This window comes from Bufo gargarizans, unplaced genomic scaffold (assembly GCF_014858855.1).
Source record: "Bufo gargarizans isolate SCDJY-AF-19 unplaced genomic scaffold, ASM1485885v1 original_scaffold_1457_pilon, whole genome shotgun sequence".
Lineage (NCBI taxonomy): Eukaryota > Metazoa > Chordata > Amphibia > Anura > Bufonidae > Bufo > Bufo gargarizans.
The window spans coordinates 3,812-75,900 of NW_025334368.1; the positions used below are offsets into that span (position 1 = coordinate 3,812).

The 72,089-nt window shown below is 51.8% G+C and overlaps 2 protein-coding genes across 4 annotated transcripts; both read right to left on the reverse strand.

The window, feature by feature from the left end:
* Positions 1-5,307: 5,307 nt before the first annotated feature.
* LOC122923303 (extensin-like) lies at positions 5,308-6,045 on the reverse strand. Its single transcript, XM_044274084.1, has one exon. The coding sequence runs from the start codon at positions 6,043-6,045 to the stop codon at positions 5,308-5,310; it is 738 nt and encodes a 245-aa protein (XP_044130019.1).
* A 22,619-nt stretch (positions 6,046-28,664) lies between these two features.
* On the reverse strand, positions 28,665-58,725 carry EPHB4 (EPH receptor B4). 3 transcript variants are annotated; one of them, XM_044274081.1, is made up of 16 exons: positions 58,178-58,725; positions 35,436-35,506; positions 34,674-35,358; positions 32,872-33,027; positions 32,464-32,793; positions 32,244-32,380; positions 32,004-32,166; positions 31,814-31,934; positions 31,502-31,566; positions 31,262-31,375; positions 30,912-31,159; positions 30,210-30,425; positions 29,863-30,012; positions 29,588-29,781; positions 29,253-29,408; positions 28,665-29,166 (listed from the first exon to the last, which is right to left on the reverse strand). In XM_044274081.1, exons 1-16 carry the CDS (start codon positions 58,230-58,232, stop codon positions 29,052-29,054), a joined length of 2,976 nt encoding a protein of 991 aa, XP_044130016.1. In that variant the 5' UTR covers positions 58,233-58,725; the 3' UTR covers positions 28,665-29,051. The 3 variants fall into 3 exon arrangements, with proteins under 3 accessions (XP_044130016.1, XP_044130017.1, XP_044130018.1); XM_044274082.1 differs by having other exon boundaries at positions 31,814-31,916; positions 58,178-58,724; XM_044274083.1 differs by lacking the exon at positions 58,178-58,725 and adding an exon at positions 36,305-36,630.
* Positions 58,726-72,089: the final 13,364 nt, after the last annotated feature.

Genomic DNA, 72,089 nt, shown 5'->3' on the forward strand with positions numbered 1-72,089 from the left:
ACAGGGTGAGAGTTACATAGTGGAAGGAGCAGGGTCCCAGCAGCACAGAGGATTTCAGGAGAGGAGTGCGCTGATCCTGTGGAGGTCACTAGCTGAGAGTTACATAGTGGAAGGAGTGGGTCCCAGCAGCACAGAGGATTTCAGGAGAGCAGTGTGCTGATCCTGTGGAGGTGACAGGGTGAGAGTTACATAGTAGAAAGAGCAGGGTCCCCAGCAGCACAGAGGATTTCAGGAGGGGATTGTGCTGATCCTGTGGAGGTGACAGGATGAGAGTTACATAGTGGAAGGAGCTGGGTCCCAGCAGCACAGAGAAGTTCAGGAGAGCAGTGTGCTGATCCTGTGGAGGTGACAGGATGAGAGTTACATAGTGGAAGGAGCTGGGTCCCCAGCAGCACAGAGGATTTCAGGAGAGCAGTGTGTTGATCCTGTGGAGGTGACAGGATGAGTTACATAGTGGAAGGAGCAGGGTCCCAGCAGCACAGAGGATGTCAGGAGAGGAGTGTGCTGATTCTGTGGAGGTGACAGGATGAGAGTTACATAGTGGAAGGAGCAGTGTCCCAGCAGCACAGAGGATTTCAGGAGAGGAGTGTGCTGATCCTGTGGAGGTGACAGGATGAGTTACATAGTGGAAGGAGCAGGGTCCCAGCAGCACAGAGGATTTCAGGAGAGCATTGTGCTGATCCTGTGGAGGTGACAGGCTGAGAGTTACATAGTGGAAGGAGCGGGGTCCCAGCAGCACAGAGGATTTCAGGAGAGCAGTGTGCTGATCCTGTGGAGGTGACAGGATGAGAGTTACATAGTGGAAGGAGCAGTGTCCCAGCAGCACAGAGGATTTCAGGAGAGCAGTGTGCTGATCCTGTGGAGGTGACAGGGTGAGAGTTACATAGTGGAAGGAGCAGGGTCCTCCCAGCAGCACAGAGGATTGCAGGAGAGGAGTGTGCTGATCCTGTGGAGGTGAGAGGATGAGAGTTACATAGTGGAAGGAGCAGGGTCCCAGCAGCACAGAGGATTTCAGGAGAGCAGTGTGCTGATCCTGTGGAGGTGACAGGGTGAGAGTTACATAGTGGAAGGAGCAGGGTCCTCCCAGCAGCACAGAGGATTGCAGGAGAGCAGTGTGCTGATCCTGTGGAGGTGACAGGATGAGTTACATAGTGGAAGGAGCAGTGTCCCAGCAGCACAGAGGATTTCAGGAGAGGCAGTGTGCTGATCCTGTGGAGGTGACAGGGTGAGAGTTACATAGTGGAAGGAGCAGGGTCCTCCCAGCAGCACAGAGGATTGCAGGAGAGGAGTGTGCTGATCCTGTGGAGGTGACAGGATGAGTTACATAGTGGAAGGAGCAGTGTCCCAGCAGCACAGAGGATTTCAGGAGAGCAGTGTGCTGATCCTGTGGAGGTGACAGGGTGAGAGTTACATAGTGGAAGGAGCAGGGTCCCAGCAGCACAGAGGATTTCAGGAGAGGCAGTGTGCTGATCCTGTGGAGGTGACAGGATGAGAGTTACATAGTGGAAGGAGCAGGGTCCCAGCAGCACAGAGGATTTCAGGAGAGCAGTGTGCTGATCCTGTGGAGGTGACAGGGTGAGAGTTACATAGTGGAAGGAGCGGGGTCCCAGCAGCACAGAGGATTGCAGGAGAGCGGTGTGCTGATCCTGTGGAGGTGACAGGGTGAGAGTTACATAGTGGAAGGAGCAGGGTCCTCCCAGCAGCACAGAGGATTTCAGGATAAATTTGTTGATCTGTGTCAAAAAGCGGGGTTTCCAGCAGCACAGATATTTGGGGGTGATGGTGACACATGGAGGAGAAGTCCCCCTGTTAGTGTTTGTCCTACATCAGACTGCAGAGCTGACGATCTAATCCTCTGTATCTGTGCAGACTCTCCCCTCTGATGTGAGGTCTATCGGTACCTGTCAGTACATGACTGGAAATCTGCTGCACATCGCACCATCACAGCCTGCAGCACATTAACCTCTCCTGGAGCTCATCCAATCTGTCGGTCACTGAGCCCCTTCTATTCATTAGAGCGCTTAGTCCCGGGGTCCGGGAACTGCAAGGTCATCGCATAAATGTAAGGAATGTCCAGTCCTCAGAGATCAGCGACTTCCCTGAGTGTGAAGAACAGAGGGTGCGCGATGGCGGATCGCGGGGCTGCGCGCACGGCTATTCCAGGCCAACACACCTACTAAGACGGACATTACTGCACCTCGGGCGCGGAGGAGCTCGGTCCAGTTCCAGTATCAGACACAAGACGATGCACGACCTTCACCCCTGTGTATTAGGGGAGCGCAGCCAGTTAGGGAGGATTTATTACCCATATTACTGGTATTCAGTAACTGGTTTGGACAATTCCCTCACTAGAGAGAGGATTTCAGCCGGTAAATAGTGGGGAGATCTGGCGATAATATAATCGGATCCTGTTTGGTGGGATAAGTTTCATGTTTTATTTACAGGATATAGAGGACGCTTCACCCTCCTGTCCTAGGGGACATGACCCCAGTGACACCAGTAACCTGCTGAAGAGATGGGGTGCAGGACAATGGTGCGTACACTATAGTGACCATGACTTTCACCCTCCTGTCCTAGGGGAGCCAAGTTCGGCTTAGGCTACTTTCACACTTGCGTTTTTCTTTTCCGGCACTGAGTTCCGTCCTGGGGGCTCTATACCGGAAAAGAGCTGATCAGGCAGATCCCCCTGCATTCTGAATGGAGAGAAATCCGTTCAGTTTGCATCAGGACGTCTTCAGTTCAGTCGTTTTGACTGATCAGGCAAAAGAGAAAACCGTAGCATGCTACGGTTTTATCTCCGGCAAAAAGAAACTGAAGGCTTGCCTGAACGCCGGATCCGGCATTTTTTTCCATAGGAATGTATTAGTGCCGGATCCGGCATTCAAAATACAGGAATGCCGGATCCGTCCTTCCGGTCTGCGCATGCGCAGACCTTTAAAAATGAAAAAAGAAAAAAAAAACTGATCCGTTTTGCCTGATGACACCGGAAAAACTGATCCGGTATTGCAATGCATTTTTCTGACTGATCAGGCAGAAAAAATGACATCCGTTTGCATACAGTTTGCCTGATCAGGCAGTCGGTTCAGGCAACGGAACTGCCTGCCGGAATCAAACAACGCAAGTGTGAAAGTACCCTTAGTTTTCCTTTCTGGTGGGGTTCAGCAGCCTGTCTCCAGTTATAGGACATAACCCCAGTGACACCAGTAACCTGCTGAAGAGATGGGGTACAGGACAATGGTGCGTACACTATATTGATCATGACTTTCACCCTCCTGTCCTAGGGGAGCCAAGTTCGGCTTAGTTTTCCTTTCTGGAGGGTTCAGAGCTGCCCGTCTCCAGTTATAGGACATAACCCCAGTGACACCAGTAACCTGCTGAAGAGATGGGGTACAGGACAATGGTGCGTACACTATATTGATCATGACTTTCACCCTCCTGTCCTCGGGGAGCCAAGTTTGGTTGATGTTTTTTGGTTTTCTGGTGGGGTTCAGCTGCCTGTCTCCAGTTATAGGACATAACCCCAGTGACACCAGTAACCTGCTGAAGAGATGGGGTACAGAACAATGGTGCGTACACTATAGTGACCATGACTTTCACCCTCCTGTCCTCGGGGAGCCAAGTTTGGTTGATGTTTTTTGGTTTTCTGGAGGGTTCAGAGCTGCCCGTCTCCAGTTATAGGACATACCCCCAGTGACACCAGTAACCTGCTGAAGAGATGGGGTGCAGGACAATGGTGCGTACACTATAGTGACCATGACTTTCACCCTCCTGTCCTAGGGGAGCCAAGTTTGGTGATGTTTTTGGGTTTTATGGTGGGTTCAGAGCTGCCCGTCTCCAGTTATAGGACATAACCCCAGTGACACCAGTAACCTGCTGAAGAGATGGGGTACAGGACAATGGTGCTTACACTATAGTGACCATGACTTTCACCCTCCTGTCCTCGGGGAGCCAAGTCTGGTTGATGTTTTTTGGTTTTCTGGTGGGTTCAGAGCTGCCCGTCTCCAGTTATAGGACCTGCTGAAGAGATGGCATGGTTGGGGAGGCTAAATTCTGCAGGATGTGGACGTTTCCTCCCAAGGGAAAGATTTGAAGATAATGAAATGTTGAACCTGGAAGCCGCAGATTATGATGTGGACTCATATGGGGCTCAGTTACTTCTGATCCGTGCAGGTAGGATCGGGGCGGCATGGTGGAGGACTGAGCAGACCTCACTGGTGGTGAATGTAGGATTGTCGCACAGTGTCAGGAGGCAGACAGAAAGGCTTCTCAACTAAAGGACTGTATGGGGGGTGGGGGGTGTACTGACTGCGCTCCTGGAGGTTTGAGAGGGAGGCATGTTTAACTCTTTGTATGCCGGGGCCTCTTTGACGCTCCCGAAGAGCCTTCCGTTAACTCTTTCCATGCTGTCAGTTATTCTTCCAGTCTGATTAACCCTTCCGGTAAGGCGGCCCTTAATCCATTAACCCTTCCTCTCGGTTGCCCTGCAGGCAGGAGCAGAGCTGGGGAGGAGGCATCTGAGACCTGTGGGATTAAGGAAGGATTTGGGAGGAATGTTAAAACCCTAATTAACATACCAGACAGGTGAGCGAGGAGTGGGGGGAGTGAAAGAAGAGGAGGCCGAGGGGGTGGCACGGGCTGAGAGAGGAGCCCGCAGGGCCACCATTGTGCTGCCCTCTTAGGGTCTCTGATGTTAGCGCCGGGCTCTTCCATTACTGTCAGTAATCCGATTGTACTTGGGAATGGTGACAACCTGTTCATTCACGTCAGGGGTGGAGCGGCCACAACCTGCAGACCCTTGGGCATGGACAATAATGGTACATTCTGCAGACACACAATACATGGACAAATGTATGTGCCCCCCCCCAAACATATCTCATCCGAGAACCGAGGACTGGCGGCTGGGACCCTCGCCTATTCAGCACCAATCGGGGCTCAGCCAGGGGTGAGGTGAAGGTCAGGAGGAAACAGGCCAAGGTCAGGGGTGCGGGCCAACGGGCTGAATGACGGGGGGTGCGGGGTGAAGTTCGGGGGGTTCAGGCCAAGGTCGGGGGTGTGGAACAACGGGCTCAATGACGGGGTGCGGGCTAAAGGTCGGGGGGTTCAGGCCATGGTCGGGGGTGCGGAACAACAGGCTGAATGACGGGGGGTGCAGGCCAGCAGGCTGAAAGTCGGGGGGGTTCAGGCCAAGGTCAGGGGTGCGGGCCAACGGGCTGAATGACAGGGGGTGGGGGCTGAAGTTCGGGGGGTTCAGGCCAAGGTCGGGGGTGCGGAACAACGGGCTCAATGACAGGGGGTGCGGGCTGAAGGTCAGGGGTGCGGGCTGAGTTTCGGGGGGTTCAGGCCAAGGTCGGGGGTGCGGGCTAAGGGGCTCAATGACAGGGGGTGCGGGCTGAAGTTCGGGGGGTTCGGGCTGAGTGTCGGGGGTGCGGGCCGACGGGCTGAATGTCGGGGGGTACAGACCGACAGGCTGATTGTCAGGGGGTGCAGGCGGACAGTCGGGGTGCGGGCCGACAGGCTGAATGTCGGGGGTGCGGCCGATGGGCTGAATGTCGGGGGTGCGGCCGACTGGGCTGAATGTCGGGGGTGCGGGCCGACGGGCTGAATGTCGGGGTGCGGGCCGACGGGCTGAATGTCGGGGGTGCGGGCCGACGGGCTGAATGTCGGGGGTGCGGCCGATGGGCTGAATGTCGGGGGTGCGGGCCGACAGGCTGAATGTCGGGGGTGCGGGCCGACGGGCTGAATGTCGGGGGTGCGGCCGATGGGCTGAATGTCGGGGGTGCGGGCCGACGGGCTGAATGTCGGGGTGCGGGCCGACGGGCTGAATGTCGGGGGTGCGGGCCGACGGGCTGAATGTCGGGGGTGCGGCCGATGGGCTGAATGTCGGGGGTGCGGGCCGACAGGCTGAATGTCGGGGGTGCGGCCGATGGGCTGAATGTCGGGGGTGCGGGCCGACGGGCTGAATGTCGGGGTGCGGGCCGACGGGCTGAATGTCGGGGGTGCGGGCCAAAGGTCAGGGTGCGGGCCGACGGTCAAGGCTCCTGTCATTGTCGTCTGAACTATTTGTTTCTGCTCCTGCGCTAGCAGACGTGGGGGAGGGGGCACATACTTTAACCATGGGTGTGGATGGAGGTGCACTGTGTGATATAACTCCAGGTCCTCAGGGTTCGGGGGTCTCTGGAGGGGCTGCACCCCCAGGACCACTCCCCACCTCCAGCAGAGCAATAAAGCCAGGCTATGCACTATAAATCCCAGCAGTGAAGGTTGTCATTTCTCTGGGGTCTATCATCCTGGGGACATGCCGGTCGCTAGATGGAGCAGTGCTGGCAGAGTTGGGGTTCAGTGGGCCGATTGCGTCCGGGCCCCCAAGGACTGTATCGCACAGAACACACACAGCACCCGGGGGAGGGGAAGATGGGAGTCATTAAAAACCCCTCAGTTTATAATAATTACCCTAATTGCCCCCATGTAAACATGTCGTGTCCCATTTCCTGAGCGCTCCTCAGCCGCCCACATCCAAGAGCAGCAGACGGCGCTAAACAAACTCAGCTAATTACCCCCGGCCTTAAATAAACCTGCGTCCAGATGGCGAGCAGAGCGCGCGGCCCACCGTGTACCTCGTATGCCGCCATCCGTAGAGGCCACCAGTGCATCAGAGACGCTTTATCACCACCCCTCCCCCGCAGCGTCCACTCCATGCTGGGCAAGGGGGGACCGGACCGTTACACTGCTGGACAAGGGGGCACTGGACCGTTACACTGCTGGACAAGGGGGCACTGGACCGTTACACTGCTGGACAAGGGGGGACCGGACCGTTACACCGCTGGACAAGGGGGGACCGGACCGTTACACCGCTGGACAAGGGGGGACCAGACCGTTACACTGCTGGACAAGGGGGGACCGGACCGTTACACTGCTGGACAAGGGGGGACCGGACCGTTACACTGCTGGACAAGGGGGACCGGACCGTTACACTGCTGGACAAGGGGGCACTGGACCGTTACACTGCTGGACAAGGGGGCACTGGACCGTTACACTGCTGGACAAGGGGGCACTGGACCGTTACACTGCCGGACAAGGGGGGACCGGACCGTTACACTGCTGGACAAGGGGGGACCAGACCGTTACACTGCTGGACAAGGGGGGACCGGACCGTTACACTGCTGGACAAGGGGGGACCGGACCGTTACACTGCTGGACAAGGGGAGACCGGACCGTTACACTGCTGGACAAGGGGGGCCCGGACCGTTACACTGCTGGACAATGTCGGGGGTGCGGGCCGACGGGCTGAATGTCGCGGGTGCGGGCCGACAGGCTGAACGTCGGGGGTGCGGGCCAACAGGCTGAATGTCGGGGGTGCGGGCCGACGGGCTGAATGTCGGGGGTGCGGGCCGACGGGCTGAATGTCGGGGGTGCGGGCTGAATGTCGGGGGTGCGGGCCGACGGGCTGAATGTCGGGGGTGTGGGCTGAAGGTCAGGGTGCGGGCCGACGGGCTGAATGTCGGGGGTGTGGGCTGAAGGTCAGGGTGCGGGCCGACGGGCAAGGCTCCTGTCATTGTCGCCTGAACTATTTGTTTCTGCTCTGTGCTAGCAGACGTGGGGGAGGGGGCACATACTTTAACCATGGGTGTGGATGGAGGTGCACTGTGTGATATAACTCCAGGTCCTCAGGGTTCGGGGGTCTCTGGAGGGGCTGCACCCCCAGGACCACCCCCACCTCCAGCAGAGCAATAAAGCCAGGCTATGGACTATAAATCCCAGCAGTGAAGGTTGTCATTTCTCTGGGGTCTATCAGACTGGGGACATGCCGGTCGCTAGATGGAGCAGTGCTGGCAGAGTTGGGGTTCAGTGGGCCGATTGCGTCCGGGCCCCCAAGGACTGTATCACACAGAACACACACAGCACCCGGGGGAGGGGAAGATGGGAGTCATTAAAAACCCCTCAGTTTATAATGTCTGTCTGAAATGGAGAAGCAATGAAGCGTGCCCTACCAGGAAGAGGGTGGCAGAGCTTCTCTTTCAGATGGGCATCAGGGCATGTGACATCTTTGCCCTGATACATCCGTATGGCACCCGGGAGTTTGATGTCAGTTTTGCCCGGCCAGAGGGTCTTGAACTTTTCTGGTCTGGGTATGAGCTGGCAAAAGACCAGCCGGACTGGCAGGGGTTTTTTGTGCAAGCGATAACCCGCCAGAATGAGGTCAAGAAAGTGACCGTTCTGACCCGTAATGAGTCACTTTCTTGTGTTGACATCTTGACCTGGTTGAGCAGGTACGGGGACGTCCAGGGTCTTCCTAGCAAGAACCTGGATGAGTTTGGCATCTGGTCGGGTGCCTGGACGTTTCAGATTAAGTTGAAACATTCAGGGGGGTCGGTTTTCCACATACCGTCATCTGCTTTCCTTGGTCGGGATAGGATCATGGTGTTCTACAGGGGGCAGCCTAAGCTGTGTTACAAGTGCGGCAGCCCTTCGCACTTCAGCGCCAGCTGCCGAGTGCAGAGGTGCGCGTTGTGCGGGGGTGAAGGCCATCTAGCTGCATCTTGTGGGCAGATTAGATGCAACCTGTGTGGTGAGCTAGGGCACCCGTTCAGTCGTTGCCCTCGCTCTGTCGCCAACGTGGCTCGTGCACGCGCGGAGGCGAGCCGGGAGGCCCCCACTGCCGAGGCGAGTGCTGGCGAAGGCGACAGGGCAGTGGGGTCGATGAAGAGAAAAGAAAGCCCGTCCCAGCAGAGACGGAGGGAGAGGCGTCAAATGGAGAGGGGGCAGGTGGAACCCCCTCCTGGGGTGATGCCTGTGCCCTCCCAAGAGAATGCCTCTCCTAGAGCTGAGACCCTGGGGAATATCGAGGTGAATGAGGAACTCACGAGACTAGACCGTTCCGAGGTGACTCTGTCCTCTTGCTACGAGAGTGCAACAGAGGAGAGTGAGACAGAGTCTAAAAGAACAAGAAGGAAACGTCTGACCAAAAAAAGATCTAGCCCGGCTAGAGTGCCTGTGGAAGGCAAAGCCAGCTCCCCCTGGACCTCTCTAATCCTGACTCTCTTCCCCTGGATCTTTCCAACCGGTACCTCACCTTGGATGAGATCTCTTCTTCCGGGGAGGAGGTTGAAGGTGAGGAGCCGGAGGGGCAAGAGAAGGAGCCTCTGGAAGGGCCCGCGCCTCCCTCTGGTGAGGATGCAAGGTCCTCGGGAGGTGGGGCGGGTCCAGACGCTGGTAATGGGAATGACAAGGGTGGTGCGAAGGGGGAGGCGGTGGTGACTAATGAGATGGACACCACTGTCTCTCTCAAAAGAGATCGTGCCACCTTAGGGGGTAGCCCCAAGAGGGGTAAGAAGAAGAACAAGAAGGGGAAGGGAAGGAAGAAGGCCGTCTAACTTAATTACTCTGTATGGCGGCACTCACTCCGATGACGCTGGCGACCATTAATGTCGCCAGTATTAAATCGGATGGGCCTAGGTTTGCAGCCTTTGATTTTCTCAGCCGGGTTGAAGCTGACATTTTATTTTTGCAAGAGACCAGGCTGCCAGATTTGGCAGCTGTGTATAAAGCAAAAAAGGAGTGGAGGCGTGGTCCATCATATTGGTCTCTTGCGGCTGAGCCGTATAGCGGAGTGGCGGTTCTTTTTACCGCACCAGTAGAAAGCCGACGAGTGATTGAGTTAGAAATGGGGAGGTGTTTGATTTTAGATGTCCTCATGAAGGGTCAAGAGCTTCGCCTGATAAACATCTATGGTCCCCAAACCAGGTGGGATCGGAAGCGTCTCTTTATGAGGATCAAACCTTTCCTTTTTACGAGTCGGCAGGTGGTCTTTGGTGGGGACTTTAATACAGTCACAAGGTCCCAAGACCGGGGAAGCGCCAGAAACCGGCTGGCTTATGATAGTGTATCCCTGAATAACATAGCTAGCGAGGCTCGCCTGGTGGATGTCCACATTAGGCACACCCCAGGCCACGGTGGTTTCACTTATTATAGAGGTAGTCAGATTAGGTCTAGAATAGACAGGTTTTATTTAAAGGAGGAGACTACTTTTTCACCTTTAGAGGTGGTAGAGGTGGAATTCTCTGATCGCTGTATGATTATGTTCTCTTTGAATGTTGCAGAATCCCCCCAAATGGGAAGAGGCTATTGGAAGCTAAATTCGGCCCTCCTGGAGGAAGCAGAGGTGAGACAATCCTTTAAGGACTTCCTTCAGAGTCAGGTAGAGTTGCTGGATCTTTGTGACACTAAGTCTGAGTGGTGGGAGATATTCAAAGATCGGGTGGCAAAATTCTTCCGCCAGCTCTCGAGCCTCAGGTCCCTGGACAGGTACCGCTTGTATCAGGGTCTGAGGAGGAAACTCGAACAACTGGTCTCGACTGGAGGTAGCCGAGAGGATATCTCCAGGGTGAAATCTTTGCTTAAGAGGTGCCAGTACGATAGGCACACATCTTTGGTTTTTGAGAGGGATTTCGGGAAGTACCGCTCGCCCGACCCTTACAGAAACTGTAAGATGTCAGTGAAAAGTAAGTTGCTGACGGGACTGGTCGATGGTACGGGATCTCTGGATAGGTCCAGATCAGGGATCTTGGAAATCGTCAAGTCCTTCTACTCGTGCCTCTTGAGGAAGAAGGATCTGAATCGGGACAGGATTTTGGCTTTCCTGGCTGAAACCATCCCTGAGTCAAGAGTAGACCTCTCTGTTGGCGTTTTGATAGAAGAAATCAGAGAAGAGGAAGTCAGCCTGGCGATCAAAGGGCTTGCCCTAAAGAAGTCGCCAGGCCCGGATGGCTTAACATCCGAGTTTTATAAGACCTTTAAGGACTCCTTGGTTCCCCTCTTGACTAAGGTATTCAATGAGTGCCTTTCCTCGGGTGCTCTGCCAAAGTCAATGAGGAGGTCAGCTCTGATCCTTATATCAAAGGGTAAAGATCCGAGCCATATTGAGAATTGGCGTCCCATAGCGCTTCTCAATACGGACAGAAAGATCCTGGCCAAGATACTGTTCAAACGGTTGGTGCAGTTTGTGCCCCGGCTCCTTTCGGAGACCCAACATTGCTCAGTTCCAGGCCGAAGCACGTTTAGTGCTGTGCTCGGTGTCCGAGAGGCAGTGGAGCAGAGTAGGGCGGGTAACTGGAAGGGGTACATGCTGGCTTTAGATCAGGCAAAGGCTTTTGATCGGGTTGACCACGAGTACCTCTGGGCAGTCCTTCTAAAATATGGCCTGCCGGGGGGGTTTGTCGATTGGTTATAGATCTTGTATGCAGGGGCAGAGAGTTTCCCGCTGGTGAACGGTTGGTCTGGCAGCCCTTTTGAGGTCGGGTCTGGAGTCCACCAGGGTTGTCCATTGAGCCCGCTCTTATACGTGTTTGCGATTGATCCTTTTATTAGGAGGATTGATCGAGGACCGTTGGCGGGAGTCAGGATGAGTCTGGAGGAGCCAGAAGCCACTCTGAGGGTGGTGGCGTATGCCGATGACGTCACTGTTTTCGTGTCCTCGGGAGGGGAGGCGGAATACGTGATGTCGGAGGTAGAACGCTACTCGGAAGTCTCCGGGTCCGTGATTAACCGGGATAAGTGTGAGAGTCTCTGGCTGGGAGGGGGTGATCCATCTTTCGGTCTCCCAGACACGCTCCCAGAGCCCCAGTCGTCAGCCAAAGTCCTAGGCGTTCAATTCGGCCATGGGGATTATCCCACCCAAAATTGGGACTGCAGGCTCACGATCGCCGCTCAGAAGGTTGACCAGTGGAAGGGTGAACCTGATCAAGACTTACCTTCTTCCTTTGCTTATCTATTTGGCCAGTGTATGTGTCTTGCCAGAACCTCTCTGGACTCGGGTTTACAGTCTGTTCTTTCAACTGTTATGGGGGAATAGGCTGAACCTAGTCAAGAGAGAGGTGACATACCGTACGAGGAGATTAGGGGGGTTGGGTATGGTCAACCCAGTGGTGTTCCTCGTGAACACCTTTGTTAAGATCAACCTGGCAAACCTCTGGAAAGAGAGGGCTCCTCCGTGGGTAGTCTCTTGCAGGGGTTGGTTTCGGCCTTTCTTCCAGGAGTGGGAGACAGGAGGGCAAGTGAAGGATTTGCATACACCTCACGTATATCTTCCGGCTTATGTCACCCCGATTCTGAAGGTGATCCGCCAGTGGGGTTTGGGAGTGAGGGAAATCAAGACCCAGTCAAGGAGATCCCTTGACGAGAGGGTCTTGTTTACCCACTTCCGAAAGCCCCTGGCCCTTAAGGATTGCCCAAGCCGGGATCTAGACAGGGGTTTACAGTTGTTAAATTCGGCAAGGATCCCCTTGAAGTTTTGGGACTTGGCTTGGCACTGCTTTCACGGGAAGCTGTATGTAAGGGGCAACTTGAGGTATAGGAACTCTGATGAAAGGGGTTGTCCCCGGGAGGAGTGTGGCGACATACTGGAAAGTATGGAGCACTTCCTGCTTCAGTGTCCCTTTAATACAGAGGTATAAAAACGGGTGGGCGCATCCATTGGCTGGCCTAGGCTAGCCAACCTCTCCTATGCGGAATGGGCTTATGGAGCATTCGAAGGTTTGGGAAGAAGGGACCCATGCACAGCTTTTGTAGTTAGCATAGTGGTCAGGTACTTCACATGGAACGCACGGTGTTTAGTTTCAACCCAGCAGAAAGTCCTCCCTGTGGAAGAGGTGTGTAGGAACATTCTAGTTGACCTGGCGAAGGTTCGCTCTCTTGAGTGCGAGAAGGTGGGTACGGATGGGGTCTCTTACCTCTGGAGAGGCTTCACCTTTGATGTACCTTAGCCTCAGTAGCACTTTTCCTGGTGTTGGGCTGAGGCTTTCACATTAGGTTTTTGTTTTGTATTTAAGATTTTTTGAAGAAAGGTTTGCAAATGACTGAACTTGGGCCTTCGGGTGGATTTTAATATTGGTTTGTATAGATAGATATGGTTGTTATAAGATGTATCTATTGTATGATAGGGTAAGTGGGGTGTAGTTAGGTTGGGTGGGATAGGGTGGGGGGGGGGGTTCATATTCTTTTTTCGTGTGGGGAGGCCTGCATCCAGCCCTGGACTATGCGGACATAGGAGGACATGAGGCGAGGGGCTGGGAGTGGGTGGTGGAGGAAGGGCTGGCCTCATGGAGGGACAAGAGGAGGAGGTTGGCCCTGGGTGAAGGTGATGGGATAGATAGATTGGTAGGGTTAGTATAGGTTTGTTTTTTCTCATATATGTGTGTGTATATATAAAAAAAAAATAATAATAATAATAAAAAAATAAAAAAAATATGTATATAAATATAAAAGAAAAAAAATAAAACTTATTATTTATTGTGACAAGTTGTCATTTATTTCTGTTAGAAGCAATTTGTATATATTTGTATATAGTCGGGGTTCAGCCGGATCGGATGTTTACGTTAGGCTAGGTTTCATTTTCTCTTTTCAGTAGGTATGAATGAGATAGTATGCATGGAGCTGGGCCAGTAGGGTAAGTGTATATACTTGTTTTATATCTTGTTTGGAAATTTTATGGCAAAGTTTTAGTATTTTTGTATTTTTGTATAAAATTAAAAAAAAGAGTTCCTCAGTATCTGCTCTTATTCTGTATATATAGATATACACACTGCACAGTACCACTTCTCCTGTCCTGTATACACACACACTGCACAGTACCACTTCTGTATACACACACACTGCACAGTACCACTTCTCCTGTATACACACACACTGCACAGTACCACTTCTGTATACACACACACACTGCACAGTACCACTTCTCCTGTATACACACACACTGCACAGTACCACTTCTCCTGTATATATACACACTGCACAGTACCACTTCTCCTGTATACACACACACACTGCACAGTACCACTTCTCCTGTATACACACACACTGCACAGTACCACTTCTCCTGTCCTGTATACACACACACTGCACAGTACCACTGATGTATACACACACACTGCACAGTACCACTTCTCCTGTATACACACACACTGCACAGTACCACTTCTGTATACACACACACACTGCACAGTACCACTTCTCCTGTATACACACACACTGCACAGTACCACTTCTCCTGTATATATACACACTGCACAGTACCACTTCTCCTGTATACACACACACACTGCACAGTACCACTTCTCCTGTATACACACACACTGCACAGTACCACTTCTCCTGTATACACACACACTGCACAGTACCACTTCTCCTGTATACACACACACTGCACAGTACCACTTCTCCTGTATATATACACACTGCACAGTACCACTTCTCCTGTGTATATACACACTGCACAGTACCACTTCTCCTGTATACACACACACTGCACAGTACCACTTCTCCTGTATATATACACACTGCACAGTACCACTTCTCCTGTATACACACACACTGCACAGTACCACTTCTGTATACACACACACTGCACAGTACCACTTCTGTATACACACACACTGCACAGTACCACTTCTGTATACACACACACTGCACAGTACCACTTCTCCTGTCCTGTATACACACACACTGCACAGTACCACTTCTGTATACACACACACACTGCACAGTACCACTTCTCCTGTATACACACACACTGCACAGTACCACTTCTCCTGTATACACACACACTGCACAGTACCACTTCTCCTGTATATATACACACTGCACAGTACCACTTCTCCTGTATACACACACACACTGCACAGTACCACTTCTCCTGTATACACACACACTGCACAGTACCACTTCTCCTGTATACACACACACTGCACAGTACCACTTCTCCTGTATATATACACACTGCACAGTACCACTTCTCCTGTATATATACACACTGCACAGTACCACTTCTCCTGTGTATATACACACTGCACAGTACCACTTCTCCTGTATACACACACACTGCACAGTACCACTTCTCCTGTATATATACACACTGCACAGTACCACTTCTCCTGTATACACACACACTGCACAGTACCACTTCTGTATACACACACACTGCACAGTACCACTTCTGTATACACACACACTGCACAGTACCACTTCTGTATACACACACACTGCACAGTACCACTTCTCCTGTATACACACACACTGCACAGTACCACTTCTCCTGTATATATACACACTGCACAGTACCACTTCTCCTGTATACACACACACTGCACAGTACCACTTCTGTATACACACACACTGCACAGTACCACTTCTCCTGTATATATATACATACACACTGCACAGTACCACTTCTCCTGTATACACACACACTGCACAGTACCACTTCTGTATACACACACACTGCACAGTACCACTTCTCCTGTATACACACACACTGCACAGTACCACTTCTCCTGTATATATACACACACTGCACAGTACCACTTCTCCTGTATACACACTGCACAGTACCACTTCTCCTGTATATATACACACACTGCACAGTACCACTTCTCCTGTATATATACACAATGCACAGTACCACTTCTCCTGTATATATACACACTGCACAGTACCACTTCTCCTGTATATATGGACCCTGCACAGTACCACTTCTCCTGTATATATGGACCCTGCACAGTACCACTTCTCCTGTATATATACACACTGCACAGTACCACTTCTCCTGTATATATGGACACTGCACAGTACCACTTCTCCTGTATATATACACAATGCACAGTACCACTTCTCCTGTATATATACACACTGCACAGTACCACTTCTCCTGTATACATACACACTGCACAGTACCACTTCTCCTGTATACATACACACTGCACAGTACCACTTCTCCTGTATACATACACACTGCACAGTACCACTTCTCCTGTATACATACACACTGCACAGTACCACTTCTCCTGTATACATACACACTGCACAGTACCACTTCTCCTGTATACACCACACTGCACAGTACCACTTCTCCTGTATACACACACTGCACAGTACCACTTCTCCTGTATATACACACTGCACAGTACCACTTCTCCTGTACAGTACCACTTCTCCCTGTATATATACACATTGCACAGTACCACTTCTCCTGTATATATACAATGCACAGTACCACTTCTCCTGTATACATACACACTGCACAGTACCACTTCTCCTGTATACATACACACTGCACAGTACCACTTCTCCTGTATACACACACACTGCACAGTACCACTTCTCCTGTATACACACACACACTGCACAGTACCACTTCTCCTGTATACACACACACACTGCACAGTACCACTTCTCCTGTATACACACACTGCACAGTACCACTTCTCCTGTATACATACACACTGCACAGTACCACTTCTCCTGTATACATACACAGTACCACTTCTCCTGTATACACACACACTGCACAGTACCACTTCTCCTGTATACACACACACTGCACAGTACCACTTCTCCTGCATACACACACTGCACAGTACCACTTCTCCTGTATACACACACTGCACAGTACCACTTCTCCTGTATATATACACACTGCACAGTACCACTTCTCCTGTATACACGCACAGTACCACTTCTCCTGTATACATACACACTGCACAGTACCACTTCTCCTGTATACACACACACTGCACAGTACCACTTCTCCTGTATACACACACACTGCACAGTACCACTTCTCCTGTATACATACACACTGCACAGTACCACTTCTCCTGTATACACGCACACTGCACAGTACCACTTCTCCTGTATATATACACACTGCACAGTACCACTTCTCCTGTATACACGCACAGTACCACTTCTCCTGTATACATACACACTGCACAGTACCACTTCTCCTGTATATATATACACACTGCACACTACCACTTCTCCTGTATACATACACACTGCACAGTACCACTTCTCCTGTATACACACACACACTGCACAGTACCACTTCTCCTGTATACATACACACTGCACAGTACCACTTCTCCTGTATACATACACAGTACCACTTCTCCTGTATACACACACACTGCACAGTACCACTTCTCCTGTATACACACACACTGCACAGTACCACTTCTCCTGCATACACACACTGCACAGTACCACTTCTCCTGTATACACACACTGCACAGTACCACTTCTCCTGTATACACACACTGCACAGTACCACTTCTCCTGTATATATACACACTGCACAGTACCACTTCTCCTGTATACACGCACAGTACCACTTCTCCTGTATACATACACACTGCACAGTACCACTTCTCCTGTATACACACACACACTGCACAGTACCACTTCTCCTGTATACACACACACTGCACAGTACCACTTCTCCTGTATACATACACACTGCACAGTACCACTTCTCCTGTATATATAGACACTGCACAGTACCACTTCTCCTGTATACACGCACACTGCACAGTACCACTTCTCCTGTATATATACACACTGCACAGTACCACTTCTCCTGTATACACGCACAGTACCACTTCTCCTGTATACATACACACTGCACAGTACCACTTCTCCTGTATATATATACACACTGCACACTACCACTTCTCCTGTATACATACACACACTGCACAGTACCACTTCTCCTGTATACATACACACTGCACAGTACCACTTCTCCTGTATACACACACACACTGCACAGTACCACTTCTCCTGTATACACACACACTGCACAGTACCACTTCTCCTGTATACACACACACTGCACAGTACCACTTCTCCTGTATACACACACACACTGCACAGTACCACTTCTCCTGTATATATACACACTGCACAGTACCACTTCTCCTGTGTACACACACACTGCACAGTACCACTTCTCCTGTATACACACACACTGCACAGTACCACTTCTCCTGTATACACACACACTGCACAGTACCACTTCTCCTGTATACACGCACAGTACCACTTCTCCTGTATATATACACACACTGCACAGTACCACTTCTCCTGTATATATACACACTGCACAGTACTTCTCCTGTATATATATACATACACACTGCACAGTACCACTTCTCCTGTATACACACACACTGCACAGTACCACTTCTCCTGTATACACACACACTGCACAGTACCACTTCTCCTGTGTACACACACACTGCACAGTACCACTTCTCCTGTATATATACACACTGCACAGTACCACTTCTCCTGTATACACACTGCACAGTACCACTTCTCCTGTATACACACACACTGCACAGTACCACTTCTCCTGTATACACACACACTGCACAGTACCACTTCTCCTGTATACACACACACTGCACAGTACCACTTCTCCTGTATACACACACACTGCACAGTACCACTTCTCCTGTATACACACACACTGCACAGTACCACTTCTCCTGTATACACACACACTGCACAGTACCACTTCTCCTGTATACACACACACTGCACAGTACCACTTCTCCTGTATACATACACACTGCACAGTACCACTTCTCCTGTATATATACACACTGCACAGTACCACTTCTCCTGTATACTACACACTGCACAGTACCACTTCTCCTGTATACACGCACACTGCACAGTACCACTTCTCCTGTATACACGCACACTGCACAGTACCACTTCTCCTGTATACACACTGCACAGTACCACTTCTCCTGTATACACCTTACACACACCTGCACAGTACCACTTCTCCTGTATACACACACACACTGCACAGTACCACTTCTCCTGTATATATACACACTGCACAGTACCACTTCTCCTGTGTACACACACACTGCACAGTACCACTTCTCCTGTATACACGCACACTGCACAGTACCACTTCTCCTGTATACACACACACTGCACAGTACCACTTCTCCTGTATACATACACACTGCACAGTACCACTTCTCCTGTATACACACACACTGCACAGTACCACTTCTCCTGTATACACGCACACTGCACAGTACCACTTCTCCTGTATACACGCACACTGCACAGTACCACTTCTCCTGTATACACGCACACTGCACAGTACCACTTCTCCTGTATACACACACACTGCACAGTACCACTTCTGTATATACACACTGCACAGTACCACTTCTCCTGTATACACACACACTGCACAGTACCACTTCTCCTGTATACACACACACTGCACAGTACCACTTCTCCTGTGTACACACACACTGCACAGTACCACTTCTCCTGTATACACGCACACTGCACAGTACCACTTCTCCTGTATACACACACACTGCACAGTACCACTTCTCCTGTATATATACACACTGCACAGTACCACTTCTCCTGTATACACACACACACTGCACAGTACCACTTCTCCTGTATATATACACACTGCACAGTACCACTTCTCCTGTGTACACACACACTGCACAGTACCACTTCTCCTGTATACACACACACTGCACAGTACCACTTCTCCTGTATACACGCACAGTACCACTTCTCCTGTATATATACACACACTGCACAGTACCACTTCTCCTGTATATATACACACACTGCACAGTACCACTTCTCCTGTATATATACACACTGCACAGTACCACTTCTCCTGTGTACACACACACTGCACAGTACCACTTCTCCTGTATACACGCACAGTACCACTTCTCCTGTATATATACACACACTGCACAGTACCACTTCTCCTGTATATATACACACTGCACAGTACTTCTCCTGTATATATATATACATACACACTGCACAGTACCACTTCTCCTGTATACACACACACTGCACAGTACCACTTCTCCTGTGTACACACACACTGCACAGTACCACTTCTCCTGTATATATACACACTGCACAGTACCACTTCTCCTGTATACACACTGCACAGTACCACTTCTCCTGTATACACACACACTGCACAGTACCACTTCTCCTGTATACACACACACTGCACAGTACCACTTCTCCTGTATACACACACACTGCACAGTACCACTTCTCCTGTATACACACACACTGCACAGTACCACTTCTCCTGTATACACACACACTGCACAGTACCACTTCTCCTGTATATACACACTGCACAGTACCACTTCTCCTGTATACACGCACACTGCACAGTACTTCTCCTGTATACACACACACACTGCACAGTACCACTTCTCCTGTATATACACACTGCACAGTACCACTTCTCCTGTATACACACACACTGCACAGTACCACTTCTCCTGTATACACACTGCACAGTACCACTTCTCCTGTATACACACACACTGCACAGTACCACTTCTCCTGTGTACACACACACTGCACAGTACCACTTCTCCTGTATACATACACACTGCACAGTACCACTTCTCCTGTATACATACACACTGCACAGTACCACTTCTCCTGTATACATACACAGTACCACTTCTCCTGTATACACACACACTGCACAGTACCACTTCTCCTGTATACACACACAGTACCACTTCTCCTGTATACATACACACTGCACAGTACCACTTCTCCTGTATACACACACACTGCACAGTACCACTTCTCCTGTATACACACACACTGCACAGTACCACTTCTCCTGTATACATACACACTGCACAGTACCACTTCTCCTGTATACATACACACTGCACAGTACCACTTCTCCTGTATACATACACACTGCACAGTACCACTTCTCCTGTATATACACACTGCACAGTACCACTTCTTCCTGTATACACACACACTGCACAGTACCACTTCTCCTGTATACACACACTGCACAGTACCACTTCTCCTGTATACACACACTGCACAGTACCACTTCTCCTGTATACACACACTGCACAGTACCACTTCTCCTGTATACACGCACACTGCACAGTACCACTTCTCCTGTATACACACACACTGCACAGTACCACTTCTCCTGTATACACGCACACTGCACAGTACCACTTCTCCTGTATACACACACACTGCACAGTACCACTTCTCCTGTATATACACACTGCACAGTACCACTTCTCCTGTATACACACACTGCACAGTACCACTTCTCCTGTGTACACACACACTGCACAGTACCACTTCTCCTGTATACACGCACAGTACCACTTCTCCTGTATACACACACACTGCACAGTACCACTTCTCCTGTATACACGCACACTGCACAGTACCACTTCTCCTGTATACACACACACACTGCACAGTACCACTTCTCCTGTATATATACACACTGCACAGTACCACTTCTCCTGTATACACACACACTGCACAGTACCACTTCTCCTGTATACACGCACACTGCACAGTACCACTTCTCCTGTATACACACACACTGCACAGTACCACTTCTCCTGTATACACGCACACTGCACAGTACCACTTCTCCTGTATACACACACACTGCACAGTACCACTTCTCCTGTATATACACACTGCACAGTACCACTTCTCCTGTATACACGCACACTGCACAGTACCACTTCTCCTGTATACACACACACACTGCACAGTACCACTTCTCCTGTATACACGCACACTGCACAGTACCACTTCTCCTGTATATATACACACTGCACAGTACCACTTCTCCTGTATACACACACACTGCACAGTACTTCTCCTGTGTACACACACACACTGCACAGTACCACTTCTCCTGTATACATACACACTGCACAGTACCACTTCTCCTGTATACACACACACTGCACAGTACCACTTCTCCTGTATACACACACACACTGCACAGTACCACTTCTCCTGTATACACACACACACTGCACAGTACCACTTCTCCTGTATACACACACTGCACAGTACCACTTCTCCTGTATACATACACACTGCACAGTACCACTTCTCCTGTATACATACACAGTACCACTTCTCCTGTATACACACACACTGCACAGTACCACTTCTCCTGTATACACACACACTGCACAGTACCACTTCTCCTGCATACACACACTGCACAGTACCACTTCTCCTGTATACACACACTGCACAGTACCACTTCTCCTGTATACACACACTGCACAGTACCACTTCTCCTGTATATATACACACTGCACAGTACCACTTCTCCTGTATACACGCACAGTACCACTTCTCCTGTATACATACACACTGCACAGTACCACTTCTCCTGTATACACACACACTGCACAGTACCACTTCTCCTGTATACACACACACTGCACAGTACCACTTCTCCTGTATACATACACACTGCACAGTACCACTTCTCCTGTATACACGACACACTGCACAGTACCACTTCTCCTGTATATATACACACTGCACAGTACCACTTCTCCTGTATACACGCACAGTACCACTTCTCCTGTATACATACACACTGCACAGTACCACTTCTCCTGTATATATATACACACTGCACACTACCACTTCTCCTGTATACATTACACACACTGCACAGTACCACTTCTCCTGTATACATACACACTGCACAGTACCACTTCTCCTGTATACACACACACACTGCACAGTACCACTTCTCCTGTATACATACACACTGCACAGTACCACTTCTCCTGTATACATACACAGTACCACTTCTCCTGTATACACACACACTGCACAGTACCACTTCTCCTGTATACACACACACTGCACAGTACCACTTCTCCTGCATACACACACTGCACAGTACCACTTCTCCTGTATACACACACTGCACAGTACCACTTCTCCTGTATATATACACACTGCACAGTACCACTTCTCCTGTATACACGCACAGTACCACTTCTCCTGTATACATACACACTGCACAGTACCACTTCTCCTGTATACACACACACTGCACAGTACCACTTCTCCTGTATACACACACACTGCACAGTACCACTTCTCCTGTATACATACACACTGCACAGTACCACTCCTCCTGTATATATAGACACTGCACAGTACCACTTCTCCTGTATACACGCACACTGCACAGTACCACTTCTCCTGTATATATACACACTGCACAGTACCACTTCTCCTGTATACACGCACAGTACCACTTCTCCTGTATACATACACACTGCACAGTACCACTTCTCCTGTATATATATACACACTGCACAGTACCACTTCTCCTGTATACACACACACACTGCACAGTACTTCTCCTGTGTACACACACACACTGCACAGTACCACTTCTCCTGTATACATACACACTGCACAGTACCACTTCTCCTGTATACACACACACTGCACAGTACCACTTCTCCTGTATACACACACACACTGCACACTACCACTTCTCCTGTATACACACACACTGCACAGTACCACTTCTCCTGTATACACACACACACACACTGCACACTACCACTTCTCCTGTATATATACACACTACCACTTCTCCTGTATATATACACAATGCACAGTACCACTTCTCCTGTATATATACACATTGCACAGTACCACTTCTCCTGTATATATACAATGCACAGTACCACTTCTCCTGTATACATACACACTGCACAGTACCACTTCTCCTGTATACATACACACTGCACAGTACCACTTCTCCTGTATACACACACACTGCACAGTACCACTTCTCCTGTATACACACACACTGCACAGTACCACTTCTCCTGTATACACACACACACTGCACAGTACCACTTCTCCTGTATACACACACACACTGCACAGTACCACTTCTCCTGTATACACACACTGCACAGTACCACTTCTCCTGTATACATACACACTGCACAGTACCACTTCTCCTGTATACATACACAGTACCACTTCTCCTGTATACACACACACTGCACAGTACCACTTCTCCTGTATACACACACACTGCACAGTACCACTTCTCCTGCATACACACACTGCACAGTACCACTTCTCCTGTATACACACACTGCACAGTACCACTTCTCCTGTATACACACACTGCACAGTACCACTTCTCCTGTATATATACACACTGCACAGTACCACTTCTCCTGTATACACGCACAGTACCACTTCTCCTGTATACATACACACTGCACAGTACCACTTCTCCTGTATACACACACACTACACAGTACCACTTCTCCTGTATACACACACACTGCACAGTACCACTTCTCCTGTATACATACACACTGCACAGTACCACTTCTCCTGTATACACGCACACTGCACAGTACCACTTCTCCTGTATATATACACACTGCACAGTACCACTTCTCCTGTATACACGCACAGTACCACTTCTCCTGTATACATACACACTGCACAGTACCACTTCTCCTGTATATATACACACTGCACACTACCACTTCTCCTGTATACATACACACACTGCACAGTACCACTTCTCCTGTATACATACACACTGCACAGTACCACTTCTCCTGTATACACACACACACTGCACAGTACCACTTCTCCTGTATACATACACACTGCACAGTACCACTTCTCCTGTATACATACACAGTACCACTTCTCCTGTATACACACACACTGCACAGTACCACTTCTCCTGTATACACACACACTGCACAGTACCACTTCTCCTGCATACACACACTGCACAGTACCACTTCTCCTGTATACACACACTGCACAGTACCACTTCTCCTGTATACACACACTGCACAGTACCACTTCTCCTGTATATATACACACTGCACAGTACCACTTCTCCTGTATACACGCACAGTACCACTTCTCCTGTATACATACACACTGCACAGTACCACTTCTCCTGTATACACACACACTGCACAGTACCACTTCTCCTGTATACACACACACTGCACAGTACCACTTCTCCTGTATACATACACACTGCACAGTACCACTTCTCCTGTATATATAGACACTGCACAGTACCACTTCTCCTGTATACACGCACACTGCACAGTACCACTTCTCCTGTATATATACACACTGCACAGTACCACTTCTCCTGTATACACGCACAGTACCACTTCTCCTGTATACATACACACTGCACAGTACCACTTCTCCTGTATATATATACACACTGCACACTACCACTTCTCCTGTATACATACACACACTGCACAGTACCACTTCTCCTGTATACATACACACTGCACAGTACCACTTCTCCTGTATACACACACACACTGCACAGTACCACTTCTCCTGTATACACACACACTGCACAGTACCACTTCTCCTGTATACACACACACTGCACAGTACCACTTCTCCTGTATACACACACACACTGCACAGTACCACTTCTCCTGTATATATACACACTGCACAGTACCACTTCTCCTGTGTACACACACACTGCACAGTACCACTTCTCCTGTATACACACACACTGCACAGTACCACTTCTCCTGTATACACACACACTGCACAGTACCACTTCTCCTGTATACACGCACAGTACCACTTCTGTATATATACACACACTGCACAGTACCACTTCTCCTGTATATATACACACTGCACAGTTACTTCTCCTGTATATATATACATACACACTGCACAGTACCACTTCTCCTGTATACACACACACTGCACAGTACCACTTCTCCTGTATACACACACACTGCACAGTACCACTTCTCCTGTGTACACACACACTGCACAGTACCACTTCTCCTGTATATATACACACTGCACAGTACCACTTCTCCTGTATACACACTGCACAGTACCACTTCTCCTGTATACAACACACTGCACAGTACCACTTCTCCTGTATACACACACACTGCACAGTACCACTTCTCCTGTATACACACACAACTGCACAGTACCACTTCTCCTGTATACACACACACTGCACAGTACCACTTCCTCCTGTATACATACACACTGCACAGTACCACTTCTCCTGTATACACACACACTGCACAGTACCACTTCTCCTGTATATATACACACTGCACAGTACCACTTCTCCTGTATACACGCACACTGCACAGTACCACTTCTCCTGTATACACGCACACTGCACAGTACCACTTCTCCTGTATACACGCACACTGCACAGTACCACTTCTCCTGTATACACGCACACTGCACAGTACCACTTCTCCTGTATACACACACACACTGCACAGTACCACTTCTCCTGTATACACACACACACTGCACAGTACCACTTCTCCTGTGTACACACACACTGCACAGTACCACTTCTCCTGTATACACGCACACTGCACAGTACCACTTCTCCTGTATACATACACACTGCACAGTACCACTTCTCCTGTATACACACACACACTGCACAGTACCACTTCTCCTGTATACACGCACACTGCACAGTACTTCTCCTGTATACACACACACACTGCACAGTACCACTTCTCCTGTATATACACACTGCACAGTACCACTTCTCCTGTATACACACACACTGCACAGTACCACTTCTCCTGTATACACACTGCACAGTACCACTTCTCCTGTATACACACACACTGCACAGTACCACTTCTCCTGTATACACACACACTGCACAGTACCACTTCTCCTGTATACACACACAGTACCACTTCTCCTGTATACATACACACTGCACAGTACCACTTCTCCTGTATACACACACACTGCACAGTACCACTTCTCCTGTATACACGCACACTGCACAGTACCACTTCTCCTGTATACATGCACACTGCACAGTACCACTTCTCCTGTATACATACACACTGCACAGTACCACTTCTCCTGTATACATACACACTGCACAGTACCACTTCTCCTGTATACACACACACTGCACAGTACCACTTCTCCTGTATACACGCACACTGCACAGTACCACTTCTCCTGTATACATGCACACTGCACAGTACCACTTCTCCTGTATACACGCACACTGCACAGTACCACTTCTCCTGTATACACACACACTGCACAGTACCACTTCTCCTGTATACACGCACACTGCACAGTACCACTTCTCCTGTATACACACACACTGCACAGTACCACTTCTCCTGTATATACACACACTGCACAGTACCACTTCTCCTGTATACACACACACTGCACAGTACCACTTCTCCTGTGTACACACACACTGCACAGTACCACTTCTCCTGTATACACACACACTGCACAGTACCACTTCTCCTGTATACACGCACACTGCACAGTACCACTTCTCCTGTATACACACACACACTGCACAGTACCACTTCTCCTGTATATATACACACTGCACAGTACCACTTCTCCTGTATACACACACACTGCACAGTACCACTTCTCCTGTATACACGCACACTGCACAGTACCACTTCTCCTGTATACACACACACTGCACAGTACCACTTCTCCTGTATACACGCACACTGCACAGTACCACTTCTCCTGTATACACACTGCACAGTACCACTTCTCCTGTATACACACACTGCACAGTACCACTTCTCCTGTATACACACACACACTGCACAGTACCACTTCTCCTGTATACACACACACTGCACAGTACCACTTCTCCTGTATACACACACACACTGCACAGTACCACTTCTCCTGTATACACGCACACTGCACAGTACCACTTCTCCTGTATACATACACACTGCACAGTACCACTTCTCCTGTATACATACACACTGCACAGTACCACTTCTCCTGTATACATACACACTGCACAGTACCACTTCTCCTGTATACATACACACTGCACAGTACCACTTCTCCTGTATACATACACACTGCACAGTACCACTTCTCCTGTATACATACACACTGCACAGTACCACTTCTCCTGTATACACACACACTGCACAGTACCACTTCTCCTGTATACACACACACACTGCACAGTACCACTTCTCCTGTATACACACACACACTGCACAGTACCACTTCTCCTGTATACACACACACTGCACAGTACCACTTCTCCTGTATACACGCACACTGCACAGTACCACTTCTCCTGTATACATACACACTGCACAGTACCACTTCTCCTGTATACACGCACACTGCACAGTACCACTTCTCCTGTATACATACACACTGCACAGTACCACTTCTCCTGTATACATACACACTGCACAGTACCACTTCTCCTGTATACATACACACTGCACAGTACCACTTCTCCTGTATACATACACACTGCACAGTACCACTTCTCCTGTATACACACACACTGCACAGTACCACTTCTCCTGTATACATACACACTGCACAGTACCACTTCTGTGCATAGGTGCTATGACAGGGGTTGTAGTTGGGGGTTAACCCTGTGTGACCCGGGGCTGACTCAGCAGTTGATGGTTTTCCCTTCTGTCCATCCTTCTGGGGCAGTGAATGGACGCGCAGTCGGGGGTGAAGGGGCGGCCGGAGGGTGCGGGGGAGGGCAGAGTGTGACGGAGCGCTGTTATATCTGTACACATGACCTGGGCGCCCCCATCAATGTCACCCAAACCTGATTACACCGCGCTGTGCAGCCGACCGATGCAAGAGCTGCACTTCTATAATTCAGCCCCTGATGTGCAGCGCTGGGCACCGTCTGTACTTGGCCCTTTCCCCTATAGAGCAGATAGTTTCCAACCAATATGGCTGCCGTGGTAGACGTGGCCCCGACTCCTCTGGAACATCATCCTGCCGATCCCTCCAGGAACGGTCGCGGCGGCCATCTTGGCTGAGGACGGAGTATATGTGCGGGGCCCACAGCTGGACCTTTACATCAGTCAGCTGCATTAACCAGCAGCGACTCTTTAACCCTTTGTTCCCCAATAATCTAGTTTTGCTGATCTTTTTATTATCAAATAATTTAATATAAAAATGCGAGATCATGATGAATATACAGCTATGTACAGGGGGTACACAGTCCCGGGGACCCCTGGATTCACAGTGATCCTGGAGGACGGCTCCGGGGCCTGGCAGGAAAGTCAGGAGCACCAGTTGGCCCAGGCGGGCATAGTCCTGCAGTCTCCAGGGGTCAGATAAGGTCACTTCGGAATGGTCAATTAAGGCACAAGGTTCCGGGCCGGAGCCCAGACTCGATACGGCAGCCTCCGGGGTAGAGGTTGGCACAAGGCAGCGCAGAATTTAAACCGCTATAGTCCGAGATGGCTCCACCCACTGCAGTGTCATGGCGGTTGTAGTCATGGCAACATCCAACGATCAGCTGCAGCTACTCAGTAGAAGGGCGCGGAGCCTCCGGAGACCTTCTCGGCCGGCACAATCTGCTGGAGACTGGACAGAATCTTCTTCTGATGTCCGGCCAGGGTGACCCCGATCCGCAGCAGATCTCTAGGGGAACACAAGTCACATGACTTAATACCGTGCAGCGCTCTCTGGCGCCCCCCGCCATACATTGCATAGCCACAATCACGTACTCTGTGGTCATCTGCCGCACGCGGCTGAAGGTGGTAAATCCGGCGTTCCTGAATCCTTCTTCGTATCGCCCCATTTTGATGGCATGTAGCCACTCGCCCACGGAGGAGAAGGAGGAGTAGTGGGGCGTTCGCTGGTCGAGCAGCGGCTGGGAGCTTCTGCGGAGAGAGAGACGGACACTGGCGACATCACAATCACCCCATTATCTGCGCTACGCCCAGAAACTTCCTCTGCTTCCTGCCAGCGCTGACCCCCGGCCTGACCTGCAGAGCAGAACTCACACATCCTCACAATGCTCCGTTCCTAACCCCTTCCTCCCTGGAGGCCCCCCTCTTACCCCGGCTGCTCCCGCGCAGTAATCTTCAGGCTAGCTGGGTTGCGGATGAGTTTGTCCAGAGCGCTGACGATCTCGGTGAAGCGAGGACGGGCGGCCCGGTCGCGCTGCCAGCAGTCCAGCATCAGCTGGTGAAGAGCGGACGGGCAGTCTGGCGGAGCGGGCAGCCGGTAATCCTGCTCGATGGCATTGATGACCTAAGGGAAGCAGAAGACATCAGTGACTGGACATTCACTCCCTGCCCCCGCCCCCCGCACACCACAGGCCCCTGGACTCACATCTTGATTGGACATGTCCCAGTACGGACGTTCTCCGAACGACATCACCTCCCACATGACTATGCCGTAGCCCCAGACGTCACTGGCTGAAGTGAACTTGCGGAAGGCGATGGCTTCTGGCGCTGTCCATCTGATTGGTATTTTACCGCCCTGAGACGAGAGACCGGAGCAGGAGGCGCTATTATTACATTGTCCCATCCACCACTGGTCCCACCGCTGGAGGAAGATGAAGAGGGCCACTCTGATACACTGTCACAGTTACAGACATGGCCAGGAGTCTTCCCCTTTAAGATGAATCCCTGCCACCCTGGACATACCCCACCTCCAACCCGCTGGCCATTCCTCACCAGGCAGGACGTGTACGTTGGGTCAGTGGATCCCTCTTGTAAGAAACGGGACAATCCAAAATCGGACACTTTGCAAACTAAGTTACTGTTCACCAAAATGTTCCGCGCCGCCAGGTCTCGGTGAACGTAATTCATCTCTGCCAGGTAGCGCATCCCGGAGGCAATTCCCCGGAGCATCCCAACCAGCTGGATGGGGGTAAACTGGCCATCGTTTTGCTGCAAACATAAAAGGAACAGGAAGTTTATTATTATTCTGCAGCAGATGCAACTCCACCCGACCGCGGAGCACGCTCCAACCACAGGCCACGCTCCAACCACCCGACCACAGACCGCGCTCCAACCACCCGACCACAGAGGCCGCTCCAACCACCCGATAATGGACCCTGCTCCAACCACTCAAGTCATTCGATAATGGACCCTGCTCCAACCACCCGAACATGGACCCTGCTCCAACCACGGACCCTGCTCCAACCACAGACCCTGCTCCAACCACCCGATAATGGACCCTGCTCCAACCACCCGACAACAGAGACTTCTCTAACCACCTGATAATGGAACCTACTGAAAGAATCCTCTGACGGACTCTACTCCAACATCCAGTAAACCCTTGGAAGACTGCTCCATAAGACGTCTACACCATTGTCAATAGACTTTCCTCTACCGGACTTTCCACCAGCCTGTTCACACTAGAAGCTGCCTCACCCGGAGAAAGGAGTCCAGGGCGCCATTCTCCATGTACTCTGTGATTATCATGACAGGACAGTTGTTGGTGATGACTCCTTCCAGGTGGATGATATTGGGGTGGTGGAATTGTCCCATGATGCTGGCCTCGCTCAGGAACTCCCGGCGTTGGCGCTCGGTGTAACCGCCCTTCAGCGTTTTGATAGCCACGTAATTCTCCTTCTTCCCTGGAACCTTAAGACGCCCCCGGCAGACCTCTCCAAACTCCCCTGTAAGAGAGACTGTCAGCGTGGAGATAAACAGGCCCCCGTCCTTCCATGACTCCATCCGTTCACCAGCAGAGAGGTCCTCCAACCCCCACATCTACTCACCAGCGCCTATCACTTCCTCGATTTTCACATAGGAAACATCAATCTCTTTAGCAAATTCTCTCACGGCCTCGTTGGGGTCCTCGTAGGTGAACGGATCAATGTACAACTTTGTACCTGAGACAAAACAACGCGATTAATGAGGACACAAGACTCTGGAAACCGGCAACTAGCCATCTCCAGGACACGGAAGAGCTCTATCCACAAGTCGTGACATGGACATGTATGTAACATAGCACTTACCGTGACCAATGAGGTACTGGCCCGGTTTATCCGAATACTCCGGCTCCTTGTTACTCCCGTGCCTCCTGTACAAACAGAGCCGCCGGAATGTCAGAGGAAACGGCAAATGCCGGAATCACTTCTATTATACATACATTGTGGCCAGTATCGCCTCATACAAGGGGCGGGGCTGTGACAACCACTCACACGTCTGATCACATGTCACTGCAGGGGGCGGGGCTGTGACTACCTCTCTCAGACTGGTTGTCAGCAGTAATAGATGTTACTGTGGTATGAGGGGAGTGGATCTGGCGACATTGCAGGGTCACTTACCTCACACACACCACTGCGGTAACGATGACGATAAGGATTAGAACAGTCCCCACCCCCACGGTCCCAGCTATGAGCTCCACCTGCGGCTGGGCCTTCTCTGGGTCTGGAAGAAGAAATTCCCCTGTAAGTACACAGGACGGTTACGGGCGCCCGGACAACACTTAGGGTGACATTTGTGCCCCCGACTTACCCAGTGGGAGCGTCTGGAACACACTGTCTCCACTAAATGCCCCGTAGCCGGCGTTGGTCCTGGCCCGCACCTGCACTGTGTACATAGTCCCTGCGCGCAGTCCCACCAGCTTCGCCTCGTTACCGGAGGCCTTCAGGAACATGATGAGCGGCTTCTCTTGATCCTGGGGAGGAGACACCATCCATTGGCACTCTGGGTCTCCCCCTGGTAATAGGGGGTGCCCTCCGCGTCCCACCTTACCTTCTCAAAGTACTTGACTTCATAATCCAGAATGTTCCCCATGTTCGGAGACTGTGGGGGGGGCGGTGGGATCCACTTCAAGGACAAGGAGGATGCGGAGGCTGCAATCTGCTGGATACCCGTCACCGCGTGAGGAACTGCAGGACAGAGAAATAACAGGGTTAATGCCCCGGCCTAGAGGCCTCTTCACATGTAGACAGCACTATTGGGGTCAACTCACGGTCTCGGTCAATGGTGACGTTCAGCTCCTCCCCCATCGCCGCAGCACCGGTGCGCTCAGACACGCCATTCAGTGCCAGGACCCGGAAGTTGTAGATGACTTGTGGGCGCAGTCCGGACACGCGCAGCTTACGTTCCGTTAGTTTTTGAGGCCTTGGTGTGAAGGCCAGGCGGGTACAGGGGACCCAGCCCCCACCTAGAGCATACTCCGAGCACAACACCTCGTAGTACAGGTCCGAGCGCCCGCCAGAATCCAGAGGCTCGCTCCAGTCCAGATCCACCATGGATCCGTTCACACTAGAAACAATGCTGCGAGGGGTAGAAGGAGGCTCTGGAGGAGAGAAGATGGGGTCAGGCTGCACTGCCGTATGTGACCACAGGGGGAGACACTCTGTAGACAGGTACTCACTGGTGCAAGGTGCAGTCACCGGGTCCCCGGGGGCTCGGTAGTACCCCGCTTTGCAGTTGCACATGGTCGCTCCAGCGGTGGTAGAGAGGCTGTTCTGAGGACACATCTGGCAGAGGGACTCCCCAACCTTTGGCTTAAAATATCCAGGAGAGCAAGCTACACAGAGAGGAACACAGCGGAGCGTGAGCTCTTCAGGACAAGTCACACCTGTGTGATGGGTATACTACTGCAGGAGATACAGCGCCACTGCAGTCCAAAGGCTGTGCCTGGAACTGCAGCTCCGCATACAACTCCGAGAAAGAAGGGTTAAGCGAGCGACGGTGTGTCTCTCTCTCTCTCATACAGGAGAAGGGTTAAGCGAGCGGTGGTCCCTCTCACACCGGAGAAGGGTTAAGCGAGCGGTGGTCCCTCTCACACCGGAGAAGGGTTAAGCGAGCGGTGGTCCCTCTCACACCGGAGAAGGGTTAAGCGAGCGGTGGTCCCTCTCACACCGGAGAAGGGTTAAGCGAGCGGTGGTCCCTCTCACACCGGAGAAGGGTTAAGCGAGCGGTGGTCCCTCTCACACCGGAGAAGGGTTAAGCGAGCGGTGGTCCCTCTCACACCGGAGAAGGGTTAAGCGAGCGGTGGTCCCTCTCACACCGGAGAAGGGTTAAGCGAGCGGTGGTCCCTCTCACACCGGAGAAGGGTTAAGCGAGCGGTGGTCCCTCTTACACCGGAGAAGGGTTAAGCGAGCGGTGGTCCCTCTCACACCGGAGAAGGGTTAAGCGAGCGGTGGTCCCTCTCACACCGGAGAAGGGTTAAGCGAGCGGTGGTCCCTCTTACACCGGAGAAGGGTTAAGCGAGCGGTGGTCCCTCTTACACCGGAGAAGGGTTAAGCGAGCGGTGGTCCCTCTCACACCGGAGAAGGGTTAAGCGAGCGGTGGTCCCTCTCACACCGGAGAAGGGTTAAGCGAGCGGTGCTCCCTCTCACACCGGAGAAGGGTTAAGCGAGCGGAGGTCCCTTACACCGGAGAAGGGTTAAGCGAGCGGTGGTCCCTCTCACACCGGAGAAGGGTTAAGCGAGCGGTGGTCCCTCTCACACCGGAGAAGGGTTAAGCGAGCGGTGGTCCCTCTCATACCGGAGAAGGGTTAAGCGAGCGGTGGTCCCTCTCACACCGGAGAAGGGTTAAGCGAGCCGTGGTCCCTCTCACACCGGAGAAGGGTTAAGCGAGCCGTGGTCCCTCTCACACCGGAGAAGGGTTAAGCGAGCCGTGGTCCCTCTCACACCGGAGAAGGGTTAAGCGAGCCGTGGTCCCTCTCACACCGGTAGAGGGTTAAGCGAGCGGTGGTCTCTCACACCGGTAAAGGGTTAAGCAGCGGTAGTTTGTCTCACACCGATGAAGGGTTAAGCGAGCACTGGTCTCTCTCACACTGGTGAAGGGTTAAGCGAGCAGTGGTCTCTCACACTGGTAAAGGGTTAAGCGAGCGGTGGTCTCTCACACTGGTAAAGGGTTAAGCGAGCGGTGGTCTCTCACACTGGTAAAGGGTTAAGCAGCGGTAGTTTGTCTCACACCAATGAAGGGTTAAGCGAGCACTGGTCTCTCTCACACTGGTGAAGGGTTAAGCGAGCGGTGGTCTCAGATTCGGTATAATTTGGCCCCCTCCATACTTCCTGCCCGCTCCCCCTCCCCGCACATACCTGACATTCCACATCCCTTTTGTCTATGACACCTCAGAGCAGCGAGCACTGACAGCGCTGCCCCTCCCCCGCCATCTGTACAGACCGTTCACCCCCCACATCATACAGTGTGCCCCCCTCTCACCTGTGCACTTGGTACGGCCGTCCTTCTCTTCTCGCCCGGCCACACAGATGCACTCGCCTGCTGCGGGTTTGGCCCACTCTCCGTCCTCCCGGCAGTACATGATGGGGCGTCTCCCGAGCGAGCCCTCGGCGCCGTCCACGCAGCTGCCCTCTGCTGACACCACCAGTCCTGCGGGAACAGTCTCGGGGAAACTGGCCAGCGATGCTACCACGGCCGGGCACAGGCGGTAAAACACCCGCACAGCCAGCACCGCCATGCATGCCCCCTGATCCAGGAACGCCAGGTAGAAGCCGCTCTCCTTCAGAGGACCCAGACGCAGAGTCTTGACATTGGAGCGCGTGGAGGCTCCGCCCCCACGCGCGCTGGGCCGCGCCAAAGTGTCCGCAGCCACCGTGTCTACTTTGATCCAGGGATTTTCCATCCATTTCGGGAAATGGTCGTTGGCAATGTCAGCGTTGGCTGGGTAGTAGTAGAGGTTAAAGGTCTCCTTACAGGAGCGGCCGGCGCGGGCGATGGAGGCGCACTCCATCATAGTGAAGGTGATCTCCACGTAGACATGGTGGGCGGGGCCTCGCGAGATGTAGCCGGTCCGCAGCCAGTTGTTCTGGTCCGGAAGGTGCAGGTTGCAGATCTCATAAGTGCGGACGGGGGTCTGCTCCTCATCCAAGCCCGAGGTCTCGTCCCACTACAAGAGAAGGAAAGGCAAATGATGAGAGTGGTAGTGGAAGGCTGGAAGGGGAGGATGATGGGACTCCACACTACCTGGCTGTCCACTCGGGGGTACGTGGTCCAGCGGAGGTCCGAGGTCTCCAGCTTGGTGTTCATAAGCGTGACTGCAAAAAGACAGATGATGTCAGAGACCACTGCCCTCCTGACAGGTGAACCCCCACCTACACCGCCCTCCCGACAGGGGAACCCCCACCTACACAGCCCCCCCGCCGCCCTCCCGACAGGGGAACCCCCACCTACACAGCCCCCCCGACAGGTGAACCCCCACCTACACAGCCCCCCCGCCGCCCTCCCGGCAGGGGAACCCCCACCTACACAGCCCCCCCGCCGCCCTCCCGGCAGGGGAACCCCCACCTACACAGCCCCCCGACAGGTGAACCCCCACCTACACAGCCCCCCCGACAGGTGAACCCCCACCTACACAGCCCCCCCGACAGGTGAACCCCCACCTACACAGCCCCCCCGACAGGTGAACCCCCACCTACACAGCCCCCCCGACAGGTGAACCCCCACCTACACAGCCCCCCCGACAGGTGAACCCCCACCTACACAGCCCCCCCCACAGGTGAACCCCCACCTACACAGCCCCCCCCACAGGGGAACCCCCACCTACACAGCCCCCCCCAACAGGGGAACCCCCACCTACACAGCCCCCCCCAACAGGGGAACCCCCACCTACACAGCCCCCCCCAACAGGGGAACCCCCACCTACACAGCCCCCCCGACAGGTGAGCCCCCACCTACACAGCCCCCCACCGCCCCCTGACAGGTGAACCGCGACCTACACAGCTCCCCGCTGCCCTCCTGACAGGTGAACCCCGACCCAACAGGTACACGTGCGGCGTGGCAGTGCGCGGCTGGTACACGTGCGGTGCAACAGATGACAGCAGCTTGGTACATACAGCGATACGTAGTGGAAAGCTGTGATACGACGGGTAAATATTGACTCCTGAATGCCAGCGTGTCTCCGGGACGGGGGACAAGGGCACGGGGACGTTATCACCGCTCTATAAACACAAGGGGTGGGACATAGTCACATGTGATACTGGGCATCCCTGATCTGTGCCCACTCAGGAAAGGGTTAACTGCCATGGGGCAGATTTCCAGGCTCATGTTTCAGGTGTATTGGAGGGTTAGGTAAACATGCTACATACATGCAGTCACACAGATACCGGGTACAGTACAGACATTCTCATCACTTATACAGTACAGACCAGAAGTTTGGACGCACTTTCTTCTCATTCAAAGAGTTTTCTTTATTTTCATGACTATGACAATTGTAGATTCGCACTGAAGGCATCAAAACTATGAATTATCACATGTGGAATTATATACATAACAAAAAAGTGTGAAACAACTGAAAATATGTCATATTCTAGGTTCTTCACAGTAGCCGCCTTTTGCTTTGATTACTGCTTTGCACACTCTTGGCATTCTCTTGATGAGCTTCAAGAGGTAGTCACCTGAGATGGTCTTCACTTCACAGGTGTGCCCTGTCAGGTTTAATAAGTGGGATTTCTTGCCTTATAAATGGGGTTGGGACCATCAGTTGCGTTGTGGAGAAGTCAGGTGGATACACAGCTGATAGTCCTACTGAATAGACTGTTAGAATTTGTATTATGGCAAGAAAAAAGCAGCTAAGTAAAGAAAAACGTGAGTGGCCATCATTACTTTAAGAAATGAAGGTCAGTCAGTCCGAAAAATTGGGAAAACTTTGAAAGTGTCCCCAAGTGCAGTCACAAAAACCATCAAGCGCTACAAAGAAACTGGCTCACATGCGGACCGCCCCAGGAAAGGAAGACCAAGAGTCACCTCTGCTGCAGAGGAGAAGTTCATCCGAGTCACCAGCCTCAGAAATCGCAGGTTAACAGCAGCTCAGATTAGAGACCAGGTCAATGCCACCCAGAGTTCTAGCAGCAGACACATCTCTAGAACAACTGCTAAGAGGAGACTGTGTGAATCAGGCCTTCATGGTAGAAGATCTGCTAGGAAACCACTGCTAAGGACAGACAACAAGCAGAAGAGACTTGTTTGGGCTAAAGAACACAAGGAATGGACATTAGACCAGTGGAAATCTGTGCTTTGGTCTGATGAGTCCAAGTTTGAGATCTTTGGTTCCAACCACCGTGTCTTTGTGCGACGCAGAAAAGGTGAACGGATGGACTCTACATGCCTGGTTCCCACCGTGAAGCATGGAGGAGGAGGTGTGATGGTGTGGGGGGGCTTTGCTGGGGACACTGTTGGGGATTTATTCAAAATTGAAGGCATAGTGAACCAGCATGGCTACCACAGCATCTTGCAGCGGCATGCTATTCCATCCGGTTTGCGTTTAGTTGGACCATCATTTATTTTTCAACAGGACAATGACCCCAAACACCTCCAGGCTGTGTAAGGGCTATTTGACCATGAAGGAGAGTGATGGGGTGCTGCGCCAGATGACCTGGCCTCCACAGTCACCGGACCTGAACCCAATTGAGATGGTTTGGGGTGAGCTGGACCGCAGAGTGAAGGCAAAAGGGCCAACAAGTGCTAAGCATCTCTGGGAACTCCTTCAAGACTGTTGGAAGACCATTTCAGGTGACTACCTCCTGAAGTTCATCAAGAGAATGCCAAGAGTGTGCAAAGCAGTAATCAAAGCAAAAGGTGGCTACTGTGAAGAACCTAGAATATGACATATTTTCAGTTGTTTCACACTTGTTTGTTATGTATATAATTCCACATGTGATAATTCATAGTTTTGATGCCTTCAGTGCGAATCTACAATTGTCATAGTCATGAAAATAAAGAAAACTCTTTGAATGAGAAGGTGTCTCCAAACTTCTGGTCTGTACTGTATACACACACGCGCACACAGTCACACACACAGACACAGATACCGGGTATATACACACACAGTCACACACATACCGGGTGTATACACACACGCGCACACAGTCACACACATACCGGGTGTATACACACACGCGCACACAGTCACACACATACCGGGTGTATACACACACGCGCACACAGTCACACACATACCGGGTGTATACACACACGCGCACACAGTCACACACATACCGGGTGTATACACACACATACCGGGTGTATACACACACGCGCACACAGTCACACACATACCGGGTATATACACACACGCACACAGTCACACACATACCGGGTATATACACACACGCACACAGTCACACACATACCGGGTATATATACACACACGCAGTCACACACATACTGTGGGGTTTCGCTCTGGTAGACAGGATTAGCGGACACAGTACAGAGGCAACAACAAGTTCTTTGGATCAAACAGTTCAGTGTTTTATTCACACTTTAGGCAAGTGACAAAACAAGCAAAAAGTCACCTCGCGATGTTGGTGGTAATTCACACCGTGCGGCAATTCTGCCTCAAAGAGTCCTTGCTGACAGCAGCACCAAGCTGTTTTAACCCCAAACAGGTAGCAAGCCTTCCTCCAGACACAAGGCTTCCAGATCCCAACACAGAGACCAGAGACATGGCTTCTGAGCCCAGCTGCCTATTTAAGGACAGCCAGGTGCTGCCAAAACCCAGACCGGCATTTAAACTCCAGTCCGGTATTTGACCTCACCTGACTGTAAATCAGCCCAGCCGCTCATGCTGGGAGGAAAATACCTGTTTTCCCAGACCAAACCTCTCACTGTGTCACAACAGCCGCACACACACAGGGCAGACACAGCCGCACACACACACACAGGGCAGACAGCCGCACACACACACACAGGGCAGACAGCCGCACACACACACACAGGGCAGACAGCCGCACACACACACACAGGGCAGACAGCCGCACACACACACACAGGGCAGACAGCCGCACACACACACACAGGGCAGACAGCCGCACACACACACACACACATATATACACAGTCGTACACACAGGGCAGACAGCCGCGCACACACACAGGGCAGACACAGCCGCACACACACACACAGGGCAGACAGCCGCACACACACACACAGGGCAGACAGCCGCACACACACACACAGGGCAGACAGCCGCACACACACACACACAGGGCAGACAGCCGCACACACACACACAGGGCAGACAGCCGCACACACACACACAGGGCAGACAGCCGCACACACACACAGGGCAGACAGCCGCACACACACACACACAGGGCAGACAGCCGCACACACACACACAGGGCAGACAGCCGCACACACACACACAGGGCAGACAGCCACACACACATATATACACAGTCGTACACACAGGGCAGACAGCCGCGCACACACACAGGGCAGACAGCCGCACACACACACACAGGGCAGACAGCCGCACACACACACACACAGGGCAGACAGCCGCACACACACACACAGGGCAGACAGCCGCACACACACACACAGGGCAGACAGCCGCACACACAACACACAGAGCAGACAGCCGCACACACACAGGGCAGACACAGCCGCACACACACAGGGCAGACACAGCCGCACACACACAGGGCAGACACAGCCGCACACACACACAGGGCAGACACAGCCGCACACACACACAGGGCAGACACAGCCGCACACACACACAGGGCAGACACAGCCGCACACACACACAGGGCAGACACAGCCGCACACACACACAGGGCAGACAGCCGCACACACACACACACACAGGGCAGACAGCCGCACACACACACACACACAGGGCAGACAGCCGCACACACACACACAGGGCAGACAGCCGCACACACACACACAGGGCAGACAGCCGCACACACACACACAGGGCAGACAGCCGCACACACACACACAGGGCAGACAGCCGCACACACACACACACAGGGCAGACAGCCGCACACACACACACACACACACACATATATACACAGTCGTACACACAGGGCAGACAGCCGCGCACACACACAGGGCAGACACAGCCGCACACACACACAGGGCAGACAGCCGCACACACACACACAGGGCAGACAGCCGCACACACACACACAGGGCAGACAGCCGCACACACACACACAGGGCAGACAGCCGCACACACACACACACAGGGCAGACAGCCGCACACACACACACAGGGCAGACAGCCGCACACACACACACAGGGCAGACAGCCACACACACAGGGCTGACAGCCGCACACACAGGGCAGACACAGACGCACACACATATATACACAGTCGTACACACAGCCGCACACATACAAAGCAGCCATATATACACGTGCAGGATACATATGGTACACAGGACCCCTGCAGAGTCATGGAGCAGGAGGAGATGAGGCACTCTAGGTGTGTCTATGATTCCAGGTGCCCGGGGAATACGTAGGGAGGAGGATGGGTAATTACCACCTTGGCAGACGGTGAGAGCGCTGCCCCGGGGGAAATGACTGTGGAGCTGTGGGAAGGCGGACACGCAGCTTTCACTGTACCGGCTGTGAATCCTCATATACCAGATGGGCAGACAAACACGTGTGCCACCAGACACGCAATCGCCGGCTATATAGACACAGCGCCGTATAATAGTGATACAGTCTCCAGTATAAGACCGTGATCTAATAGCGTTATAATCTACAGCACACACTATATACCTGCATAACACCGTGATCTAATAGTGTTATAATCTACAGCACATATTATATACCTGTATAACACTGTGATGTAATAGGGTTATAATCTACAGCACACATTATATTATATACCTGTATAACACTGATCTAATAGCGTTATAATCTACAGCACACACTATATACCTGCATAACACCGTGATCTAATAGTGTTATAATCTACAGCACATATTATATACCTGTATAACACTGTGATGTAATAGTGTTATAATCTACAGCACACATTATATTATATACCTGTATAACACTGATCTAATAGTGTTATAATCTACAGCACACACTATATTATATACCTGTATAACACTGATCTAATAGTGTTATAATCTACAGCACACATTATATTATATACCTGTATAACACTGTGATGTAATAGTGTTATAATCTACAGCACACACTATATTATATACCTGTATAACACCGTGATCTAATAGTGTTATAATCTACAGCACACACTATATTATATACCTGTATAACACCGTGATCTAATAGGGTTATAATCTACAGCACACATTATATACCTGTATAACACTGTGATCTAATAGTGTTATAATCTACAGCACACATTATATACCTGTATAACACTGTGATCTAATAGTGTTATAATCTACAGCACACACTATATTATATACCTGTATAACACCGTGATCTAATAGTGTTATAATCTACAGCACACATTATATACCTGTATAACACCGTGATCTAATAGGGTTATAATCTACAGCACATATTATATACCTGTATAACACTGTGATCTAATAGTGTTATAATCTACAGCACACACTATATTATATACCTGTATAACACCGTGATCTAATAGTGTTATAATCTACAGCACACACTATATTATATACCTGTATAACACCGTGATCTAATAGTGTTATAATCTACAGCACACATTATATTATATACCTGTATAACACTGATCTAATAGTGTTATAATCTACAGCACACATTATATTATATACCTGTATAACACTGTGATGTAATAGTGTTATAATCTACAGCACACACTATATTATATACCTGTATAACACCGTGATCTAATAGGGTTATAATCTACAGCACACATTATATACCTGTATAACACTGTGATCTAATAGTGTTATAATCTACAGCACACACTATATTATATACCTGTATAACACCGTGATCTAATAGTGTTATAATCTACAGCACACATTATATACCTGTATAACACCGTGATCTAATAGTGTTATAATCTACAGCACACATTATATACCTGTATAACACCGTGATCTAATAGTGTTATAATCTACAGCACACATTATATACCTGTATAACACCGTGATCTAATAGGGTTATAATCTACAGCACACATTATATTATATACCTGTATAACACTGTGATCTAATAGGGTTATAATCTACAGCACACATTATATACCTGTATAACACTGATCTAATAGGGTTATAATCTACAGCACACATTATATTATATACCTGTATAACACTGTGATCTAATAGGGTTATAATCTACAGCACACATTATATACCTGTATAACACTGTGATCTAATAGTGTTATAATCTACAGCACACATTATATACCTGTATAACACCGTGATCTAATAGTGTTATAATCTACAGCACACATTATATACCTGTATAACACCGTGATCTAATAGGGTTATAATCTACAGCACACATTATATTATATACCTGTATAACACTGTGATCTAATAGTGTTATAATCTACAGCACACATTATATACCTGTATAACACCGTGATCTAATAGTGTTATAATCTACAGCACACATTATATACCTGTATAACACCGTGATCTAATAGTGTTATAATCTACAGCACACATTATATACCTGTATAACACCGTGATCTAATAGTGTTATAATCTACAGCACATATTATATACCTGTATAACACCGTGATCTAATAGTGTTATAATCTACAGCACACATTATATACCTGTATAACACCGTGATCTAATAGTGTTATAATCTACAGCACATATTATATACCTGTATAACACCGTGATCTAATAGGGTTATAATCTACAGCACATATTATATACCTGTATAACACTGTGATGTAATAGGGTTATAATCTACAGCACATATTATATACCTGTATAACACTGATCTAATAGGGTTATAATCTACAGCACACATTATATTATATACCTGTATAACACCGTGATCTAATAGGGTTATAATCTACAGCACACATTATATACCTGTATAACACTGTGATCTAATAGTGTTATAATCTACAGCACACACTATATTATATACCTGTATAACACTGATGTAATAGTGTTATAATCTACAGCACATATTATATACCTGTATAACACTGTGATGTAATAGGGTTATAATCTACAGCACATATTATATACCTGTATAACACTGATGTAATAGTGTTATAATCTACAGCACACATTATATTATATACCTGTATAACACTGTGATGTAATAGGGTTATAATATATACACACAGTCAGGTCTATAGGTGATTGTGTCGGCTCGTCATGATGACCCCCCCTCCACCTCTGGTTTGCGGCGTGCAGGTACTGGGCGCTCCTGACACGTATGACGGGGCACGGATTCATACGTGATCACAGGGCCCGGGGCACCAGACACATCTCAGGTGAGGACAGACCTGGAAATGAATCAGACGTCTCCAGCTGTTAACCCTCCGACATAGCCTGCAGCTCTGCGTCATCACACGGGGCCCCACTGCCCATCACCACTCCGGGGCCGAATCCAAACTCTACGTTATAAGCGGTATCACCTGACTATATTATACGCGCCATCAGCGCCTATGTCCCGGACATTATACGTGTCATTATACAGTCACACTGCACTGTAATATAATATTCGGGGTCCACCACCCGGCCATTACACACAGCATCGGGGCCCACCACCCGGCCATTACACACAGCATCGGGGCCCACCACCCGGCCATTATACACAGCATCGGGGCCCACCACCCGGCCATTACACACAGCATCGGGGCCCACCACCCGGCCATTACACACAGCATCGGGGCCCACCACCCGGCCATTACACACAGCATCGGGGCCCACCACCCGGCCATTACACACAGCATCGGGGCCCACCACCCGGCCATTATACACAGCATCGGGGCCCACCACCCGGCCATTATACACAGCATCGGGGCCCACCACCCGGCCATTATACACATCATCGGGGCCCACCACCCGGCCATTATACACATCATCGGGGCCCACCACCCGGCCATTATACACATCATCGGGGCCCACCACCCGGACATTATACACATCATCGGGGCCCACCACCCGGACATTATACACATCATCGGGGCCCACCACCCGGACATTATACACATCATCGGGGGGCCCACCACCCGGACATTATACACATCATCGGGGCCCACCACCCGGACATTATACACATCATCGGGGTCCATCACCCGGCCATTATACACATCATCGGGGCCCACCACCCGGACATTATACACATCATCGGGGCCCACCACCCGGCCATTATACACATCATCGGGGCCCATCACCCGGCCATTATACACATCATCGGGGTCCATCACCCGGCCATTATACACATCAGGGCCCATTTCCGCCACATTATATGAGCCATCATCAGGGTAGATATATTATACCAGGGATGCCCAATCTGCGGCCCTCCAGCTGTTGTAAAACTACAATTCCCATCATGTCCTGCTGTCAGCTGTAGGCTGCCTGGGGATGCTGGGAGTTGTAGTTTTGCAACAGCTGGAGGGCTGCAGGTTGGGCATCCCTGTGTTATACAGTTATGAGGTTATACATCCTGTACATTATAAGTTATGTATATTACAGCTGGACCTGGGGGGGGGGGGGGGGGAATCTCAGCTTTGTGAAGGTCCCGATGACGATTCCCGGGAAGTCGCTTTGTTTCTGCAGTGTTACAGGAAGTGCGAGCTCAGGCCAGAAAGTGCCGCCATTGTCAGGGTGACTTCCCAGAAAATGATCCCAGGACTGCAAGCTTCAGCAGAGTCATGTGACCGGGGCCCCTGCATGGTGGTGGGGCCCCTGCATGGTGGTGGGGCCCCTGCATGGTGGTGGGGCCCCTGCCGGACACCCTGGAAGATGTGTGTGATGGGGAGAGGCGTCCTCTCCTAGCAGCTCTCACCAGTATGGGGCGTTTGTATATTACATTCCTGTACAGTCGTGGCCAGAAGTTTTGAGGATGACACAAATATTAGTTTTCACAGTTTGCTGCTAAACTGCTTTTAGATCTTTGTTTCAGTTGTTTCTGTGATGTAGTGAAATATAATTACTCGCACTTCATACGTTTCAGAGGCTTTTATCGCCAATTACATGACATTTATGCAGAGTCAGTATTTGCAGTGTTGGCCCTTCTTCTTCAGGACCTCTGCAATCCGACTGCGCATGCTCTCAATCACCTTCTGGGCCAATTCCTGACTGACAACCCATTCTTTCATCATCACTTCTTGCAGTTTGTCAGAATTAGTGGGTTTTTGTTTGTCCACCCGCCTCTTGAGGATTGACCACAAGTTCTCAATGGGATTAAGATCTGGGGGGTTTCCAGGCCATGGACCAAAAATGTCACCGTTTTGGTCCCCGAGCCACTTAGTTATCACTTTGCCTTATGGCGCGGGGCTCCATCGTGCTGGAAAATGCATTGTTCTTCACCAAACTGTTGTTGGATTGTTGGAAGAAGTTGCTGTTGGAGGGTGTTTTGGTTCCATTCTTTATTCATGGCTGTGTTTTGGGGCAGAATTGTGAGTGAGCCCCCTCCCTTGGATGAGAAGCAACCCCACACATGAATGGTCTCAGGATGCTTTACTGTTGGCATGACACAGGACTGATGGTAGCGCTCACCTTTTCTTCTCCGGACAAGCCTTTCTCCTGATGCCCCAAACAATCGGAAAGAGTCTTTATCGGAGAATATGACTTTGCCCCAGTCCTCAGCCGTCCATTCACCAAACTTTCTGCAGAAGATCAATCTGTCCCTGATGTTTTTTTCGGAGAGAAGTGGCTTCTTTGCTGCCCTTCTTGACACCAGGCCATCTTCCAAAGTCTTGGCCTCACTGTGCGTGCAGATGCGCTCACACCTGCCTGCTGCCATTCCTGAGCAAGCTCTGCACTGGTGGCACTCCGATCCCGCAGCTGAATCCTCTTTAGGAGACGATCCTGGAGCTTGTTGGACTTTCTTGGACGCCCTGAAGCCTTCTTAACAAGAATTGAACCTCTTTCTTGGAAGTTCTTGATGATCCTATAAATTGTTGATTGAGGTGCAATCTTAGTAGCCACAATATCCTTGCCTGTGAAGCCATTTTTATGCAACGCAATGATGGCTGCACGCGTTTCTTTGCAGGTCACCATGGTTAACAATGGAAGAACAATGATTTCAAGCATCACCCTCCTTTTAACAGGTCAAGTCTGCCATTTTACCCCAATCAGCCTGACATAATGATCTCCAGCCTTGTGCTCCGTCAACATTCTCACCTGAGTAACAAGACGATTACTGACAGGATCTCAGCAGGTCCTTTAATGACAGCAATGAAATGCAGTGGAAAGGTTTTTGGGGATTAAGTTAATTTTCATGGCAAAGAAGGACGATGCAATTCATCTGATCCCTCTTCATAACATTCTGGAGGATATGCAAATTGCTATTATAAAAACTTTTCCCATTTCCAATATTTATGTAATTCTCAAAACTTTTGGCCACGACTGTACATAGATGACTGTCTCAGACTGCGCTGTAACACACTATACAGTCTCAGACTGCGCTGTAACATACTATACAGTCTCAGACTGCGCTGTAACACACTATACAGTCTCAGACTGCGCTGTAACACACTATACAGTCTCAGACTGCGCTGTAACACACTATACAGTCTCAGACTGCGCTGTAACACACTATACAGTCTCAGACTGCGCTGTAACACACTATACAGTCTCAGACTGCGCTGTAACACGCTATACAGTCTCAGGCTGCGCTGTAACACACTATACAGTCTCAGGCTGCGCTGTAACACACTATACAGTCTCAGACTGCGCTGTAACACGCTATACAGTCTCAGACTGCGCTGTAACACACTATACAGTCTCACACTGCGCTGTAATATACTATACAGTCTCAGACTGCGCTGTAACACACTATACAGTCTCAGACTGCGCTGTAACATACTATACAGTCTCAGACTGCGCTGTAACACACTATACAGTCTCAGACTGCGCTGTAACACACTATACAGTCTCAGACTGCGCTGTAACACACTATACAGTCTCAGACTGCGCTGTAACACACTATACAGTCTCAGACTGCGCTGTAACACGCTATACAGTCTCAGACTGCGCTGTAACACGCTATACAGTCTCAGGCTGCGCTGTAACACACTATACACAGTCTCAGGCTGCGCTGTAACACACTATACAGTCTCAGACTGCGCTGTAACACGCTATACAGTCTCAGGCTGCGCTGTAACACACTATACAGTCTCAGACTGCGCTGTAACACACTATACAGTCTCAGACTGCGCTGTAACACACTATACAGTCTCAGACTGCGCTGTAACACGCTATACAGTCTCAGACTGCGCTGTAACACACTATACAGTCTCAGACTGCGCTGTAACACACTATACAGTCTCAGACTGCGCTGTAACACACTATACACAGTCTCAGACTGCGCTGTAACACACTATACACAGTCTCAGACTGCGCTGTAACACACTATACACAGTCTCAGACTGCGCTGTAACACACTATACACAGTCTCAGACTGCGCTGTAACATACTATACAGTCTCAGACTGCGCTGTAACGTACCATACAGTCTCAGACTGCGCTGTAACACACTATACAGTCTCAGACTGCGCTGTAACACACTATACAGTCTCAGGCTGCGCTGTAACACACTATACAGTCTCAGACTGCGCTGTAACACACTATACAGTCTCAGACTGCGCTGTAACACACTATACAGTCTCAGACTGCGCTGTAACACACTATACAGTCTCAGACTGCGCTGTAACACACTATACAGTCTCAGACTGCGCTGTAACACACTATACAGTCTCAGACTGCGCTGTAACACACTATACAGTCTCAGACTGCGCTGTAACACGCTATACAGTCTCAGGCTGCGCTGTAACACGCTATACAGTCTCAGACTGCGCTGTAACATGCTATACAGTCTCAGACTGCGCTGTAACACGCTATACAATCTCAGACTGCGCTGTAACACACTATACAGTCTCAGACTGCGCTGTAACACACTATACAGTCTCAGACTGTGCTGTAGTCAGACTGCGCTGTAACACGCTATACAGTCTCAGACTGCGCTGTAACACGCTATACAGTCTCAGACTGCGCTGTAACACGCTATACAGTCTCAGACTGCGCTGTAACACGCTATACAGTCTCAGACTGCGCTGTAACACACTATACAGTCTCAGACTGCGCTGTAACACACTATACAGTCTCAGACTGCGCTGTATATACTATACAGTCTCAGGCTGCGCTGTAACACACTATACAGTCTCAGACTGCGCTGTAGTCAGACTGCGCTGTAACACGCTATACAGTCTCAGACTGCGCTGTAACACGCTATACAGTCTCAGACTGCGCTGTAACACGCTATACAGTCTCAGACTGCGCTGTAACACGCTATACAGTCTCAGACTGCGCTGTAACACGCTATACAGTCTCAGACTGCGCTGTAACACGCTATACAGTCTCAGACGTGCGCTGTAACACGCTATACAGTCTCAGACTGCGCTGTAACACGCTATACAGTCTCAGACTGCGCTGTAACACACTATACAGTCTCAGACTGCGCTGTAACACACTATACAGTCTCAGACTGCGCTGTAACACAACTATCAGTCTCAGACTGCGCTGTAACACACTATACAGTCTCAGACTGCGCTGTAACACACTATACAGTTCTCAGACTGCGCTGTAACACACTATACAGTCTCAGACTGCGCTGTAACACACTATACAGTCTCAGACTGCGCTGTAACACACTATACAGTCTCAGGACTGCGCTGTACACACTTACAGTTCTCAGGCTGCGCTGTAACGGAGCACTATACAGTCTCAGACTGCGCTGTAACACACTATACAGTCTCAGACTGCGCTGTAACACACTATACAGTCTCAGACTGCGCTGTAACATACTATACAGTCTCAGACTGCGCTGTACATACTATACAGTCTCGACTGCGCTGTAACACACTATACAGTCTCAGACTGCGCTGTAACACTCTACAGTCTCAGACTGCGCTGTAACACCTATACAGTCTCAGACTGCGCTTAACATACTATACAGTCTCAGACTGCGCTGTAACACACTATACAGTCTCAGACTGCGCTAAGTCAGACTGCGCTGTAACTATACAGTCTCAGACTGCGCTGTAAACATACAGTCTCAGACTGCGCTGTAACTATACAGTCTCAGACTGCGCTGTAACACACTATACAGTCTCAGACTGCGCTGTAACACTATACAGTCTCAGACTGCGCTGTAACACTATACAGTCTCAGACTGCGCTGTAACACTATACAGTCTCAGACTGCGCTGTAACACTATACAGTCTCAGACTGCGCTGTAACACTATACAGTCTCAGACTGCGCTGTAACACACTATACAGTCTCAGACTGCGCTGTAACACACTATACAGTCTCAGACTGCGCTGTAACACACTATACAGTCTCAGACTGCGCTGTAACACACTATACAGTCTCAGACTGCGCTGTAACACACTATACAGTCTCAGACTGCGCTGTACACACTATACAGTCTCAGACTGCGCTGTAACACATACAGTCTCAGACTGCGCTGTAACACTACAGTCTCAGACTGCGCTGTAACAACTATACAGTCTCAGACTGCGCTGTAACACACTATACAGTCTCAGACTGCGCTGTAACACACTATACAGTCTCAGACTGCGCTGTAACACACTATACAGTCTCAGACTGCGCTGTAACACACTATACAGTCTCAGACTGCGCTGTAAACATACTATACAGTCTCAGACTGCGCTGTACACTATCTATTACAGTCTCAGACTGCGCTGTAATATACTATACAGTCTCAGACTGCGCTGTAATGTACTATACAGTCTCAGACTGCGCTGTAATGTACTATACAGTCTCAGACTGCGCTGTAACACTATACAGTCTCAGACTGCGCTGTAACACTATACAGTCTCAGGACTGCGCTGTAACACATATACAGTCTCAGCTGCGCTGTAACACACTATACAGTCTCAGACTGCGCTGTAACACACTATACAGTCTCAGACTGCGCTGTAACACACTATACAGTCTCAGACTGCGCTGTAACACACTATACAGTCTCAGACTGCGCTGTAACACACTATACAGTCTCAGACTGCGCTGTAACACACTATACAGTCTCAGACTGCGCTGTAACACACTATACAGTCTCAGACTGCGCTGTAACACGCTATACAGTCTCAGGCTGCGCTGTAACACGCTATACAGTCTCAGACTGCGCTGTAACATGCTATACAGTCTCAGACTGCGCTGTAACACGCTATACAATCTCAGACTGCGCTGTAACACACTATACAGTCTCAGACTGCGCTGTAACACACTATACAGTCTCAGACTGTGCTGTAGTCAGACTGCGCTGTAACACGCTATACAGTCTCAGACTGCGCTGTAACACGCTATACAGTCTCAGACTGCGCTGTAACACGCTATACAGTCTCAGACTGCGCTGTAACACGCTATACAGTCTCAGACTGCGCTGTAACACACTATACAGTCTCAGACTGCGCTGTAACACACTATACAGTCTCAGACTGCGCTGTAATATACTATACAGTCTCAGGCTGCGCTGTAACACACTATACAGTCTCAGACTGCGCTGTAGTCAGACTGCGCTGTAACACGCTATACAGTCTCAGACTGCGCTGTAACACGCTATACAGTCTCAGACTGCGCTGTAACACGCTATACAGTCTCAGACTGCGCTGTAACACGCTATACAGTCTCAGACTGCGCTGTAACACGCTATACAGTCTCAGACTGCGCTGTAACACGCTATACAGTCTCAGACTGCGCTGTAACACGCTATACAGTCTCAGACTGCGCTGTAACACGCTATACAGTCTCAGACTGCGCTGTAACACACTATACAGTCTCAGACTGCGCTGTAACACACTATACAGTCTCAGACTGCGCTGTAACACCACATACAGTCTCAGACTGCGCTGTAACACACTATACAGTCTCAGACTGCGCTGTAACACACTATACAGTCTCAGACTGCGCTGTAACACACTATACAGTCTCAGACTGCGCTGTAACACACTATACAGTCTCAGACTGCGCTGTAACACACTATACAGTCTCAGACTGCGCTGTAACACACTATACAGTCTCAGGCTGCGCTGTAACACACTATACAGTCTCAGACTGCGCTGTAACACACTATACAGTCTCAGACTGCGCTGTAACACACTATACAGTCTCAGACTGCGCTGTAACACACTATACAGTCTCAGACTGCGCTGTAACATACTATACAGTCTCAGACTGCGCTGTAACATACTATACAGTCTCAGACTGCGCTGTAACACACTATACAGTCTCAGACTGCGCTGTAACACACTATACAGTCTCAGACTGCGCTGTACACTATACAGTCTCAGACTGCGCTGTAACATACTATACAGTCTCAGACTGCGCTGTAACACTATACAGTCTCAGACTGCGCTGTAACACTATACAGTCTCAGACTGCGCTGTAATGTACTATACAGTCTCAGACTGCGCTGTAATGTACTATACAGTCTCAGACTGCGCTGTAATGTACTATACAGTCTCAGACTGCGCTGTAACACTATACAGTCTCAGACTGCGCTGTAACACCTAGTCCTCAGACTGCGCTGTAACACTATACAGTCTCAGACTGCGCTGTAACACTATACAGTCTCAGACTGCGCTGTAATGTACTATACAGTCTCAGACTGCGCTGTAATGTACTATACAGTCTCAGACTGCGCTGTAACACACTATACAGTCTCAGACTGCGCTGTAACACACTATACAGTCTCAGACTGCGCTGTAACACACTATACAGTCTCAGACTGCGCTGTAACACACTATACAGTCTCAGACTGCGCTGTAACACACTATACAGTCTCAGACTGCGCTGTAACACACTATACAGTCTCAGACTGCGCTGTAACACACTATACAGTCTCAGACTGCGCTGTAACATACTATACAGTCTCAGACTGCGCTGTAACATACTATACAGTCTCAGACTGCGCTGTAACACACTATACAGTCTCAGACTGCGCTGTAACACACTATACAGTCTCAGACTGCGCTGTAACACACTATACAGTCTCAGACTGCGCTGTAACATACTATACAGTCTCAGACTGCGCTGTAACACACTATACAGTCTCAGACTGCGCTGTAACACTATACAGTCTCAGACTGCGCTGTAATATACTATACAGTCTCAGACTGCGCTGTAATGTACTATACAGTCTCAGACTGCGCTGTAATGTACTATACAGTCTCAGACTGCGCTGTAACACTATACAGTCTCAGACTGCGCTGTAACACTATACAGTCTCAGACTGCGCTGTAACACTATACAGTCTCAGACTGCGCTGTAACACTATACAGTCTCAGACTGCGCTGTAATGTACTATACAGTCTCAGACTGCGCTGTAATGTACTATACAGTCTCAGACTGCGCTGTAACACACTATACAGTCTCAGACTGCGCTGTACACACTATACAGTCTCAGACTGCGCTGTAACACACTATACAGTCTCAGACTGCGCTGTAACACACTATACAGTCTCAGACTGCGCTGTAACACACTATACAGTCTCAGACTGCGCTGTAACACACTATACAGTCTCAGACTGCGCTGTAACACACTATACAGTCTCAGACTGCGCTGTAACACACTATACAGTCTCAGACTGCGCTGTAACACACTATACAGTCTCAGACTGCGCTGTAACACACTATACAGTCTCAGACTGCGCTGTAACACGCTATACAGTCTCAGACTGCGCTGTAACACGCTATACAGTCTCAGACTGCGCTGTAACACGCTATACAGTCTCAGACTGCGCTGTAACACGCTATACAGTCTCAGACTGCGCTGTAACACGCTATACAGTCTCAGACTGCGCTGTAACACACTATACAGTCTCAGACTGCGCTGTAACACACTATACAGTCTCAGACTGCGCTGTAACATACTATACAGTCTCAGACTGCGCTGTAACGCACTATACAGTCTCAGACTGCGCTGTAACGCACTATACAGTCTCAGACTGCGCTGTAACGTACCATACAGTCTCAGACTGCGCTGTAACACACTATACAGTCTCAGACTGCGCTGTAACACACTATACAGTCTCAGACTGCGCTGTAACACACTATACAGTCTCAGACTGCACTGTAACACACTATACAGTCTCAGACTGCGCTGTAACACACTATACAGTCTCAGACTGCGCTGTAACACACTATACAGTCTCAGACTGCGCTGTAACGTACCATACAGTCTCAGACTGCGCTGTAATATACACTGAACAAAAATATAAACAACACTTTCGGTTTTGCTCCCATTTTGCAGGATCTGAACCCAAAGATGTGAAACAGACACAGAAGACCCATTACTGTCAGATATTGTTCACAATCTGTCTGGATCTGTGTAGTGAGCGCTTCTCCTTTGCCGCATCCATCCCCCCTCACAGGTGCGGCAGATCAAGGTGCCGATTAGACAGCATGAATATTGCACAGTGTGCCTTAGACTTCTCACAATAAAAGGCCACTCTGAAATGTGCAGTTTGATCGCACAGCACAATGCCACAGATGTCGCACCGTTTGAGGGATGAACGGCACAACAATGGGCCTCAGGATCTCCTCACGGTATCTCCTGTGTTCCTGTCCATAACATACGCCTGCCCATACCATAACCCCACCGCCACCATGGGCCACTCCATCCACAACGTGGACGTCGGCAAACCGCTCACCCACACGACGCCACACACGCTGTCTGCCATCTGCCCCGAACAGTGAAAACCAGGACTCATCCATGAACAGAACGCCTCACACTGCGCTGTAATATACAGTCTCACACTGCGCTGTAATATGTCGCACTGTAATACAATATAATCTCACACTGTGCTGTAGAATAATATCATATAATGCAGTGCTGTCATATAATCTCATACTAGCGCTGTATTTTGTGTTGCGCCATTTTTATGCACATGGAGTTTTCTGGCATCTCAGCCGGCGGCGCGGTGTCCTCGCGTGGGAATATAAGCAGATGGATACGCCCGGATTTCACACCCTCCACCCTGCCGCCCTCATGGTAACCAGGAGCATAAACCCAATACACGAAAATATAGAACGAGTCCTGGCATCTACCGGAGAAGCTGGACGGTGCGGGGGCCGCGAGTACAGAGCGCCAGGGGCCCCAGACCTGTACACACCTGTAGCAGGGAATCACACACACAACGAATGAGGTATCACTCTCATCATCCACACAGACCTGTACACACCTGTAGCAGGGAATCACACACACAAAGTGAATGAAGTGTTACCCTCATCAGCCACACACAATGCTCAGAGTTATAATCTTGCCTAATTACTGGTGTAGGGAAGTCCCTGCAGGGGGCACAGATTTATGGCCCTGACAACTGAGCACAGTGAGAAATCACACCCTCATCCACCCAAACAGATTGTCTTGTAGATGGAGGGGTGACTGTCACTTTAAATAACCTGGCTGCAGCGCCGGGAGTCACCTTACTGAGGGTTGTCATCCAGGAGACTGCAGGAGTTGTGTTACCTCCAGTCTCAGGTGTCGCTGCACCCGTAACTGGAGATCCCTGGGGTCCAAGGTGCGCTGCCCCTCTGGGGGTTGTAATCCTCATCAAGGGGTGTGGATACAAGACACAGATGACTGGCGCAGAGGGTGTATGAGAAGGAGGACTCCCATCAGGCGGAGCACTGCAGAATATACGGTGTGCCCCCCACAGGTGCCAACTATAAACCCACTGTACGAGGGCGAGGGCTCTGCACTGGGGGCACACTGACACAAACAGTGCCCCCGACCTCACACAGCACGGACAGGACCCCCCCCCCCCCCAAAAAAAAGTGCCCATCCTCCGAGCTGCCCGGGGCCCAGGGGCACAAGGCTCGGATGCGATAACAGGGGGTCCGACGTGGCAGCAGTCGGGGGGCTGGGTGATGAGAAGTGGGGAGCAAGGATCTGCACAACAGGCAGAGAAGTTTGGAGCGGGGGAGGAGAAAGTGAAAGGAGCAGAAGATGAAAGGGCGAGGAGGGGGAGAGGAAAGGGAAGGGAGGGGGGCAGGAAGGAGGGGGGCGCAGGCTCGGCCATTGTCTCCAAACAATCCTGAGCGCCAGCTCCAGCCCAGATATTAATAGCCGCGTACAATGGGGGGCCGGACACCGTGGCCGTGATGGGGTTAACTCCCGCCAGCAGCAGGATCCATGTGTACGGATAACGGGATCACCAGGGTGTATGGCGGACAGTGAGGGGCCGCTACTCTGCCCCCCCCCCCCCCCCAACAGTCCCCTCAGGTTATACGCACCTCCCCCATCATAACTTATCCTGTGCAACAATGTAACAGTGAGAGCAGAAATCACAATGTAACCACAACTTACTGCAGGGTCTGGAGGGGGCGTACAGCCTGGCCGCCTATAGACACCCCCGCGCGCACAGCCCAGGCCGCCTATAGACACCCCCGCGCGCACAGCCCAGGCCGCCTATAGACACCCCCGCCCGCGCACAGCGCCGGCCGCCTATAGACACCCCCGCGCGCGCGCACAGCCCAGGCCGCCTATAGACACACCCGCGCGCGCACAGCCTGGCCGCCTATAGACACCCCCGCGCGCGCACAGCCCAGGCCGCCTATAGGCGCACAGCGCCGGCCGCCTATAGACACCCTTGCGCGCGCAGCCCAGGCCGCCTATAGACACCCCTGCCCGCGCGCAGCGCCGGCCGCCCATAGACATCCCCGGGCGCGCGCAGCGCCGGCCGCCTATAGACATGCCCGGGCGCGCGCAGCGCCGGCCGCCTATAGACATCCCCGGGCGCGCGCAGCGCCGGCCGCCTATAGACACCCCCGGGCGCGCGCAGCGCCGGCCGCCTATAGACACCCCCGGGCGCGCGCAGTGCCGGCCGCCTATAGACACCCCCGGGCGCGCGCAGCCCAGGCCGTCTATAGACATCCCCGGGCGCGCGCAGCCCAGGCCGTCTATAGACATCCCCGGGCGCGCGCAGCCCAGGCCGTCTATAGACATCCCCGGGCGCGCGCAGCCCAGGCCGCCTATAGACATCCCCGGGCGCGCGCAGCCCAGGCCGCCTATAGACACCCCCGGGCGCGCGCAGCCCAGGCCGCCTATAGACACCCCTGCCCGCGCACAGCGCCGGCCACCTATAGACATCCCCCGCACAGTGGCGTTCACCTATAGACACCCCTCCATTACAGCGCCGGTCACCTATAGACCCCCTCCATTACAGCGCCGGTCACCTATAGACACCCCCCGTCTACAGCGCCGGTCACCTATAGACACCCCCCGTCTACAGCGCCGGTCACCTACAGACACCCCCCCCATCTACAGCGCCGGTCACCTATAGACACCCCCACCCCCGTACAGCGCCGGCCACCCATAGATATGCCCGCGCACTGCGCCGATCACCTACAGATATGCCTGCGGACAGCGCCGGTCACCTATAGACACCCCTGTGTGCAGCACCGTCACCTATAGACATCCCCCCGTACAGCGCCGGTCACCTGTAGACATCCCCCCGTACAGCGCCGGTCACCTGTAGACATCCCCCCCGTACAGCGCCGGTCACCTATAGACACCCCTGTGTGCAGCACCGTCACCTGTAGACATCCCCCGTGTACAGCGCCGGTCACCTGTAGACATCCCCCCGTACAGCGCCGGTCACCTGTAGACATCCCCCCGTACAGCGCCGGTCACCTGTAGACATCCCCCGTGTACAGCGCCGGTCACCTGTAGACATCCCCCCCGTACAGCGCCGGTCACCTGTAGACATCCCCCCCGTACAGCGCCGGTCACCTGTAGACATCCCCCCCGTACAGCGCCGGTCACCTGTAGACATCCCCCCCGTACAGCGCCGGTCACCTGTAGACATCCCCCCCGTACAGCGCCGGTCACCTGTAGACATCCCCCCCGTACAGCGCCGGTCACCTGTAGACATCCCCCCCGTACAGCGCCGTCACCTATAGACATCCCCCGTGTACAGCGCCGTCACCTATAGACATCCCCCGTGTACAGCGCCGTCACCTATAGACATCCCCCGTGTACAGCGCCGTCACCTATAGACATCCCCCGTGTACAGCGCCGTCACCTATAGACATCCCCCGTGTACAGCGCCGTCACCTATAGACATCCCCCGTGTACAGCGCCGTCACCTATAGACATCCCCCGTGTACAGCGCCGTCACCTATAGACATCCCCCGTGTACAGCGCAGTCACCTATAGACATCCCCCGTGTACAGCGCAGTCACCTATAGACACCCCCCGTGTACAGCGCAGTCACCTATAGACACCCCCCGTGTACAGCGCAGTCACCTATAGACACCCCCCGTGTACAGCGCCGGTCACCTATAGACACCCCCCGTGTACAGCGCCGTCACCTATAGACACCCCCCGTGTACAGCGCCGGTCACCTATAGACACCCCCCGTGTACAGCGCCGGTCACCTGTAGACATCCCCCGTGTACAGCGCCGGTCACCTGTAGACATCCCCCGTGTACAGCGCCGGTCACCTGTAGACATCCCCCCCGTACAGCGCCGGTCACCTGTAGACATCCCCCGTGTACAGCGCCGGTCACCTGTAGACATCCCCCCGTACAGCGCCAGTCACCTGTAGACATCCCCCCGTACAGCGCCGGTCACCTATAGACATCCCCCGTGTACAGCGCCGTCACCTATAGACATCCCCCGTGTACAGCGCCGTCACCTATAGACATCCCCCGTGTACAGCGCCGCTCACCTACAGACAGCGCTGAGCACATGAAACCTTCTGGTACAGCACAACCCCCATCATCCCTGGCCTTTGCCCGCACACATTACAATGATGAGAGTTACCTTCCAGGGCCAGCACCGCTGGGGTCCAGAGCAGCAGCAGCCGCCGGGGATCCATGGCTCCGGGAGGGCCCCTGTATTCGGGGGTAGGGGGCCCCGGTGGTCAGGGGATCCACGCCGACCCGCACCCGGGGGCCCCCAAAGCACTCAGCTGGGGGGAGGGGGCTCCAGAGCTGGGGGCCAGCTGTACAGATCCTGCGGGGGGAGAGGCTCCGTGTCCCGGGGAGAAGCCGAAACCTGATCCGGGCGGCGGACAAAGGAGCCGGGGCGGGGGGGCTGAGGCCGGGCCCCGAGAGTCCTGTGGTGGGAGCCGGAGATGAGCTGTGGCCCAGGGCGGTCCTGTAGTGGGGGGCTGTGGCCCTCGTCCGGGCCCCGGGAGTCCTGTGCTGGGTGCCGGAGATGAGCTGTGGCCCCTGGAGTCCTGCAGTGAGGGGATCTGTGGCCCTCGTCCGGGTCCCGAGACTCCTGGAAGAAACTTTCTGGGATGTGAGAAGTCTCTGCGCCGTGCAAAGCCGAGCAGCGCTCACAGCGGCCAGCCCCGCCCCCGACACGCGGATTGGCTCATCCCGGCCTGCTCGCCCGGCCCCTGGAACGCGGATTGGCTCATCCCGGCCTGCTCGCCCCGCCCCTGGCACGCGGATTGGCTGATACAGCAAGAACAATTCATTATCCCTGAAACTTCCAGTAAAGTACCAGAAACTTTCCTGTGATGATAGAGGGTGGGGGAGGGGAGGGCACCTCAACACTGAGAGCTCAGAGCACCCCAACACCGACAGCTCAGAGCACCCCAACACCGACAGCTCAGAGCACCCCAACACCGACAGCTCAGAGCACTCCAACACAGAGCCCCCGAAAACTGAGAGCTCAGAGCACCCCATCACTGAGAGCTCATAGCACCTCAACACTGAGAGCTCAGAGCACCCCAACACCGAGAGCTCAGAGCACCCCAACACAGAGCACATCAACACCGAGAGCTCAGAGCACCCCAACACCGAGAGCTCACAGCACCCCAACACAGAGCACATCAACACCGAGAGCTCAGAGCACCCCAACACCGAGAGCTCACAGCACCCCAACACAGAGCACATCAACACCGAGAGCTCAGAGCACCTCAACACCGAGAGCTCAGAGCACTCCAACACCGACAGCTCAGAGCACCCCAACACAGAGCACGTCAACACCGAGAGCTCAGAGCACCCCAACACAGAGCACATCAACACCAAGAGCTCAGAGCACCCCAACACCTAGAGCTCAGAGCACCCCAACACCGAGAGCTCAGAGCACCCCAACACAGAGCACATCAACACTGACAGCTCAGAGCACCCCAACACCTAGAGCTCAGAGCACCCCAACACCGAGAGCTCACAGCACCCCAACACTGAGCACGTCAACACTGAGAGCTCAGAGCACCCCAACACAGAGCACCTCAACACTGACAGCTCAGAGCACCCCAACACAGAGCACATCAACACCGAGAGCTCAGAGCACCGCAACACCGAGAGCTCAGAGCACTCCAACACCGACAGCTCAGAGCACCCCAACACAGAGCACGTCAACACCGAGAGCTCAGAGCACCCCAACACAGAGCACATCAACACCAAGAGCTCAGAGCACCCCAACACCTAGAGCTCAGAGCACCCCAACACCGAGAGCTCAGAGCACCCCAACACAGAGCACATCAACACTGACAGCTCAGAGCACCCCAACACCTAGAGCTCAGAGCACCCCAACACCGAGAGCTCACAGCACCCCAACACTGAGCACGTCAACACTGAGAGCTCAGAGCACCCCAACACAGAGCACCTCAACACTGACAGCTCAGAGCACCCCAACACAGAGCACGTCAACACTGAGAGCTCAGAGCACCCCAACACCGAGAGCTCACAGCACCCCAACACTGAGCACCTCAACACTGAGAGCTCAGAGCACCCCAACACAGAGCACGTCAACACTGAGAGCTCAGAGCACCCCAACACAGAGCACGTCAACACTGACAGCTCAGAGCACCCCAACACTGAGAGCTCAGAGCACCCCAACACTGAGCACCTCAACACTGAGAGCTCAGAGCACCCCAACACAGAGCACGTCAACACTGAGAGCTCAGAGCACCCCAACACAGAGCACGTCAACACTGACAGCTCAGAGCACCCCAACACCTAGAGCTCAGAGCACCCCAACACAGAGCACGTCAACACTGAGAGCTCACAGCACCCCAACACTGAGCACGTCAACACTGAGAGCTCAGAGCACCCCAATACTGAGCACCTCAACACCGAGAGCTCAGAGCACCCCAACACCGAGAGCTCACAGCACCCCAACACAGAGCACGTCAACACCGAGAGCTCAGAGCACCCCAACACTGAGCACGTCAACACTGAGAGCTCAGAGCACCCCAACACTGAGCACGTCAACACTGAGAGCTCAGAGCACCCCAACACAGAGCACGTCAACACTGAGAGCTCAGAGCACCCCAACACAGAGCACCTCAACACTGACAGCTCAGAGCACCTCAACACAGAGCACGTCAACACCGAGAGCTCACAGCACCCCAACACTGAGCACGTCAACACTGAGAGCTCAGAGCACCCCAACACCGAGAGCTCACAGCACCCCAACACTGAGCACGTCAACACTGAGAGCTCGGAGCACCCTAACACAGAGCACCTCAACACTGAGAGCTCAGAGCACCCCAACACCGAGAGCTCACAGCACCCCAACACTGAGCACGTCAACACTGAGAGCTCAGAGCACCCCAACACTGAGCACGTCAACACTGAGAGCTCGGAGCACCCCAACACAGAGCACCTCAACACTGAGAGCTCAGAGCACCCAACACAGAGCACGTCAACACCGAGAGCTCAGAGCACCCCAACACCGAGAGCTCACAGCAGCCCAACACTGAGCACTCCAACACCGAGAGCTCAGAGCACCCCAACACTGAGCACGTCAACACTGAGAGCTCAGAGCACCCCAACACAGAGCACCTCAACACTGACAGCTCAGAGCACCCCAACACAGAGCACGTCAACACCGAGAGCTCAGAGCACCCCAACACCGAGAGCTCACAGCAGCCCAACACTGAGCACCCCAACACCGAGAGCTCAGAACACCCCAACACAGAGCACCTCAACACTGAGAGCTCAGAGCACCCCAACACAAAGCACCCCAACACCGAGAGGTCAGAGCACCCCAACACAGAGCACCTCAACACTGAGAGCTCAGAGCACCCCAACACCGAGAGCACCTCAACACTGAGAGCACCTCAACACTGAGAGCACTCCAACACTGAGAGCACCCCAACACTGAGAGCTCAGAGCACCCCAACAACGAGAGCACCTCAACACTGAGAGCACCCTAACAGTGAGAGCTCAGAGCACCCCAACACCGACAGCTCAGAGCACCCCAACACCAACAGCTCAGAGCACTCCAACACAGAGCACCCCTACACTGAGAGCTCAGAGCACCCCATCACCGAGAGCTCATAGCACCCCAACACCAAGAGCTCAGAGCACCCCAACACCGAAAGCTCAGAGCACCCCAACACAGAGCACCCCAACACTGAAAGCTCAGAGGACCCCATCACAGAGCACCTCAACACTGAGAGCTCAGAGCACCCCAACACCGACAGCTCAGAGCACCCCAACACTGAGAGCTCAGAGCACCCCAACACCGAGAGCTCACAGCACGTCAACACTGAGAGCTCAGAGCACCCCAACACAGAGCACGTCAACACCGAGAGCTCAGAGCACCCCAACACCGAGAGCTCACAGCACCCCAATCACTGAGCACCCCAACACTGAGAGCTCAAAGCACCACAACGCTGAGCACGTCAACACCGAGAGCTCAGAGCACCCCAACACCAAGCACGTCAACACAGAGAGCTCAGAGCACCCCAACACAGAGCACCTCAACACTGAGAGCTCAGAGCACCCCAACACCGAGAGCTCAGAGCACCCCAACACAGATCACCCCAACACTGAAAGCTCAGAGGACCCCATCACAGAGCACCTCAAAACTGAGAGCTCAGAGCACCCCAACACCGACAGCTCAGAGCACCCCAACACCGAGAGCTCAGAGCACCCCAACACTGAGAGCTCAGAGCACCCCAACACCGAGAGCTCAGAGCACCCCAACACAGAGCGCGCCAACACAGAGCACCCCAACACTGAGAGCTCAGAGCACCCCAACACCGAGAGATCAGAGCACCCCAACACTGAGAGCTCAGAGCACCTCAACACCGAGAGCTCAGAGCACCCCAACACAGAGCACCCCAACACCGAGAGCTCAGAGCACCCCAACACCGAGAGCTCAGAGCACCCCAACACAGAGCACGCCAACACAGAGCACCCCAACACTGAGAGCTCAGAGCACCCCAACACCGAGAGATCAGAGCACCCCAACACTGAGAGCTCAGAGCACCTCAACACAGAGTTCAGAGCACCCCAACACAGAGCACCCCAACACCGAGAGCTCAGAGCACCCCAACACAGAGCACCTCAACACTGAGAGCTCAGAGCACCCCAACACAAAGCACCCCAACACCGAGAGCTCAGAGCACCCCAACACCGAGAGCACCTCAACACTGAGAGCACCTCAACACTGAGAGCACCCCAACACTGAGAGCACACCAACACTGAGAGTTCAGAGCACCTCAACACTGAGAGCACCCTAACAGTGAGAGCTCAGAGCACCCCAACACCGACAGCTCAGAGCACCCCAACACCAACAGCTCAGAGCACTCCAACACAGAGCACCCCTACACTGAGAGCTCAGAGCACCCCATCACCGAGAGCTCATAGCACCCCAACACCGAGAGCTCAGAGCACCCCAACACCGAGAGCTCAGAGCACCCCAACACTGAAAGCTCAGAGGACCCCATCACAGAGCACCTCAACACTGAGAGCTCAGAGCACCCCAACACCGACAGCTCAGAGCACCCCAACAATGAGAGCTCAGAGCACCCCAACACCGAGAACTCAGAGCACCCCAACACTGAGAGCTCAGAGCACCCCAACACCGAGAGCTCAGAGCACCCCAATACAGAGCACGTCAACACTGAGAGCTCAGAGCACCCCAACACAGAGCACCCCAACACTGAGAGCTCAGAGCACCCCAACACCGAGAGCTCAGAGCACCCCAACACAGAGCACGCCAACACAGAGCACCCCAACACTGAGAGCTCAGAGCACCCCAACACCAAGAGATCAGAGCACCCCAACACTGAGAGCTCAGAGCACCTCAAAACTGAGAGTTCAGAGCACCCCAACACCGAGAGCTCAGAGCACCCCAACACTGAGAGCTCAGAGCACCCCAACACCGAGAGCTCACAGCACGTCAACACTGAGAGCTCAGAGCACCCTAACACAAAGCACCCCAACACCGAGAGCTCAGAGCACCCCAACACAGAGCACCTCAACACTGAGAGCTCAGAGCACCCCAACACCGAGAGCACCTCAACACTGAGAGCACCTCAACACTGAGAGCACCCCAACACTGAGCACCCCAACACTGAGAGCTCAGAGCACCCCAACAACGAGAGCACCTCAACACTGAGAGCACCCTAACAGTGGGAGCTCAGAGCACCCCAACACCGACAGCTCAGAGCACCCCAACACCGAGAGCTCAGAGCACCCCAACACAGAGCACCTCAACACTGAGAGCTCAGAGCACCCCAACACAAAGCACCCCAACACCGAGAGCTCAGAGCACCCCAACACAGAGCACCTCAACACTGAGAACTCAGAGCACCCCAACACCGAGAGCACCTCAACACTGAGAGCACCTCAACACTGAGAGCACTCCAACACTGAGAGCACCCCAACACTGAGAGCTCAGAGCACCCCAACAACGAGAGCACCTCAACACTGAGAGCACCCTAACAGTGAGAGCTCAGAGCACCCCAACACCGACAGCTCAGAGCACCCCAACACCAACAGCTCAGAGCACTCCAACACAGAGCACCCCTACACTGAGAGCTCAGAGCACCCCATCACCGAGAGCTCATAGCACCCCAACACCGAGAGCTCAGAGCACCCCAACACTGAAAGCTCAGAGCACCCCAACACTGACAGCTCAGAGCACCCCAAACCCGAGAGCTCAGAGCACCCCAAAACAGAGCACCCCAACACTGAGAGCTCAGAGCACCCCAACACCGAGAGCTCAGAGCACCCCAACACTGAGAGCTCAGAGCACCCCAACACAGAGCACCTCAACACTGTGAGCTCAGAGCACCCCAACACCGAGAGCTCAGAGCACCCCAACACCGACAGCTCAGAGCACCCCAACACCGACAGCTCAGAGCACTCCAACACAGAGCACCCCTACACTGAGAGCTCAGAGCACCCCATCACCGAGAGCTCATAGCACCCCAACACCGAGAGCTCAGAGCACCCCAACACAGAGCACCCCAACACTGAAAGCTCAGAGAACCCCAACACCGAGAGATCAGAGCACCCCAACACTGAGAGCTCAGAGCACCTCAACAATGAGAGCTCAGAGCACCCCAACACAGAGCATCCCAACACCGACAGCTCAGAGCACCCCAACACATAGCACCCCAACACTAGGAGCTCAGAGCACCCCAAGCACCGAAAGCTCAGAGCACCCCAACACCGAGAGCTCAGAGCACCCCAACACTGAGAGCTCAGAGCACCCCAAGACAGAACACCAACACGACAGCTCAGAGCACCCCAACACAGAGCACCCCAACACTGAGAGCTCAGAGCACCCCAACACCGAGAGATCAGAGCACCCCAACACTGAGAGCTCAGAGCACCTCAACACTGAGAGTTTAGAGCACCCCAACACAGAGCACCCCAACACCGAGAGCTCAGAGCACCCCAACACAGAGCACCTCAACACTGAGAGCTCAGAGCACCCCAACACAAAGCACCCCAACACCGAGAGCTCAGAGCACCCCAACACAAAGCGCCTCAACACTGAGAGCACCCCAACACTGAGAGCACCCCAACACTGAGAGCTCAGAGCACCCCAACAACGAGAGCACCTCAACACTGAGAGCACCCTAACAGTGAGAGCTCAGAGCACCCCAACACCGACAGCTCAGAGCACCCCAACACCAACAGCTCAGAGCACTCCAACACAGAGCACCCCTACACTGAGAGCTCAGAGCACCCCATCACCAAGAGCTCATAGCACCCCAACACCTAGAGCTCAGAGCACTCCAATACAGAGCACCCCAACACTGAAAGCTCAGAGCACCCCAACACCGAGAGATCAGAGCACCCCAACACTGAGAGCTCAGAGCACCTCAACACTGAGAGCTCAGAGCACCCCAACACAGAGCATCCCAACACCGACAGCTCAGGGCACCCCAACACATAGCACCCCAACACTAGGAGCTCAGAGCACCCCAACACCGAATGCTCAGAGCAGCCCAACACCGAGAGCTCAGAGCACTCCAACACTGAGAGCTCAGAGCACCCCAAGACAGAACACCGACAGCGCAGAGCACCCCAACACAGAACACCCCAACACTGAGAGCTCAGAGCAACCCAACACCAAGAGCTCAGCGCACCCCAACACCGACAGCTCAGAGCACCCCAACACAGAGCACCCCAACACTGAGAGCTCAGAGCACCCCAACACAGAGAGCTCAGAGCACCCCAACACTGACAGCTCAGAGCACCCCAACACCGACAGCTCAGAGTACCCCAACACCGACAGCTAAGAGCACCCCAACACAGAGCACCCCAACACCGAGAGCTCAGAGCACCCCAACACTGAGAGCACCTCAACACTGAGAGCACCCCAACACTGAGAGCACCCCAACACTGAGAGCACCCCAACACTGAGAGCTCAGAGCACCCCAACACCGAGAGCACCTCAACATTGAGAGCACCCTAACAGTGAGAGCTCAGAGCACCCCAACACAGAGCACCCCAACACTGAGAGCTCAGAGCACCCTAACACCGAGAGATCAGAGCAACCCAACACTGAGAGCTCAGATCACCTCAACACTGAGAGTTCAGAGCACCCCAACACAGAGCACCCCAACACCGAGAGCTCAGAGCACCCCAACACAGAGCACCTCAACACTGAGAGCTCAGAGCATCCCAACACAAAGCACCCCAACACCGAGAGCTCAGAGGACCCCAACACAGAGCACCTCAACACTGAGAGCTCAGAGCACCCCAACACCAAGAGCTCATAGCACCCCAACACCGAGAGCACCTCAACACTGAGAGCACCTCAACACTGAGAGCACCCCAACACCGAGAGCACCTCAACACTTATAGCACCCCAACACTGAGAGCTCAGAGCACCCCAACACAAAGCACCCCAACACCGAGAGCTCAGAGCACCCCAACACAGAGCACCTCAACACTGAGAGCTCAGAGCACCCCAACACTGAAAGCTCAGAGCACCCCAACACCGAGAGCTCAGAGCACCCCAACACCAAGAGCTCAGAGCACCCCAACACCGAGAGCACCTCAACACTGAGAGCACCCCAACACTGAGAGCACCCCAACATTGAGAGCTCCGAGCACCCCAACACCATGAGCTCAGAGCACCCCAACACCGAGAGCACCTCAACACTGAGAGCACCCCAACACTGAGAGCACCCCAACACTGAGAGCTCAGAGCACCCCAACATCGAGAGCACCTTAACACTGAGAGCACCCCAACACTGAGAGCTCAGAGCACCCCAACACCAAGAGCTCAGAGCGCCCCAACACCGAGAGCACCTCAACACTGACAGCACCTCAACACTGAGAGCACCCCAACATTGAGAGTTCAGAGCACCCCAACACCGAGAGCACCTCAACACCGAGAGCATCTCAACACTGACAGCACCTCAACACTGAGAGCACCCCAACACTGAGAGTTCAGAGCACCCCAACACCGAGAGCACCTCAACACTGAAAGCACCTCAAAACTGAGAGCACCCCAACACTGAGAGCTCAGAGCACCCCAACACCGAGAGCTCAGAGCACCCCACCACTAAGAGTTTAGAGCACCCCAACACATAGCACCCCAACACTGAGAGCACCTCAACCCTGAGAGCACCCCAACACCAAGAGCACCTCAACACGAGAGGTCAGAGCACCCCAACACCGAGAGCTCAGAGCACCCCAACACAGAGCACCCCAACACTGAGAGCACCTCAACACTGATAGCACCCCAACACCGAGAGCACCTCAACACTGAGAGCACCCCAACACCGAGAGCTCAGAGCATCCCAACACTGAGAGCACCTCAACACTGAGAGCACCTTAATACTGAGAGCTCAGAGCACCCCAACACCGAGAGCACCATAACACTGAGGGCACTCCAACACCGAGAGCACCACAACACCGAGAGCTCAGAGCACCCCAACACCGAGAACACTTCAACACTGAGAGCACCGCAACACCGACGACACCCCAACACCAAGAGCTCCCCAACACCGAGAGCTCCCCAACACCGAGAGCTCCCCAACACTGACAGCTCCCCAACACCCAGAGCTCCCCAACACTGAGAGCACCCCAACACAGCATCTCAGCACCAAAAGCACCCCCAAAACAGCATCTCAGTACCGAGAGCACCCCAACACTGAGAGCACCCCAACACCGAGAGCACCCCAACACTGAGAGCACCCCAACACCAAGAGCACCCCAACACTGAGAGCACCCCAACACTGAGAGCACCTCAAAACAGCATCTCAATAATGATATCACTCCAACACCAAGAGCACCCCAAAACTAAAAACACCCCAAAACTGAAAGAACCCCAACACAGAGAGCACCCCAAAACTGAAAGAACCCCAAAATACTCCAAAAATGCTAACACTTCAGTGCTTGTTCACATCAATGTATAGGTTCCGTTCTGTGCATTGGGGCTGCAATTTGCGGTCCGCAATGCACGGAGAACGTTTGTGAGTCCTCCGGGACGGATCCAGACCCAGTCAACTTGAATAGGTCTTCGATCCGCCCGTTCCGCAAAAATATAGGACATGTTTTATCTTTTTGCGGAACGGAAGTACGGAACGAAACCCCATGGAAGCACTCCGTAGTGCTTCCGTTCCGCATCTCCGGCTTTGCGGACCCATTGAAGTGAATGGGTCCGCATCCGTGATGCGGAATGCCTACAGAATGGCGCCCGTGTATTGCGGATCCGCAAATGCAGTCCGCAATATGGCAACAGGCAGCACACGTTTGTGTGCAGGAGGCCTAATTCTAACACCCTAAAAATACTGACAACAGTAGAAATAATGCTGCCAACACCTCCAGTACTCTGACAATACCCCAATAATACTGACAACACCCCAAGTAAAGCCTCATGCACACGTCTGTGTCTGTGCTCAAATCCGTGAGCAGGTGGTCAGTGATGCATTTGTGAAGCTGTCCGTGAAGGATTCGTGTTGGGTCCGTGTGTCCGTTTTTTGCTGTCCGTGTTGCATCCGTGTTTCACTGACACTGAACAGCTGAAAAATACATTTTATAGAACCTCTTCTTAATGATCTGTGAATCACGGATGGCATCCGTGGATTTCACAGACCCATAGACTATAATGGGGGTGATGGATCCGTGAGCACAGCCAAAATAGAGCATGCATCCGTGCTAAAAAAACTGACCCAGGGACCGTGCTAAACACTGACGTGTGAATACACACATTAAAATGAATAGGGACGTGTGCTGTCCGTGGTGAACACCTGCAGCACACGTCCGTGAAACTCTGACGTATGAATGAGGCTTAATACTGACAGCAGTCCAATAATACATCACAGGTGGAGAAATGATGGAGTAAAATAACAACCCACATCATCACCATAGATCTATGGGTGGGATTGTACAGGAATTTGGGGAATGTCAGTAAGACCACCGCATCCAACCACGGTCACTGGTCAGTGAACTCCTGTAATAACACAAAAGAAGCCCCCACTATTTATGAAGCTGCTAAGTCTCAAGAGCAGGTGAGGACATTATAGGCACCAAGAGCCCCACAACATGTCCTCACAGATCAGAGCACAAGCGGCCCCTGATAAATGGCCAGAACCCCACAACATGTCCTCACAGATCAGAGCACAAGCGGCCCCTGATAAATGGCCAGAACCCCACAACATGTCCTCACAGATCAGAGCACAAGCGGCCCCTGATAACACCTGATAAATGTCCAGAACCCCACAACAGGTCCTCTCAGATCAGAGCACAAGGGGCCCCTGATAACACCTGATAAATGACCATAACCCCACAACATAACCTCACAGATCAGAGCACAAGCGGCCCCTGATAACACCTGATAAATGGCCAGAACCCCACAACATGTCCTCACAGATCAGAGCACAAGGGGCCCCTGATAACACCTGATAAATGACCATAACCCCAGAACATAACCTCACAGAAAAGAGCACAAGTGGCCCCTGATAACACCTGATAAATGGCCAGAACCCCACAACATGACCTCACAGATCAGAGCACAAGCGGCCCCTGATAACACCTGATCAATGGCCAGAACCCCACAACATGTCCTTACAGATCAGAGCACAAGGGGCCCCTGATAACACCTGATCAATGGCCAGAACCCTACAACATGTCCTCATAGAAAAGAGCAAGACCGGCCCCTGATAACACCTGATAAATGGCCAGAACCCCACAACATGTCCTTATAGATCAGAGAACAAGGGGCCCCTGATAACACCTGATCAATGGCCAGAACCCCATAACATGTCCTCACAGATCAGAGCACAAGGGGCCCCTGATAACACCTGATAAATGACCATAACCCCACAACATAACCTCACAGATCAGAGCACAAGCGGCCCCTGATAACACCTGATAAATGGCCAGAACCCCACAACATGTCCTCACAGATCAGAGCACAAGGGGCCCCTGATAACACCTGATAAATGACCATAACCCCAGAACATAACCTCACAGAAAAGAGCACAAGTGGCCCCTGATAACACCTGATAAATGGCCAGAACCCCACAACATGACCTCACAGATCAGAGCACAAGCGGCCCCTGATAACACCTGATCAATGGCCAGAACCCCACAACATGTCCTTACAGATCAGAGCACAAGGGGCCCCTGATAACACCTGATCAATGGCCAGAACCCTACAACATGTCCTCATAGAAAAGAGCAAGACCGGCCCCTGATAACACCTGATAAATGGCCAGAACCCCACAACATGTCCTTATAGATCAGAGAACAAGGGGCCCCTGATAACACCTGATCAATGGCCAGAACCCCATAACATGTCCTCACAGATCAGAGCACAAGGGGCCCCTGATAACACCTGATAAATGACCATAACCCCACAACATAACCTCACAGATCAGAGCACAAGGGGCCCCTGATAACACCTGATAAATGGCCAGAACCCCACAACATAACCTCACAGATCAGAGCACAAGCGGCCCCTGATAACACCCGATAAATGGCCAGAACCCCACAACATGACCCCACAGAACAGAGCAAGACCGGCCCCTGATAACACCCGATAAATGACTCAGAACCCCACAACATGTCCTCACAGATCAGAGCACAAGCAGCCCCTGATAACACCTGATCAATGGCCAGAACCCCACAACATGTCCTCATAGAAAAGAGCAAGACCGGCCCCTGATAACACCCGATAAATGACCAGAACCCCACAACATGTCCTCACAGATCAGAGCACAAGCGGCCCCTGATAACACCCGATAAATGGCCAGAACCCCACAACATAACCCCACAGAACAGAGCAAGACCGGCCCCTGATAACACCTGATCAATGGCCAGAATCCCACAACATGACCTCACAGAAAAGAGCAAGACCGGCCCCTGATAACACCCGATAAATGACCAGAACCCCACAACATGTCCTCACAGATCAGAGCACAAGCGGCCCCTGATAACACCTGATCAATGGCCAGAACCCCACAACATGTCCTCATAGAAAAGAGCAAGACCGGCCCCTGATAACACCCGATAAATGAACAGAACCCCACAACATGACCTCACAGAAAAGAGCAAGACCGGCCCCTGATAACACCCGATAAATGGCCAGAACCCCACAACATAACCTCGCTGAAAAGAGCGAGACTGGCCACAGATAACAGTCAATAAATGACCAGAACCCCACAACAAGACCTCATAGAACACAACGAGACTGGTCCCAGATAACACCCGATAAATGACATTACCCCACAACATAACTTCACAGAACAGAGTAAGACTGGCCCCTAATAACACTCCATAAATGACCAGAACCCCACAACATGACCTCACATAACAAAAAGAGACTGGCCCCTGATAACAGTCTAAATATGATCAAAGCTCCACAACATGACCTTAAAGAACAGAGATTGAGCTACTCCTGATCACACCCAATAAATGACCAGTAGCCTACAACATGACCTCACAGAACAGAGTGAAACTGGTTCCAGATAACACCCGATGAATGACCAGAACACCACAACATGGCCTCACAGATGAGACAGTTAACGCTTCCATATAACACTAGATAAATGACCAGAATCCTACAACATGACCTCACAGAACAGAGAGAGACTGGTCCCAGATAACACACCCGATAAATGACCAATACCCCACGACATGACCCCACAGAACATAGATAGACTGGCCACAGATGACACTCGATAAATAATAAAAGCCCCACAACATGACCTTAAAGAACAGAGATTGAGCTCCTCCTGGTAACACAAAATAAATGACCAGTACCCCACAACACGACCTCACAAAACAGAGCGAGACTGGCCCCAGATAACACCCGAAAAATGACCAGGAAACCACAACATGGCCTCACAGAGCAGATAGACTGGCCCCAGATAACAACCAATAACTGACCAGAACCCCAAAACATCACCTCACAGAAAAGAGCGAGACTGGGCCCAAAAAAGAACTGATAAGTAACTAGAACACCAAAAAAACGGAGTGAGATTGGCCCCCTAATAACACCCGATAAA

What these genes read in the sequence shown, in the direction of transcription:
- LOC122923303 (XM_044274084.1), bottom strand. Translation starts at nt 6,045, where the DNA reads ATGACAGGAGCCTTGACCGTCGGCCCGCACCCTGACCTTTGGCCCGCA.
- EPHB4 (XM_044274081.1), bottom strand. Translation starts at nt 58,232, where the DNA reads ATGGATCCCCGGCGGCTGCTGCTGCTCTGGACCCCAGCGGTGCTGGCC. An exon ending in CGTCACCATTGACCGAGACC is followed by an intron (nt 32,381 to 32,463) that starts GTGAGTTGACCC and finishes TCTGTCCTGCAG; the next exon opens with TTCCTCACGCGGTGACGGGT. An exon ending in CCCTGGACTCCTTTCTCCGG is followed by an intron (nt 30,426 to 30,911) that starts GTGAGGCAGCTT and finishes TTATGTTTGCAG; the next exon opens with CAAAACGATGGCCAGTTTAC.